Here is a 72,089-nt window from a genome sequence, read left to right on the forward strand (position 1 = left end):
GGTGAAAATCACAGCCACCACGACACTCCCCGAAGGGCCGTACCCAAGCAGTCAGGGCTCATAAGGATTGACTGATGTACTTTCCAGCGCGCTTTCTTGGTACATCAAGTCAATCCCCGCGAGCGGGCTCCTGATCCCGTGGTGCTTAAAATTTGTGTACAAAGCCTTTAGCCTTACTTTGCGCTTTGCATTACTAAGTAATACATCACTCTTGCTTTTGGGCTCAACCATACAGTCCCGGTTAGCCAATTCCGGGCTACCTTTCTTCAAGATATATAGTTATCGGGCATATCATCCGGCATGATCAGATTTCCATGCTCTCACTAATTACTATATCGTAGTACTTATGCAAACCAGCTATAGTTGAGTCTGGTTACATTGTCCTTTACAGTAATAGCTTCTGAGAAGATATATAAAACTATAACCCGGTAAACCCCTAAAACCATCTCTCAGAAAACTTGTCGCCGAGTTATAATAGTCCAATGCCTTAAACTCTTCTTCGCCAGTCGAATCGTTTCCGGGGATCACCACTTGGAGGTGAGAGTTTCGGCACTTCTATGCAAAGCGTAGTTTATCTCCCCATCTATTAGGTATATTATATATTAGCATTTCGTAGCAATTTCTTCTATTTCACCTTTGAATGTGTTGCTCGACAGTAGTCGAGAATCAAAGGCCGGCGCCAGAAATAACAGAAACGAAAATATATTTTTCTCATCCACCCTTTGTTGATTTATGCGTGCAGGACATACAGACAGAATGTTTAGATAAGATCCCCTTTCTCTATACTCTTAATTTATTGCCGCATATCAAAGCAAGCAAAAGCGCTATAGTGGGACTTTGCCCACCATTCAATACCCTACACCACTTCGCATAATACAGTTGTTCATATAAAAACTTTTCAAAATAAAATGATATGTGCGAAGTGTTTGGAAAAATATTCCGATCAGAACCACTTTTAATAGCATTTGCTTTCGATCCAAAACGAGGCTGTGTATCAAACTACAACAAAATATCTCAGTAATAGCGATCTGTAGACTGAGGAGAAAGAAATAAGACGGACGGAAAGAGATACAAGCCTGGGACGATCTAGAAAGTGGTTCTCAAGCGTCAAGCGTGTAATAAAAAGTTATTGTTCCTTTCAATTCCTTGATCCACACCAACTTACCATACCTTTGTACCACGAGTGGTGTAGGCTAAAAAAAAAAAATTTATTCATTTTTTTTTTTTCCAAGTGGAAGAAAAGCCAATAGAATAATGATCTTCGAGGAGTTTATACACATTCAAGTATTCTTCTTCAGCCTCTTTCCCTGAAGATTTCACTGCTTGAGTTTGCCGCTCGCTTTTACGTCATCTGCCAAAGGTAGTATGGTATTAATGTATGAATGTCACGTTGTGCAAAATGAGAATTGGGATTGTATAGCCGCGAAGACCATTAATATGAAAAACTGCAAAACGTTTAATTTTTTTTGGCAGAGGCGATAACACTTTTCGAATCGTTCTCAGCCGCATATATGCTCAATTCTCATCTTGATAACGCTATACTGGCTTACTGATAGTGTATTAAAAATGTTAGAGAACAAGGATAAACACATTAAAGTGTAGTTTCTCAGCATTCATTTGACAACAAACGGTCTTCGCCGACCGTTTGGAGAAAAAGTCGGAGATATCAACGAAAGAACTGCATTCAGGAAATGAAATATTTCCCATATATTCTGAGTGAGCGGTTCAAAATAACCATTAAAGTATTCAAAAAAAAAAACAATGAAAATAAATTCTGAAAAATGTAAAGCGTCCTCCATATCGATAACAACATTTAGATATAAATGCAACATAATGATCATAAGTAGAGTTACGCAACGAATTGATAGGGCACTCTTTTTTAACTGTAAAGCAACCAAAATGAGAAAATGGCCGAGGAGGATGATGGCTTGAATTTCGTAATCTGTATGCCTATGTCATCTTAAAGATGGTGGGACAATATAATTTCGTATATCCGCGTAGACAGCAAAACTTAATATCGGCCAATAGGCTTTTCGATAAATGTCAGCTAATCGTTGCCTTGATAGGAGGTACTTATGCACACACACATGCATAGGCACACAAGTATATATATTCTATTCAACATTCACGGAACTACTTGCATGTTTTAGCTTGCATCAAATTTCGCGATAGTTAGCTTTAATCCCGTCTATTCAATTACTATATATCCCTTTTAATACATTTATTATGTAACTGTAATGTGTAACCATTAACGCATTTAAGCTTTATTACCTTGGAACCTTTTAATTTACAAGACTAAAATTGACCTGGAGAATTACCATAAAAGCTAATCTTTTATATCCACATATCCAAGTTATGCGTAAGAACAGGTCACTTCGAGTAATTTGAGTTACTGAAAATCAAGGGCTTCAAATGTTATTGAAAGCTGTAAATATAAAGATTAAAACTCGACTGAATGTCACCGTCGAGGACGAAGCCGAATATCTTTGGCTATAGATTTTTATTTTATCTGCACGGACGAACTTCTCAAACTTAACGAAATCATTACTGAGGAACGTTACCGCGAATAATTAATGAAATTCAGCCAATCGTTAAAGGAAGAACCGCCATAATGTGCAGATTGATGATTTTTCAGCATTACAATGATTGGCAAAAAAAAAAAAAGGCAAAATGCGTCAAGGAACCGTTAGAAGCACTTGAATTTGTATATGCTCCGCACTTACTGCGCTACCACTGTCGATATGACGATATGAAATTGTAAAGCTATTCCATAGTCAGTCTCCATTGAAAATTTATAATCCTGCCATGCGGCCATGCGGCCATGCGGCCATGCGGCCATGCTAATTAACAATTTGTTAACATATTTTTCTTTCTTTTAAAAGATCCTTTAAAGGTGATATAAACTCCTAAATAGAAATAAGATCTAAATATAATCTCCACAAGCTTTCTTCAAACCTATAGCATCTACGATAGCGAGAATATTGCTGCGATTATTAATGAATGAAGTTGTACGGCAAAGTGTCAACCAATGTCTAACTCTTGAATATCATTTCGCCGTCGTACATAAAAATAGGTTGAAGTCTTTTCATCATCATCGTCATCATTATTTACTTACGTGCTGTAGTCGCCGTAAAGTGTGTACATGGATATAAAACACGATAGTTTTCATTTATTTAATATATTTTCATAATATTTAATTAATTTTTATGTTAATTTTTTAATTTGATCTTAATTGTTACACTTCATTATATATTTACATATTTTTATTGTATTGTTATTGTAAAGTTTCTTTTCCTCCTTTGCTTTTTTTTTTTGTTTTTTTTTTTTTGTTTTTTTAATAACTATATACTCTCTAATAATTACAAATGAATTATTATATGAACATAACACTATACATAGAGCATACATACGTAAATATATGCATTTATAATACAAACATATAAATTTGCAAAATAGGAAACACAATTTTACATATACACACTTTACATGAGTACAAGAATATATAGGAAAAGACAAGTTAACTTCGTCTCGTTGCTTCCGACGATAGCATGATAGCCTAAGAAAAGCATGTAAATAAATACAATAACAACATTCACTACCAATGTTTGTAAGAATAAATCACACAAGTACTTAATAGAATAATAACATCAACAATAATGAAAACGAATATGAAACGGAAAAAGGAGAAGAAGAATAAGAGAGAATGCAGATAACAAATAAAACCTAATTACAGTTCACACACACCGGTGATTATATATATAAAAAAAAATAAAAAAAAAACAGAACACAAAAAAAGTAAGATACAATTTTTATCCAAGCGATAATGTTGAAACAGTTAAACTGTTGTATGGATGTAAAAGTATACTCGTGTTTAAGTTAAGTAATAATAATAATAATAACAATAATAATAAGAAGGAGAAGAAGTATAGGTAATTAAGGACAGACAGAGATACACCACAATAAATAATAAAAAATCAGCATATAAAGTAATAAGGAAAAAGAAAAGAAGAGAACACATCTCAAACCAAAATATATATATATATATATATATATATAGTAAGTCCGGTGTGAGTCGAATCATTTTGTTGGCCTTTACTCCATATGCATACATACAATCTATCCAGACTATTGCATTTATATATGATTTTCATATTCTGGTCTGGATTTAAAATATACTTTTAAATTAAACATAAATCAATGGCATCTGTTGTAGCAGCAGACGAAGCAAAGAAAATCAATCGGCTTAAACTTTAAATGATAAAATTGTTAGATATTGTTAGCCAAAAAAGAAAATTTTATTAATTATGAATTAAAAATTATAAAATCTCAATCACTGCTCTCAAAATTATAAACTATTAATTAAATAAAAAAAAAAAATAAAAAAAACGCTTAAAAATTGAACGGCGATTACATTTATATTTAAAAGCTGGAGAAAATACTGGAGAATTACGAAAACTTGTACATACGTCTTGCACCGCAATAAACGAAAATCGCACATAATCGAATTTTATTAAATAATATAGAAATTTTTTTGGTACACACTTTCGAATACCTGTTCTTATCTAAGTGATGTGCTAACTTCATACGACATTTTTACTAAGGAAACATATAAGATCCAAGCTAGAGATCTGAATTAAATGATCTATCATCACAACAACAACAAAAGAAAAGAAATGACGGGAAGCCGTGTTAAGAGAGATTGAAAAAAAAGAAAAAAACATTACGATCAAATCGGTTAATGCAAGATCTAAGAACACGAACGAATAGAGAGACAGGCAAACAAAGGAATATCTATACAACTAAGACGACTCCATTACTCGCCTAAGGTCAATTAGAAGCAGAGAAATCTTGTCTTTTTGTTCTTGGCAATTTCGAAGGCATTACTACTTTTGAGAAGATAAAGGAGAATTGATGAATTTGTATAAGTTTACGTGTACTTCCTTGTTGATAAAAACCGATCAATTGGGTAAACTAAATTCACACTAGAGCGAATATTTTCTCAAATTGAGGGACGAACTTAACACATAATTCAATAAGTTCGTAGAATGACTCATACATGTCGCCACCTATTGGCGATGCCTTTCAATAACAGTAATGTTACGGTATGTGTACACATTCCTTTTAAAGGTCGGTAATACCTACAACTTACATGGATTCGTCACTGGTCATCGCTTATACATATGTTAGCCTATGAACTTATAAAGTGTGTATATGTTTGTTATCTGACATTTTATTGCATTGATGATTTTCGGATTTATGCCATATTTAAGCTTTGAAATTCTCATACTTTCTAAGTTTCTTCCCGTCAGATTTGCTTTCTTTTTAAAATTTTGCATAACGTGTTCTATATACATTTCCGCTTAGTTCTTCAATCTTGAAATTTAAAAACAGAAAAACCCAAACAACAAAGAACATGAAAGCAATATCAAAGAAAACATTCGGCCGTCATACATATATATATCTACAGTAAGCGTTTTCAATCTGCTCGCTTCACAGAAATTTTCATACTTAAAAGAGTTCGTACTAGAAAAAGACAACGTTTGCAGAAAGTTTGTGTGGTTGTACTTTAAAGCAGAGTTAACGAATTGCTGGTAACTTAGGCGATCGATCTCACTTAAGAATTCGAAATATGGAGATAAATATACTTTTGCTCCAGTCAAGCTCAGTGCTCAAATCACTGAAAAAGCAAACTTTTAATGGCATCTGCGATTAGTGTGTGACTGTGTGAGGTAACAAGAGGTCAGGTCAAGATCATAATACTGATCGATATCTAGTCACGGTAATCACGCTTCGATCTCTTCAGAGATAAACACTATTAACCAAAAGCCAAGTACGATCTTATGCAATCAAACTATCAAACTAAATCTCGCACTATATTTTAGCAAGCGCCGGTTTTTTTTTTTTTTGTTGTTGTTATGTGCTCCGGACAATTGCTGCAGGACCCGCTTCATATAGATAAAGAAAACGAAATTCAAAGACCCAAAAAAGAGGGTGTTCCAGATAGTTTGTCTTAAAAGCTTTTTCAAAATTGTGGTTAGAAATGCTGACGTGACCTGATAGAATTTATATGACGCTAAAGATAGACAGAAACAAAATTTAATAACGAAATTAGTTCCTCCTCACACATAATTTGTTGTGACATTGGTCAACATGAATAGGTTGAACACATGAGCAAGTAAAGAAATTTTAATTGCAATCAAAAATTCTTAATTAATATTTTAATTAATATTTAATTTCGATAGAAATAAGAAAAGATGATTAAAAAAAATTTTAAAAATTTTCCGTAAAAGCGTAACAAAATAAATAAAAGAAAAATTCACGCTTCGCCTTCTACCTTAGTAATCTAAAATATCAACGTGTGAAGTTCAAGAACCCATTATTTATTTCTCATCTAGCTCGATTACACTATATATATATGTATATAGAGAAGATGAAACAAGCTCCTAAAAATGAAGATTTATACACGCATCGGTACGTGTATATAGAAATTTGACGAGCATTTATGATGTGCGTGTACTTGTGCGTGTGTAATTGTGTTTGTGTTGTTTATTAATTAAATTTAATACTCTTGTAATCAAAAAGTAACGTGCACAACACTCAAGTGCCTGTACAATTATCCTAATATTGCGCAATTTGTTGTTTTGAATTTTTTACCATTAAATTTAATGTGGAACGTAATGTACGGAGTTCTTAGTTCCCTCGTTGTGAACACGCATGCCGCCGCCGCCGCCTATCAGAGTGCTGTGTTTTCTTCTCTGTTTTTTTGTTTTGTTTTTTTTTTTTTTTTTGTTTTTTTTTTTGTATTTATTTATTTATTTCTTTTTTTTTTTTTTTTAGTTTATTTTCTCATTTTGTATGTGTGTGTGTGTGTACACATTTTGAGGCCTTTTCTGTGTAAAACGCAATTCAATGGCGCTAAATAATTGCTTCTCTCTTCATATAGCACATTAAATTTATTGTAGCCCATGTAGACACTCTGCACATTGCAAGAGATATCGTAAATGATTTGTAATGATCTTCTAATGTGAGTACTCGGGGATCTCTAAAATCTTTCTCTCTTCCTCTCCTCATTTATTCAACTATTTATGTCTACAAAACTCATGTATTGTTAAATAACAAAGATTCTATGCTAAACGGATTACTACGTCTTAAACTAATCGGTGAAGTTTGTTGATGATGATGATGATGATGATGATGGTGATGATGATGATGATGATTGGGCGAGATATTAACAGTATTTTGAAGATTTAAATGGAAACTTGTTGCTGCCGCTGCTGCCACCGCTTTAGGAGAATATAAATATGCCTTATCACAACCATCTGGTGAACCACCGATATTCGGTTCATTGGCTTCATCGTTAACGTCGTGTTGAGAGTGCGGACTGCCAATACCGGTCGGACTATCACTGGGCGTATACGAGCATTGATGATGACTGCTATTGTTATTATTACTACTAGTTAGATGATCGCTGCTGCTGCGTGGACTTTGAAACGATGATAAGTCATCGCAATCATCATCGCTTTCAGTGCCTCCAACAACATCGATTTGTATGCTATCGTCTTCGAGATCTGAATCGGAAAAAGTGCCATTGGCTTTGTGTTGTGATATGTATTCAGCCTTGAGAGCCTCTAAATCTACAGTAATACCTTTGGCTTGCAGTTTTCTCGCTTGCCTGTCGATAGCTTTGGCCAATTTTTTCCTTCGTCTCGCTCTGTAAGTAAAATTTAGGAAAGGAACACACGCCCTCAGATTCATTAAATTCGATATATGAAAACTTCTTTTCACTTGTTTCACCCTATATACCACATGGTAATTATACCCTACACCACTTATGCTCTCAATGTATACAACATGTGGAAAGATTGAAGACAAATGTGGCCATTGGTTTAAAATCATTTTTTGTATCTATTTAAGCGCGTCTATCCGTCTGTCTGCCGTCTGCTCCTTTCATAATATTTTTATGAGAATTTGAACGCTGACACGTTTTTCTTCAAACAGGAACCCTGTTGAAAGCACGTTGGAGCGGACCGTTATATTAATACAATCACTTTCCATATAATGACTTATTTAAAAAAGAAAAGAAGAGATTATGGAAACAAAGGCCTGAATTGCTTGGTATTTAAAAAAAAAAAAATCCTGTCAAATAAGTCCCCCACTGAAAAATGGAACTTTTCAGTCTTTAATTGAAATTCGATCATAAGATATGGGTTTGACAGATAATAAATTGACTTTGGTAAATTTGGAGTGTATAGGACTACTTTCCCCATATATAATCCTGACAATTAAACCTACGTACGTACGTTAACAAAATTTAAATTTTTGTCGATTCTAATCTAATGTTTTTTTTGAAACGAAAATATATGAAGAATAATAAGTTTCTTTGGCAAGTCAATTAAATCTAGTAAATTGGTACCAACCGATCATGTTTTGGTCGCCTTTCCATATAAAGCGACTCATCAGAGGTAAGCTTTTACATGATAATAACTACTTTGTTATCGAATTTGATTTTTGATATTTTATGGCGAAAGTAATTTAAAGATTATATTAATCGAAGGGATGGGTGTAGGGTTCGACAGTCGATCTTGCCCGAATACAACTTTTCGGATATTTAGTTTTTCATCTTAAACCTACCTCTCTTTCGCTTTCAATTCATTTGGCGGGATTGGTTCACCAGAACACGTTTGAGGTTGCGCATTGTGTGCAGGTCGGCCTGGACCTTTTTTTGTATGTTCACGTTTTCGAACTTTGGCTCGTCGATTCTGGAACCATACCTATCTGAAACAAAGTGTATAGTTTTAAAATAATTCCTAGCCTAATAATATTTGTTTTCCGATTTATATATAATTTCTTATTAAAAGCAAAAAAAAGTCAAAAGGTATATAAAAAATAAACAGATCATTATTTCTATAATACATGTCACTCATATTTTACATAAATGGCCCCCTAGTATTAAAAAATTAATAATGAGAATGATAGTAAATATACAGTAAAATAATAAAAAAAATAGTACATGGACGAGTAGAAAAGAGACAGCAAGATATGATTTATCTACCCTTCCTATAAACTTAAGGAATAATTAATTAGTTTCTTATATGCCGACAGACGAAGAAGAAAGTTTAACTTAAGGCAAAATAAGAAGACAGGACAATAAGGAGAAGAAGATGTGCTGTATCATCTTTAATAAGGAGGAAGGAGACTCACAATTTTATTGAACAAAACCGCCAGCTGAATGCTACTTTTTGAAGAAATTGAACAGAGTTGCCAAATGCCGGGGCGAACTTGCTTTTAGAGTATATATAATGGTAGAATTAAATTAGGATCTCAACCAAGATGACGTGAAGCGATAACCAAGTTTTAGCAAAAATTTTTCTTCGGCAATGTAAAGATCATAAGATCGACATTTAATGAAACTAACAAAACTCCTTGTCGTATTAAGTGTATTTTGTATAAAACAGAACCCATTGTCAAACAGAAAGCACAGACGTAGGCAAAAGCCCCAGACATTGCAAACTGCCGAAAGAAAAGTTGCTGTCAAAGAAAGTCAACTCTTACATATTGAGAGTGTTTAAGACGAATTGGAGTCAGTAGAGCTGCTATAGCAGTTTGAATGAATTAGTGCCGGCTTAAGGTTCACAGCTATCAACATAATGTAGTGTCATATAATAAATTAAAAATCATTAAAATAAATTTAAAAAGATTAAAGAAAGTATATTCAAGGTGACTAATACAAGGCACATCATTGGATGCGAAGGTATAATCTCTGTAATGATGAAATTTAAAAAAAATGAAAACTTTTTGTGGGAGAAGTGAAATGGAAATTCAATTAGATGCAGCTTTAGGCTCAGTGAAGTTTAATTAATTATCTTTGCTAAAATATACATAGATGACGTTAGTTTAGAGGAGTTTACTGGGAAGGTTTCCCGGGTACGTTATCACACTCACTCGAAGAAATGAGCTAGGAATGAACGGCTTCTAACAACTAACTAAGCCTGCGTTAAGCTAAGAAAGTCAACAAAGTTACATGATGCCTTGAGTAATCGACTAAAATACCAAGTTTGGTTGGGCCACTACAGTAACCAATGATTATTTTCTCATTCGTACGAAGGCATACTGACAGCGATTTTCCACAAAGATGGAAGAATGGTGATGTTTAAAGACGCGGTCAAATTTTTGTATTTATAACACGAATAGCTCTTAGGCTGCAAGCAATTCCATCGGGAATCGCACTTTCGACTTTAGATCAAATCCCAATTCACTTTGCATTAACAAATAAAAGGGTATTTACATAACCACAATATCATAACCACAGGACATAAAACCGTTGTGCTTGAAGACAGCTGGCATGTTCCGACATCAAGTGTGGAAACTTCTGTTTCACTATAATCGCCGTCTCACTCAAGACTCAATGACTTATCCTTATATATAGGAATACTGCAGTGTTGCCCGCCCGCGACTCTAACATTTTTCTTGCTTATTGAAGTTGATTTCAAGCAAGGACGCTACCTAGGTATCGAATTACATAGCTCTTTAGAATTATCAATACGCACGTGATCGTCTAGAACTTAGCATTATGTAAGCAAGTAAATAGATGAGGAGCGCCTAGGCAACTTGACTGAGATGACTACCCGTGGCAGCATGACACATCAGCTTAAGTAAGAAAGTCTTCTGAAATTGCAATAATCTCACTAAAATGTGCAAACGATTGTAGGCCCTGTAAACGCCTTCGTAATCCCAATGGTGGTCTATTAAGCAATTACAACAAGCAACGCTTTCGTCCGTACAATGTTTGTTTTATACAACCTCGCGGTCCTATATGTGAAGGTACCGCAGCACCAAATTGAAACATGGAAAGCTCTTGCACATAGGCTAATATTGATAGAAAGCCAAATCGGTACAAGGGACGACGAAAAATTCTCACGCTCTGTGGTTTTTACTCACTTGTCATAACATAAATTGCAACGAGAGAATTGTAATGAGAGAATTTTAATGAAAGAAACTTTCACTTTTACTCTATAAGTGATCCCACGCTACCAAGCCCACCAAAATTTAACATTTATCCTTTTTTTCGAAACTTTTTTTTTTTAAATAAGGATACAGTGAATATAAAAGATTAGGAGACCACAGAATACATAGTTTTCTAATGTGTTCCAAATTCTGACGGTAACGTAAGTAAAGTTAACTGAAGAAATAATATCAATAACATATACATAGAAAAGGAATTTTCGATAGGAAAAATATTGTGTTCAAGTAAAAAAGGATCCTTTGACAGTATATAGCAGCCTTTAGACCGAAGCGAAGTGAAGACAAAAACACACAACAGTTCTTTGAGTCATTCGTTGCGAAATTTTAATAAACATATTTATCATAGTATAATGCGAGAAAAAATCTAAACTTACCGCAACACGACTTTCCTTCAAATCCAATCTCATGGCCAAAGCTTCACGCATAAAGATATCCGGGTAATGACTGGCCGAGAAGGCTCTCTCCAACTCCTCCAATTGCCATGAATTAAAATTCGTACGGGATCTACGACGCTTTGAGGAGGCACTGTTTTCATCGTCACCGTCACCAGAAAAACCTAAAAGAAGAGAAGAGAAGAAAAAAATTCCGATTATCAAAAACGAACGTTTGCCTACAACGCTTCACAGCTAAGGCAGTATAACAACTATCAAATCATTAATTATGATGATGAATAAATTAATATTTATTTAGTTCTCTCTGTATATAGTGAAACAAGAAAAGGGTCTCTAAGCAAACAACCAAATTAATCATCTTTGCGTGTCGAGAATAAATTTTTACTCTTGTGCCTGCAATAAATACTAATAATCATCTATTTTAATTAGCATGTGTGAGAACGTGTAAGCAAATGAGTTGAATATTAACTGACAAATTTCAGGAATGAAAAGTCTCAGTAGTTTGTATGCGAACTACATGTATATTAAGCATATTTACTTCGTCTTTCCTCTTAGCAATACCTTGGATTACATCTAACTCCCTCTATCTCTATCTCTCTCTCTTTAAGTTTTTACATTCCATATGACAGATTTTATTCGTTTAATAATCGATAAATTCAAAGTTATTAGGAAAAGCTGTTTCGTCTATTAGATCGATCATTTAGCATGCAGCAAGAATTGTGTTATAAAATTAGAACTTGACGTGTATACCTTCGGAGCGGCTTCATTGATCCAATGCAAACTTGAGTGAAGTTCGGCTAATGTCGATTCGTCAAAAGCTAGTAAAACTAATGCAAAGAAGAAAACTACATTAACCCTACAGGCGAACTTTTGATGTTCACCACAACAAAGCGAGATGTAACGATTAGACGAATTATTCGATGGGGATCATTTTTGCAGTGCTGCCACTAAGATCTACTATACCATATTTCAAGTGAATATTTCTTATGTACGCTATAACTTACTATTTATTTTTATCTATTATTGGTACCTTTGTAGGTGAAGCATACGAAATTTCTCCACAAAAATTTTGATAATCTCTCGCAAATGCTTATACAAACTTTCAACTTTTTGTAATGGTTGCGTTTGCTATTTAAGACCATTTTGGTATGTGTTCCCTGATCATAAGCTAATTATGTGTTTGCCAAGTTTCAATTTTTTATTCTACTATTCCCAACGGTAGAAAAACACAGAGACATCATTATATGGACTGAAAACCTCATGCTTAACGCGAACGTATTAATACATCCTAAAGGGATTCTAATGAACATTGTTCACCATCGTTACAAATGAACAGACAAACCTGGTATAGTTTCATTCTTCATTGAGATTTACAAGAAAGTTATGAAGGCCTGTAGTGAACACTGTTCGCTATAGTTACAAGTGAACAGACAAACCTAGTATAGTTTCATTCTTCGTTGAGAGTTACAAGAAAGTTATGAAGGCCTTTTCAAACAGTCTTTTTACGCTTATAAAGGGAAACGACTATATTTCTTTTTGAATAGCTTTAGTCTAAGTTTGCAATAAATTTTTGATCGATAGGCCCTTTAGTTTGCCACTTATTTATAATGATATTTGCGAAAATGACTCAGTTTTTCAGCTACAGGATGAGAATATATATGTAATGCTTCAGTTTCTTTCAATCGCACCATATACACAGCGTAATCCTAAAAGACATCAATCCTGATTTTGGATGATTCACTTTTCTCTGACGAATTTCTCCAACAACTTCTTTGTATTTTATCAATTTTGCTTCGCCAATAATGATTTACTTCGAAATGGGTCAATTTTATCGGGAATCAGTAGCTTATCGCTGATGGAAATTCGTTTAATTAAAATTTAGGTCAATATTCAAACACCGAAAATCTGTCTGATATTTTAGTTTTGCTTTAAATTTCAATCAATTGTTCATTGACTGGCCGACAAGAGTGACATTGAAATATACAGAATGAAATCGACATAAATATTTTCCTCATGCTGATAATCTTTAAATTTTTTTTTATTTTTTTAAATTATGTTTGTGAACAAGAAACCCCCGATTTTTTACTACAATTAAAGGGGTATTATAAAAAAATTTCCGGCTTTATTTTGTTCAACGCATTGTCCAAGAATAGCCATTGGTTCTTTCATTTTTTAGGCGGAACATGAACGTGATGCAGAGCGGATTGTGGAAGCATCGTTCGAGCAAGCAATGAGTCATATCTTCAAACCCACGATGCTCGCAAAAAAGGTAAAGTGTTCCAGGTTACAACCGCAACCAATTACAGAGTCAATTTTGTTATATGGGGTCGGATGTTTTCCTATTGAAGGCTATTGGTGCAATAATGACTACCAAAGATATTTAACTTGATTGTTATGGTTATTTTGGCCTTGCATTTCGCATTGACGAATTCACTGCTCATGAATCGTAAGCATTTACGTTCGAATTAAGCAAGAAAACGAAAGTTCCCGAGAAATGGCGTTTTTTTTTTTTGTTGACACAGAACTAGAACTACTCCAGTATGTTATATGGCTGTGTAAAGTTTAAAGACTAGTATTTGCAAATAACTCTGCTTACACTCTTTTTTTTAAACAAGTTCTAAATCTAATACGAACCACATGGATATGATAAATATCCTTATGTCCTTAGTTTATGCAATTACTTGGGGGGGTGTTGCCAAGTTGCACATGATTTCAGATATATATAGGATATTCGACATGCGACAGATATGCTATCTGGTTGCTATACAACTTACATTTGCTAAGTGAATCCTCGCTCTCAATAGCAACCGTAAGTAATAGTTATACAAACTTACGGGGGAGTGGGTATTAGAAAAATTGGCCCAAATCCTATGCATCTTCTTTCATAAGTTACTTTCCCTTAAAATGTGGCTTTCACGAAGGTTTTTTTTGTTTTTTTAACTACAAAACAAATTTCCCTTGAAATCCCTTGAACCATTCTTTTGCATCATTGTTCTTTAACAAAATTCAAGGGATTTACGAGCATAATACGAAGACATTGCCTACATATTAAAGAAAAAAAAAGAAAATTTAAATGTAAACCCTTACATATCTCAATATCTCGAAATGAGGACTAGGTTGTTGCATAACTTTTAAACGTTACGGCTCATATTCAGATGCGTACATATTTCAAAACACATAAATTAATGTAATATTTAGTTTGGATAGCGTTCTTTATATTAGTTAATCTTAATGTTTTAGTATATATTTATTTAATTATAATGGAATGAATAAAATATGAGAACAAAAACGGATATTAACCTTTGTAAGGGTTTAAAACTCTTTAAATGTGTCTGTTATGTATGTATGTATGTGTATGTTTTTCAGATAAATAATCAGATAAATTTCATTAATATATACAATAGTTGTTGGCTAGCATATGTAAAGAATTATTCAAAGGGGTCAAGCCACATAAAGCCACAAGTGTGTTGGACATAAATGAGAAAAATTCATTTCATTAGAACAAACTAATCATAATATGTGAAACTATCAGCAAGTAACATAAATACGTTATATATGTATATATATATACATATATACGTGGATCTGGTTGAAGACAACCGTTTGGTGCAAACGATAAATGAAAATGACCATTAGCACCCTGTAATTTATCAAATTAGTTATTAACCCAAAAGTTTGTAACAAAATAATATAATGCTTATAATGGCGATGACGATGACGATGGCGATGGCGATGGCGATGGCGATGCTTTCTTGCTTGCTTGCTTAAATATAGTGAATTTATATGTGTATGCATATGTGTATGAGTGTAGGTGTAAATCCCTGACAAGGTGTAAACCAATAACTCAATGCCTAGTGATTGGTAATGAAGCCATTAATTCACACTTTCCAAGACCGCAAGAGCAATAGCAATAAGCGAAAGAGTTCGGATATTATATACGGGAGGCCTCCAGAGACAAATAATTCTTGTTATTAAATTAACGGCTGTCTGGTCGGATACATTTCACCCTGGAAACCTTAAAAATGCTTGCCTAGTACTAAACTGCAATATATTGCACTGCACTCGGCAGCGTCTGTCTAGTCTGTATAAATTATGATCTGCTTCGGCAACTAAAAAAATGCGCTGGCATGGAATTCATAATTCCCAACATTATGGGTTGTTGCAGTCGTTTTCAGTCACTCACTCTCGGCCAACACAACAAACGTAATTGAAATTTATTGTGATTATGTTAAATGTAATACACACACACGTACGTACGTACGCACGCAAACACACACACACATAAGTAACATTCATGCATATGTATGCAGTTATGCACTCCACAATTGAGCTATGCTTGAACACATACAGCATATAGCATATATAGCAACATATGAATAGATATAAAAGTATATTACCTCCACATACATATATATACATATATATATGTATATATAGGAAGGTAATATGTTGTATATCTGCATATGTATATTTGTATATATATATGCGTAAACGTGGATGGGGGGATGTAGTTATTTTTATTTCTCCATAAATTGTTTTCTGTTACTTTTCGCTTTTAACAACTTTATTATGTGTTGGCTAAAGACGATGTTGTACGTTGTTTATGCCGATTTTATTGCTGTTGCTTTAACATGCAACACCAAAAGAAACAGAAACGTAAACACAAGCAAAAGCATTTAACATACACGCTAGGCTTGGGCATAACATTTCTACTACACACTCTCTTATATACATTTCTTAACGATTCTGGTTAATTCGATGCAAATACATATAAATCACCGAACACTCGCCATTTCCTCCCCCCCCCCCACACACACACATATATATATATATACGTATATATATATATATATACGTATATATATATACATATATACATATATACATATACACATACAGATGTAGGCATACACTTAGAAAAGAAGACCTTATCATTATATCCTTTTCTTTTCTTTGTATTTATGCACTTTTCTTCTTTTTTCTTTGCCTTTCTTTTTTCTATTTTTTTTTGTATATTTCTTTTTTAATATAGAGTTCAAGTGAAATGCATTGTTGTAAAACACATATCGCATGTTATGGTGTCAAATGACTTTAATAGCAAGAAAATTATTCATGCCAGGCGAAATTGTGCCTAGTCTTCTCATGTAAGCATACGTTGTTATATACATTTATGCCGCACTTGTATTTGTTATTTATAAAAATATAGTGCCGTGAAGGAGGGGAGTTAAGTCGTTTTAATTATCAGCAATTATGTGCCACTAATTTTATCTTGATTTTTTTTACGTTCAGAACACTATACCAAATAATCATTCACAAAAAGTGTTAAAAGATTGTAAAATACTTTCAACTATTTTCATGTTTTATGATCGCGACTTCTCACTCGCTCTCTCTCTCTCTCTCTCTCTCTCACTCTCTCTCACTCTCTCTCTGTCTGTGCACCAACTCGATAAAACAATTTGAATGAAATTTAACCTGAATTGGTTTGCAAAACTTTGAAAATGGAAAGCATTTTAGCGGATGCAAACCATCAAACGAGGTGTGCCAGCCAGAGTTTATTTAGTTTTGAAAGAAAGCACAGGTAGATGTCCTTAAAAACTCATTACACGAACACTACGATGTCCTAGTGCTAAGTTTATCATCGAACACGTTATTAATATATTTTTTATATATTGAGTTTTAGTCTTGAGCAGTCTATAATTACGTCGACATTAAGTAGATTATTCCTAACCTAACGTACATGTAATAAATGAATGATCCAATCACTCAAATCCAAATCTATTTTATTATGATTAAGATTATATCGAAAATCTGCCCGTATCAGCTGATTCAAATTTCTAATAAATTCTTTTTCACTTGCTTTTGAATATCATGGAATCCTGGAATTCATTTGCTAAAATGATAGTTTTTTTCTCATTGGGAAGCGCACTTCTTGTAAAGATGCCAGAATGATTAATTTCAAAGGTAGAGGACTTCTACTCCAGCAGCCAACTGACAAATAAATCAAATCTTCATTAATGACAAGGGTTTGTTTGGCATTCTCGACACACTTGAGCACCAGCGCAACGTGGTCTCATCTATAGTTATATCGTATATACGTATCGTTAGGTCCTCAGAGTTCTACAGAGATAGAAAAAGTACGATGCGACATTTCGGTTATCTCACCGTTCTATCTCAATTGCCAAGGGTTTGCCTGCAACTTGTCTGCACGCTTTTGAAACCATTCACCTGAAGGGATCGTTATCGCTATGCTCAAAGTTTCCGCTTTCAAGGTGAATGAAACATTCCCCTTTCTTTCCACGTTCATTTAAAAACTATCCAATAGTTTGTCAATGAACTTTGCTAAACAAAACCGTGCCTACATATATATTAGCCGATGATCAAATACAAAAAAACAAATCAAGAAAGTGATATTCGGCAAGAGCCGAATACAACTCGCATACCCACCGCTACGCTTTTCGCATTCTACTCTCAAAGCTCTTTTATTTCACACCCATATCGCTGGTATTATTAAGGAAAAAGTGTTTGAGGTATTTACCATATTCGTCCACAATATTAGAATTAACCCATTTTGAGGAAATGTACGAAATAGTTTTAAATATTCTTCTCTTGTCTTGTTTGCATTATGATAAATAAGCATAAAACCTTAAAAAACTGAGAGAGTAATATTTAATTGCCTGCAGCTTTGTCTGGTCTTGGTCTATTGTGTCCATTTCTAGACGTAGAGCGTAGAGTGGTTCGTAAACCTTCTAACTTTAATAATTAACGAGTAACGAGCAGAAACTCATAGATTTTCGTTAAAAAAAAAAAAACGGAGTCGTGTTCCACTGAGCTCTTTTGCTATCAACAATTTGACCCAAAGTCTCTCCCAAATTTGAAGTCGATATCTTCATTTTTGCGACGAGGAGAGTCCCAATAGCTCATCACACAGACATACAGATGGACAGACATGGCTAAAGCAAGTCAGAATTTCACGCTGATCAAGAATATATGTACTTTATATTGTCCCTGAAGCTCTCTTCCTTTTGGGTGATGGGTATAAAAAATACTGCTTCAATACTTTATGAAAAACTTCACTAAAAAAAAGAAATGTTTAAATAATTTTCATATTAACCTCCATTCATACATTTATGTGTTTTGTATTTAACTTAGCGAAGAGATATTTGAAAAAAAAGAAAAAAAGATGAAACGTTGCCTTCCGTTACTCGCAGAATAGAATGCCAACACAGTCTATATTAAATTTGAACTCTGAAATATGTTTTGTGCCTAAAGTATATCATCGTTTATAATTTTTAAAATTATGAATTATGAAAATAAATTATTTGTTACATTTTAATGCCCCCAGCCGTTTCTCCTTCGAATTATTGATTTGAAGTTCTCTCTACCCAATCCTTCGGTTTCGGAAGATACCATCAATTTGCAAGAGCACTAAGATAAAATAGAAATTCTGTGCGAGACTCTAAAAGTAATCATTTATTTGTAATCGCGAACGATTTGGATCAATATGTAATAAAGATTCAACTTTTCTGATATCAAGTCCTAAGATAATGGTGCATATCTTTTTTTTTCCGAATGTCTAAATATTGTGGGCTCTAGTGGACGCGCAGGTATAAGCCAACCTCAAGCTAATTCACTTTCTTCATTTCTGGGCGTCCTTTACATTGTTCGCTTTACCTACCAGGCTGTGCACAAACGTTCATTTGTTCATTTGTTCATTTTTTTTTTTTTTAATTTTGCGCTTTATAACACATTGTCACATGCGCTTTCTTAGAAATCGAATCCTTATTCGAATTTATCTCTTTAAGCTCTTTAGCGATTTTTCGAAAGAAGCTAAATGAAACTGCGGACATCAACAATGGAACACCCTCTTATTAAACCTGTCTTTTTTTTTTGCATGTGACCAGTCACTGAGAAGATGCCTCTGTATTTGCTATAGATAAAGAGAGAGAGAGAGAGAGAGAGAGAGAGAGAGAGATGGAATGCGGGAGTCGTGTTTCTCTTTCTAGATTTGTTATGCGAAGAACTATAAAGAGAATTATTTGTGTCTCAGCAGTGCAATGACATCTTTCATCTATTCATTGTAGCTGCTACCTAAGTTACCAATTAATTGACCGCGCAAAACATCTCATTCAAATGTTATGCTTTCAGACTATGTCATGTTTTTTCTTTCTAAAGTGCAGGCACTTCTCTGTTCTTCTTCGCTGCGATGTGTAAAAACTGGCCAATGTTAACGCAAAGTTCTTTATTTGGACCTGAATAAAGTTGGGGCTATTTTAGGTATTTATTTATTTTATTATTTCTTTGTATCGCGTAATCAAACTATATGTGATTAAGGTCTTGTTAATTTTGCATGTTATATGTCCGCCAGGTTTTTTTTTTACATTTTGCAAAATTTTTGCATATTACACGTTCGTCGCGTAGAATAGGAGAGCGTATAGTAAGTTTCGTAAAGTGACCAGTAGTGTAGTGCATGTGTATGAAGTGTCATATGAGCTGAACTGAACTGAAAAGCGCGAATGTAAAAAGAGTGTGAAAGGGAGCGCAGGTCCAGGTAATTGACTGTTGAAGTTTATATTTCTTCTTGACAAGTTGACAAAAGATTGCAGAGTAAGCCGCTTAGTTATATGAACGCAAAATGGAAATGCTTCCATTTGGTATTAGCCAAGTTCGAGTACTGATTTCTCATTTTGAATAAGCTATATACATCAGTCCTTGGAATGTCGCGAATTATTAATTTTGTCAGCAAAAATTTTACAGAGGGAAGGAGATGAATTCAGAGATATAAAGTTGTAAAGGTAAGGTAAGACCGAATGGTTCTCAAAAGATCGAATTTTATTAGATTGAAAAATTGGCGACTAAACGAAATCTTTCCTGTAGTGGCATAACATTGGCCATCTGTTCCAAGCTTAACGTGCTTGTGTAGAACTCATGCCACCAAGAGCCAGACAAAGACATTTCCATTGGATTCTGCATAACTTCAGAAGGTCTAGAAGGTAAGAGTGAACAGGCGTATTATAATTTCGGTCTGACTAAGTCAAGTGGCAATTTAATCATGCAAGAAAGGTCAGGGCCGCAAGAAATACCACAAATCGATTGCAATATAGTTGATGAGTTGAAAACGTTGTTTGGAGGTTTTGTCAACGTGGGCGCTGCTGAGGAAAGTTTCGATTGTAGGACAAAAACTAAAAAGTCGCAAGTTTTATTAAACGGAGAACAGTGGAGTCTTATTAATTGAAAATATGCGTTGGCGTGACTGCAGACGAGAGGAAATAGTGTCTAGGACAGATTGTAGAGTACGTTCACACAAATTTGAATCAGAGTTTGGACTAAAAATGACAAGATCGTTGGCATAGCCGAAAATTGAAATGTTCTCAGGAAGGGAGCAGAAAATCTTGTTAATATATAAATTAATATAAAGAGGACTCAACACATATCTTTGACGAACACCCGTGAAAGACCTCCCTCGTACGATAACTTCAGTAGTTGTTAATTAACATGTTCTTATGGTGAGAGAGTTCATATAGTAAATTGCAGAATAGAAGGTAGGTAGATTCAAAGAGAGTAGAGCAAAATTTAAGATTTTAATGTTAACGAAATCAAAAGCTAAAGTTATGTCTCAAAAAAGAAGAGCGATGAGAATACGTCGTGTTGGGGCGGATGTGGAGCGCCTAAAACCAAATTGAAAATTACTGAGAATGCACTTAGATCTGAGACGCCATTCTAAACGTGCATTTAATACTTTCTGACAAATTTTCTGCTGGTGAAAACTAAAGCAATACATCTATAGGAATTAAGATTGATAAGCGTGTTATTCTGTTTTCTTAAAGTGAAGATCTGGAAGTCGTACCAAGAAAACGATATATAATCGGTGAGAATGAGAATGTTGTTCAATTCGTTTTCGATCTTCGGCATCTTGAGGTGATCGTTACGAAGGCTATCTAAGCCTGAAAATGAGTCTATTAAGAGGCTAAATGCTTTATCGAGTTCAGTTTCAAATAAACTGATCGCGTTCGTCACCACGCGATACGGAGGGCATTATTAGACCAGAACGTCCAGTGAGCTTGTCACAAAATTCGTTAAAGAGCTGTGGTTGCCTATAGAACAACGAGAGGAACTAATCCTTCTAAAAATTCTCATAATAGGCCAAAGATCTGAAACTGCTATCTTGCTATTAATATTTTCGCAAAGTTGTTTACAGTCTTTACGTTCTTCCAGTCTGAGCCTATCAGTGTGTTCCCCTCAAACATTGGCACAAAAATTTGAAATTCATTCTAGAAGGAGATTTTTTAACATTTATTCAAACCGAGTATAAGTTTGACAGCGACTAGATTAGATGGGGAAGGTGTGATTTTTTAGAAGACTTTCAGCTGAGAACATTGACCAAACACCTTAAGAAGTTATCAAAGAAACAACCCTAAGAGTCACTAATTTAGTAAGTATTTGATATGTCACGGATAGTATCGTTAAGCGAAGACGATTTGATATACTTTGGACCAAGGGTGTGCGATAAGTTACGAACAATAAGATGCAAATGAAGGCCAATTTCAATTAGACAATGAGAACTACTTGGGGTATCGTAGAAGGTCTTCCAGATATTCAAAGAACTAAGATTATATGCGCAAATCGAAAGGTCTATGCGGGAGGAGACGGAACCCAAATAATCAAGTTCACCATTATTTAGTACGATTAAATTGCTGCTTTCAAGAAAATCTTAAATTTGTCTACCTCTTGAATTGGAAAAACGACTTTCCCAACACACATCCTGAGCATTAAAATCGCCACATATTAATACGGACGTGTCGGACTTGAAAGAAGATAAATACGTTAATTGCAGTATCAGAGTCATTATTATTGGGTGGAATATAACAACTTATGATCAAAAGCTCACCGAAGGATGTGTGGATGGTGCTGCTGTAAGCTTCAATCGGTCCACAATTTTCAAAATTAGAAGCGTAAGAGAATGAAAGTTTGTTAGAGTTATAAGGATCGCACAACACTACCGCCGTGAGATCTGTTGGAGATACGATCAAATCGAAGCACATTATAATTTTGAATAGAAGATGAAACATGAGACTTAAGAAAAGTTTCGGAAAGATTAGTTCTGCGAAGATGTTGTTACCATAAAAGCATCGTTCGAGCGGTTTGGATTTATTAAAGACGCTAGAGTGCAATTTAGTTAAACTATGTTCATTATTGACAGAGTGAGGATGAGAGCACGATTCGGAAGCGGATTGTTGAGTAAGAATGCGCTTCTGAAGATCGCGAGATAAACGCGACACAGAGGTAATAGTAGAGTTTGGTTAAGAGGAAAATTTGATGCTATGTAATTTATGAATAAATTCAGCGACATGAGGTGGGCCGGAGGTATTAATAGAACTCAATACTCATTGCGTGGTCTGAAGAGAAAATTAATTATAATGGATGTCACAGTCTCAGGACTATTGAAGACTTTTTGTTCGAGACGGAGAGAGCGGTCTCAGGATTTAACGTGTTTTTAATAGGTACCGAGGATAGAACAAACCCACGAATTTCACAAAATTTCGAAGGTATGTGGACGATATTGATATTATTAAGCGAAGCATTAGTGGCAATTGAATTTATCCTGATCACGGCGGAGGTAATAATTAATTTATCCCTTTATTAGAAACAAAAAAAAAATCTGTATTTTGGGGAACTCTTGATACAAAGCTCTGCCAAATTCAATTATCGGTAAGGAGTTATTTCTCGATTGAATGAACAAGCAGTACTCACCTCTGTTGTGGGCATAAGCCCTGGCCCTGGGGATTTTTACGTCCCTTCTCTCGAGTGAGATAGTACGGCCTTGTCGTCAAACCGTACTTCGCAGATTGAGTTTACACACCCGAAGATAACAAACAGCCAAATGGAGAAATAATGGAGTGGACACTGAACGAGATCAATTAATTGTACGACAGGAGATAGCGCTTTCCTTTTTCTTTTAACTTTTTATTTATTTATTATTTTATTTTTTTTTTTTGTTTGTTTGTTGTTGTTGTCAAATATATGAGAATATTCCAATAAATCGTATAAAAATACAAAGAGCGTCTTGACTACAGCGTTTGATGTTTATCATAAAATTACTTATATCGATTTTTTATTGAATTTTAGCAGCAACAAATCACAAAGTATGAATAGTTCGGGCAAAGAATTCAGAACGCAGCAGCGATCACAGCAAAAATCTGAATCTTTAATCAGATTCCAAAATGAATCTCGAAACCAGTGAAAAAATTTTAATTACAATTCTTCTTCAAATTAAATATTTTGATTTACTTGCACGTTTTGCTTCACAGAGAAGAAACTCCATCACACGTGTTGACAGCGATACGTGAAAAAAGTCACAAACAATCTCTACATTTTTCCAAATGTGTTGCTACCACCAGCTACGTACATGTGAAACTGGAATTTTTGTGTAGCAAACACACGTTTGCTGTATGAAAATAATAAAAAAATATGCTTCACTCAAAGCGTTGCCAATCGCTAGCTATACACGTTCACACGCTCAGTTTACGCCCCAAAAAAAAAAACTGCTCTCTTTTCAGGCAAGGCCGTCTTCGAATCATTTTCATATATTTTCATAAGAAGTAAAGCAACGCTCAGTAAGTGCGTTGCCCAGCGATGCAAATAAGCAGTAATCGGATAAAGTTAGGCCTGGTGGAGGATAATCCGCATGGGAAAATATTTTTCAACTAATTATCTTTATCGTTTCTACTACTAACTAATTTTGCTGAGTGTGATGAAAATTATTTCTATGTCTTTTTTGATATTCGGATCGTATTTCACAAAAAGCTTGATTTAAATCGAGCGGTTATCGGTTGCGCTCAGTATTTTTACCTTTTCTTCAGGTTTTAGCAGTTCATAATGGATCGCACCATTTTCCATCCAGAGCGATTTGATCTTGAAGCCAATATCGATGGATTCCATGGTTCACGTGACGTTCTCCATCCTTCTTGTCACAACTGTTTCTTAAAACATATTCACCTCATATTTTTTTCTATGTTGTTTGGCCAAAAAAAAAAAAAAAAAAAAAAAAAAGAAAAGAACTATCGGCAAATGCCCTTTTTCTTGGCACATAACTCGACATTTTCTTTGTGAGAACGCATATTTTTGCGTGGCCGATATGTGTTGATATTACGAATGCTTATTCTTGTGCCAGATATCAAAGCTATAAACTAAACACAACTCAGTTGGTTAAGGGCATACCGTTTATCGATTGGACACACATTCGCGGCCATCTCTACCTCCCTACATTTCTTTCTTTGCTTCTCTTTCCGCACTTCTTTCAGGGCGTGACCGCGCGTTACACGAATAGGGGACACACCCTAAGTGATTGGTCATATTAATGAGAAGAACGAAAAAAATGCATTTTCTTTTTACATGGTGTTACAACTGGCTGTGTACAAGTTCCGGTTTCATATTTGCATACCTGTTACAAGTATTTTTTTGATTTATTTCCATTATTTATTCAATTATTATTCAGTTTTTAGTGCGGCTTAACATGTATTTTAACACAAAAATATAATTTTTTTGGTACTTTTATAAATATCTTAATAAATCTTTGCTTCCCCTGTACAAATATTTTTTCTTAATTTTCTCAAAAAATTGCAAAAATAAAATTCAAAAATGTTTTTTTTTTTTCTTTTCTTTTCTTATGCTTTTCTTTACATGCAGCATAGGCAAAGTTTCGCTCGTTTTACCTAAGAAACAATAAAGTGAAAAAAAAAAACTAGGATCCAAGAGACCTACAAAATAGAAGAAAGTCTTAGTAAAATAGCAGCAAGAAAAGTCAAGCCTCTCACAGCGAAATTATTTGATGCGGTAATCTTTATATATATATATATATATATATATGTTACAAATAGTCTCATCCCGAAAGAGGAGGTATAAGCAATATAAACAATTATATATATATATATATATATATATATATATATATCTCAAAAACTCTTAAAAATCTTTATTCAAAATTAATAAAAACTTCATGTGCTCTATACCACTGGTCGTGGTACAAGTACATATCATGCAACACGAACTTAGACGATCGATGCAAAACCACTTTCTGAATCAACCTGACCTTCTCTACCCTTGTCTTTTTTTCTTGTGTTCTTCAGTCTAGAGGCCAAACAATTTTTAAGAAATTTTGTACGCTTACGTACTTTGGCCTAAGGGCGAATGGATCGGGTAACTTTTTCGACCCCATCCCATCAAAGGCGTTATTTTAGAATGTCCTAATATGAATATTTGTAGGTTGGTGGGCCGTGGAGCGTTATAGCGTTTTTACTTGATTTTATTTTTTCATTAATCGAAAGTTCAAAACGAGAAATAAAACAAATTTATAATTATAACTTTTGTCTATTTCTTTAATAAATATTTAATTTATTTGCTTTTCAAAAAACATTACAATGAATCAATCCTCTTCTAACCTATGGGGCAAAAGCAAAAGCAAAAAAAAAAAAAACCCAAAATGATAAATGAATTCGATCAATATGTGACAGTTTTTCATTTCCGCCCAGAAAACAATCTGTAACAAGCAACAATTTCTTAAAGTTCACTGCGCAACATACACATATATATATATATATATATATATATACAACCTTACGAGTGCGTAAAAGTTCAAAGGGTGAAGAGAAAAATGATGAATTGCATAAAAGCATGAATTGATGGTTTTTTTATTTCATTTTTTACTATTTTCTTTTTTGTTTTTTTCTGATACACACGCCAGCGAAGAAAAAAATCTACGCAATGATGCAAAATGAAAAAACAAAAAGTCGTTTATTGTTAATCATAAAGTTATGATGGCAAAGTGAAAAAAGATTGACTAACTACGATAGATGCTTATATGAACAATGTTTATGCATTGAAAAATAACAAAAAAAAGGAAGGAACGAACGAAAATCATATATATGTTTAGAAGTATGTGGATTAATAATATAAATAAGCGAAAAGAAAACGAGAACTTTACGAAGGGATGTGTCAACACGATTTAGACAAAAGACATTCATTCCTCTTCCCATAGAGCCGGAATGTTTCTAACTAAGCATTTATGACGATGACACCTTCGACTTAAGCACAGGCGGAGAACATACTATTAATCGCTTCACTGATTTGCGTAGGTATCTTATATGGTAACAATTTATTAATAAAGTAAGCACACACTATAACATTCATTCATGTATACATGTACGTAACATGTATAAATAATTATCATCGAAACATAAAGTTGCTTTTCTTTATTAAAGGCATTGAGAAAAAGGAAACCGTAAGGCAGAAAAAATATTCGGATAGACTAGGCACTATTTTCGATTAAACATTTGATTTATAGTAGAAAACCGTAGTAGAGACCATCATCATATCGACGTCATTGTGCTAATGGCATATTATTCATAGCAGTAGATAATGAAGTCCGATCCAGAAATTCTTTACTATCGTTATTTGAAATGCGATTATGGTTTGGAAATTATGAGAATCAATTAACTTAATGACAGTATGCCCTCTAAGACCGGGCAATAGATTCCAACTGCAGTGAAAAAGCTGAGGTATTGGAGAATCGTGTTTCTTGGTTGTAGTTAAAAGTGAAGTCCTCATTGTTCTTTCAAATCTTGAAAACTAGAGGAATTACAACTCGAAGTAATTTCAATGTGCAAAAATTTTTAAAGGCTTGCCGGCACCCATCAATTTTCAGAGAGATAGTAAAAATGTACAGCTACCGACGGGCAAATCCTTTGAATCAATTATTTCTTATCACTATTCTTATGTACAAATATTCACGGTTTCATACAAACACATGCTTACAAATGTGTGCATATATATCCGATATCGATACTCGGTATATATGCTTCTCTTCAGATAACGAAGTCTTTGAAATATTTCTTACAACAATCTTGCTGTATATTACGAGTGTTTAATTCCATATTCCAGAGTTCGATTCTATTGTCAACAATAACAACAACATTAACAACAAAAACAACTAGTTTTACTGATTCTTACAAAATGATTAATGAATTTCAACAATAACAAGATGTGCGCGCATGTATGCATGTTTATTTTTTAATCCTCACGCTCACACGAACAGTTTTGCGGAAATTTAAAAAAAAAAAAAAGCTGCAGTCACGGACGCATAACAAACACACATACTTCGTCATGAGTATAAATAAAGATTTTTGAAAAAACAATTAAAAATTTTCTAGTCGGGCAAAACCGTTCATTAAATATCCTACAATATATCGCCCAATTGTCGTGAAATGCCGTAAAAAGGCTTTGCTTGCAAAAGGGTCTTATATAGGAAATGGCCCCAAAAATGGGCCCGTACCATAGCAAATTTAGATACCAAATCGCTATTCTCGTTCAGTTTCTATCACAAAACTCGAAAAATTCAATTTTATTGCCATAAAAAAGTTTATTATTGGTAAAAATGCTTGCTTAGAGGAGAAAGGTTCCAAAAAACTAGTATTAACTTTGCTCAGAATACCTCAAAGTTTGCGATCTCGTACGTTAAATATCTGCTTAAAGCATTTCAGAAAAGGATTCTGAGTTGATCGGCATCAACAGTCCTATCTCAAGTCTTCCTGGGTGTTGCATACATCACCACAAACAAGTACGAAGATTAAATTCGGTCGTGACCAAATCTTTTTATGGCCATTGCCGTGTCCATCGAAAAAAGGAGAAGAACTCAATTTTTACACTGTATTGTATGAATGTAATATTGGATGAGTGCGGCTGGTTTTTTTTTTTTTTTTTTGTCAGAATAAAAGTGAAATTTTATAAGGTATATGTTGTGTTGTTGTTAATGAATAACAAACAAAAAACAAGGAGAACAAAACTGTTCACTGTTTTTGTTATATAGATAGATGTGTGGACATTATAGCCATGTTGTTTCAAAAATCTAGATTATTTTCAAATTCTTTCGCAATTTTTTTAAGCGTTATCTTATCATTTTCAGAACGCAAGAATGTTTAGCACAGATCCTACACAATTAAGACAGACATGCTTTATGGAATTTTGTGAAACTTGCTTCTGTGCGTTATAAAGATTTTGGAAAATAAAGAAAAATTTTGGCTCACTTTTAAATTGAGTAGGCGTGACTCATATTTTCCATTTTTTTTTTTTTTTTTTTTTTTTTTTTAGAAATAATCCAGCGTCGCTCATCGAGTACACGTAGAAATTTTGGCAGATTTATCTGCTACATAGTTTATGAGTTATGAGCAAAGGCAACTATTTTTTTTTTTTTATTTGTTTTGAAAGAGAGAGGCGTTCTCAGTTTATTGTACCATACTGTAGGCGTCTCGTTTTGACAATTTGGCCCACTGTTCAATTGCAATCTGCGTGCGAGAATTTGCAAAGTTTATATCAAAATTTGAATTCGGTAGGTCACGTCATTCTGACGACTAGTCTACGACTAGTCTGTTTACAACAAACATTATACAGACGGACAAACGTTTATGCTTAACTCGATACAGAATTTGATCGTGATCAAAAATGTATATACTTCGTGGGTCCTCTGCAGTTTCCTTCCGGGCGGCGCAAACATTTTCACAAGACGAACACACACTTCATCTTTTGGTGATAATGCGTATAATAAATGATGAGCATTGAGAAGAGATAAAGGAAACTTAATATTCTATAGCAAGGTGGATAGCTATATAAGAAGATTACCGAAAATATGGTTGATTCGTTATCAACACCAACAAGTCGGGAGGTAGTGCCAACTATTGAATGGATATCAGAACAAATAGTTAATTTTAAATTCTTATTAATCCGCCTGGGTGGCCGAGTAGGCAAGAGTCTCAACCAGCAATTCTCTCAGTGGGTTCAAATCTGTAGTCTGTGTAGAGTTTCTAATAAAGACGAACGCCTTAGACGCTAGTGCTTTAAGACAGACTTTAGTCTTAGAATTTATTCTAATAGATTCTCATTACCGTGTTACGCCATTTCTATGCCTGAATTTTTTCCCATTTTTGGTCACACTTTTACCTCATTTTATTTTAATTATGTAAAATTTTCACATATCATCCGAATTTAGTTTAACTTACATCTTACATAATCTCTTAGTAAATCCTTTTGTTTATTCTTATAGCAAATTGTGTGCTATTTATGTGTCCAGGACTATAAATAAAAACTGAATTTACCTTCTTTTTTTTTTTGTTTTCTCTTTCCTCACTCTCATGCAGAATACGAGTCGAAAGGGAGCAGAGAGACGGACGCCTAAAACGTTCCAAAACTAATCATACTATGCAGGCTACTATTAACTACTATTAACAATTAAAAAACAAAAACAAAAACAAAAAGAAAAAAAAGAGAGACATATTTTATCTATTTTTTTCAATCAAATTGATTGATTGATTGATTTGGCAGGACTTGATATATTTTCAACACGATATTACGATGCTGCAATCTCATCCACATTAACATGAAAAAGCTGATGATTACTGCACCTTACATGAATTGCTATTAAGTCGATTACTCCTATTATTTATTGATTTATTTATTTATTTATACTCTGTAGTGCTTAAATAAGGAAACAAATGATTGAAAGTGAGCATCTTCAATATGTTATTCTTTCAATCTTTCGCTTTAAAATGCATTGTCCAAGGATCAGGTTGATATAATGGGTCTCGTAGAAAATTGGTAACACTTTTTAAAATTTTAATGAAAGCTCCTACAAATGAGATGGACGGAGCTTGGGAGTCAATAAAAATTATTCGAAAACCTTGTCAACTTCTCTGATCTATGTCTGTCTGCAGAGAGAAGCTGTTGGCTTTTGTGCACCGCACATGGAATTCACAAAGACACGTTTGTCGTAACATAAAAATTATGACCATAGTAATCTTGCCATTCACTACGTTACACATAGTATGTATATACGGCAGTTCCTTTATTTGAATTTAATCATTATCATAATCACCATCATCATCATCATCATTATCATTATCATCATCATAGTAATCACAATATTTCTTTTATTTTTTTTAACTTTTTATTGATATCTTAACTTGCAGTGTTTAGTCAGCTTTTTCTTGTCCTTTTTTTTTTCTTTTTAATTCTTTATCTTGAAATTTCATTTCACAAATTTCATCTACAATGATCAGCATATCAACAAATTTCCAACACGGCTTCGAAAAACAGAAAACATTTATGGTTTATAATGCTATGTCGATTAAAAATATAAGTAAGTATCTTAGCTGAAGCGTATCTTTTGGTGATAAATCGAATAAAATCAACAAAAATATTTCAACATTTCAACTAATTTACTGCATGACGACAGCATAAAGGAAATTGATTGGATTGCAAGCATTACTGCTCAAGATCATGGCACAGATTTTCATTAATTAATAAACAATTAAATTTAATTGGATATCAACGGGTAAATGCAAGCGCGCCAGGCTAAGAACTTGTCGAGCAGACTTTTTCAAAAACGTATTACGTTGTTTTGCTTCCTTTAGTTCAAGTTACTGTATTGTTAACGATAATGATATCGCTTCAGATCATAACTAATTTAAAACTGAGCAATCTCTTGTACGATCAGTTCCATTAGCTCTATCTTGAGTTGTGAAGAGAGACATTTCGATACGCTGTCTAATATGTCGTGCGATTTTAGTGTAAACTTTGTAACAAAAAATGCCTCCTTCCACAATACAAGAAAGTACGTGTCTGGCTTTCCTTGGTAATAAAGTTATAAAATTTATAACAGATAAAAAAATAAACGATGAAGAATGCAATCGTGATGAGAAATTGTTATCGGTAATTGGCAACTGGTGACAGAGCTAATCGTTTCAAAAGATTGAAACTTGTAGCTTGCAAGAAATATGGACCTAAAAAAAATCATGCTATAAATATTTTTTTAGCCCAATGTGAAGGAAGGCCTCTAAACAATCAATCGTCACGCCCACATTTAAATATTTTATAATGTTTACCTTCAGTGGCCAGGCAGATATGAACGCTTTAGAGCATGCGATTCAAAACTTTCTCCCTCTTTTTGTTAATCTTCTCGACGCATGGTGGAAAGCTATTAACTCTACTACACTAAAAATGATTAATTGTAATCTCGTTTATACACACATTTAACGCACATTTGTATACATTTACACATCGAAATATTATGCGTTCAATCGTTTTATCAAATCAGATCAGATATATGTCAGTTCGCGTTCAGCATGTAAAAAATCTTGTTTTTATTATAATTTTTTTAATTTGATTTTATTATAATTGTTTTTATTCTTGTTTTTATTATAATTTTTTTAATTTGATTTCATTTACCTTAAATTTAAAAAACAGTGTACGACTTGATAGAACAATTTAATGAGTTTAGGAGTAAAGATCCTACATTACAACTTAATAGGTGGTTGCATGGATTTCGTCAAACGATATCTATTAATGAAAATAATAAAGTAATGCTAAGTATGAATGTGCGCAACGATTAAATTCGACGATTTCGACTTTTCCCCCTATATATAAAATAACAGTTTCCCATATTGTATTATTGAGTTATTCAGTGTATACAGACGCTACTCATGCGCAACGCGCAAAATTGCATTTTCGCCATTTATTACTTCTTTCCCTTGATTTGAAGAAATCTACTGCGGAAGCCTATCAAACACTTTTAAAAACTTGCTTGCTATGCTTTTGCTGCTCCATCATATCCCAATTGTCGGTTTTGGTCACAACGACGTAAGTGCGGGTACTTTGATATCAACAACAAAGAACGATCGGAAAGAACAATGAATTGCAAGACTTATTGGACAAAAAGCCAGCTTAAACTCTTAAAGAACTTGTAATGGCGCAGATCCAAAAGGAGAGAAAATGGCTACCATACGAACTGAATGAAAATACGATTTCACATCAAAAACAAGAAGAAGAGTTTTCTGCGGCCTATTGTAGCTGGCAATTAGAAGAGCCCGCTGCCCCAAGCCGCAATCCCAAGCGCAAACAGTCATGGGCTGGTAAAGGAGAGCCATCAATATCGATACCACATCGAGGCAGAATATTTATAGCTATAAAATGCACAGTGTACTACGCATACGCATGGGATCAGCAAGGTTCAGTTTATTACGAGGCTTCTAAAACCGAATGGAACTGTTACGGCAGATGTCTAGCGACGTCAATTCAACAAGTTGAACGATGGCGTGTGGCAACGAAGACCAGCAATTACAGTTAACAGACGCAAAGTTATCCCGTTTGTGTAACAACTGGCGACGGGCTACAGAATGCAAAAGTCATCATCGAACTGGATACCGTTCTAGTTCGAATAGGACGTTCTACCGCAACCAGTGTACTCACTAAACATACAGCGTTTTGGTTACCACTTGGCTACCAGGCGATTTCGAAATGCTGAAGAAATGCGAAAATGGGTCGATCATTGGATCGCAGCCAATCCAATATCGTTCTTTCGATATGGCGATATCGCCAGAAAGATATGAAAAAGTTGCAGAAAATGATGGAAAACATTTTAATTAATATATGTTGCATCAATTTTTCCCAACAAATGCCCTTTTCAAGTGGAAGTACCGATCAAAATCCATGAAAGCATTTAATAGAAATTAATAAATCGTCATTACTATTGCATTTAAAATAAAAGTAAGGTTTGGAAAAAAAGTATAACAAAAAAAGAAAACCTTGTGAAAAAGGAGAAAATATTAAAAAAAAAAAAAAAAAAACATTTAGGGTAATTGTAGTTCACTGATAAGAGATTACTTTCAGTTTCGACATTTTCTTTTAAAATTAACACTTAAACGTCAAATTTTATTAAATTAACAAATTCGAGACTAAAAGTTAAGTGTAGATGAAGTGTAAAAAAAATATCAGATTATATAGATCATAAATCATTTTTACGAGTTTGTTTTCGCGCAATTTGTCGGCTTTCAATACGGTTTTAACCAGTAGAGGACCAAACCGGCAGCAGCATAAAACCTGAAGGAATGAAATTTTCTTTTGATAATCGATTTATTTCTTAAATTTGGTAGAACTGTTAATTTGACGTATGTATAATGTAATTAATGTGGCAGTTAAAGCTAAGCATCCAATATTACGCCTAACTACTTGACTTCACTCTGTCAATGAATGTCGTCACGTTATGTTAATCCTCAAGGTATGTTAGAGGGTGAAAAAAGGTTTCCGTTTGCGAGTAAACAAGATCGAGATGAACTTTCTACCCATTAATTGGAAACTTGCGGTTTTTGAAAAACGCCTACGCTATACGAATAAATGCTGCTTGTAATTTGACAAAACTGCCAGAATTAGGAATCGCAGTGTCGTCAGCAAGCATGAAAACCATACCATAAATTCTTATTACTTGATAGTGGAATATCTGCAGAGAGAATATTATGCAGCGCAGGTAACACAACCTTGGTGCACAATCTGTATCGATTGCAATGGTACGGAAACCGGACGATTATTTCTATTGTAAATTTCTATTAGCTAAATTAATAAGAACTCTGTCTCTAGGAAGCACTAAAGTTACTTTTTCAATTAATTTCTTAATAAATAGTTCTCTTGTAAATGACGAGAGTTGATCCGATCCGAAGCATTTTCACATTTGCAAAAGCATTCGTTCGTAGACGAAAAAATTCGCTGGTGCAGCAAATTTCATCAAAATATCTCAAAACGTCATGAACCCCGAACGAAACGACCCCAAAACAGCGAAAGCGTCGTCAAGCGAACGACTATTTTTTGTAAAGATGAACCAAGTCCGAAAAAAGCTATGGCAAGGTCAAAGACATCGAAGACATCAAAGTCGACATAACCTAATGTCGCCAGATCAAATGATTAACAGGATATATGCTTTAGGGTATTATGAAGACAATCAAGGCAATGAAGATACGATGTGAAAGAATAGATTAAAGATATTTGATGTTATAAATGAGTTCGCCTTATTTTCTGATCACATTATCATCACTTGGACTCTATCCGTCGATGTGCGTGTGGTTACGGCTTGGTAATGGTCAAGAAGGATTGCAGGTAAAGATATATTGTACGGATCTTTTTTTTCTATTTCACATTTATTGTTAAAAGTGAGTGAAGTTGACTGAAAGTGACACAAAATATATGAAAATAAATAAAAAGGCGAATCTTTTGATTCCATAAAATTTCGCGCTTCAAACTGATGAACTGAGGTCAGAAAAGTTTTCCCGTAAGATGAATATAAATTCTCAAATTTGCTCTCTCTCCGATTCAAACACTTATTGCGCAACCATTTTCAAAAAAAATAAATTCGAGGCAGACTTGACCAACGATAGAAGTCGTGTCTCGACTTTGAAATGTGGCCAAAGCCTTAAATACAAGCTTATTATTTCAATATTTATACCTCAGCGTTAACTTTTCATCCCAAAGTAATTTCTGGATAATTTACTTGATTTATGAATTTTCAAACAAAAAAAAAAAAAAAAAAATCAAGCAACTCTTCGTTTTCTATAATCAAATACAAAACACTGAATTTCTCGTAACGGTGTTTGGACAACGCAAACTTTCTAGTTGTTATTATATGAAACCCATTAGATCTGTGGTACTCTTGTCCCGAATGAAAAAATAAAACAAATTTACCAAATTAAATGCGACTAATTTCACTGCTTTCGACGTTTACTACTTTAATACTAAGATAATATGCCCGCAATTATGTTTACGCTTCGTCTAAAATGAAGGAATTTCCTATAATTTCAAACACAAGAAGCGATTTAAGGCGTAGTATCACTGTAAGAGCTTTCAAAAAAAAAAAAAAAAAAAAAAAAAAAAGTATATTTTTTGAAAATTAGTTTGAAACAAAAAGAAAGTTATCTTAGATTATTGATATTCGGGTGAGGCCTATTAAGCACACATATATTTAATTATTCATAAAAAGAAGGAATTATTTTTCAAAAATATCTATATATATATATATAAAATACGGCAACTCCGCAACCATTCTAGCGAAGCTAGAAAAGAAAATAAATAAAATATTCAATCTATACAACTAGAGGAATGACAGTACATAAGGGATTTTAGAAATATTGCGTTTTAAGCGATTTGCACGCATTTGAAGGAAAAAAATTCGAATGAAAACAATGCAAATTGTAGAAATTGTTGTACTTATGTAAGAAACGAAACGCGTTTAATAATTTTTAGACGCGTCATAGACATGTTCTCTTATTACAATTATATTTTTTCTTCATATCTTTTGATTATTTCTTCCATTTGTCTGCACTCCCGGGGACCATATATATGACATGCATGATTGCGCGCTTAAACATTCTTCCTCATTCTCCTTTTGGAAGATTTTTATTTAATCGAATATGGGGCTGCACACGCCAAAGATGAAATCGTAGATTTTTTTTCGCCATTTTATCTATTAGCGAAGCAATGATAGAGATCAAAATATAGGAAATATGTGATTTTATAGTGGGAACCTTTAACTGAAACTTTTAATTTCCTAATAAAATCATTGACGGCTTTAAAGGGACTCTTACTTTTCGATATCCACCTAATTGTCGTCTCAATGCGGCGACGGAACTTAACGAATTCTTCTTGCGGAATAATTTTAAACGAGCATGAATCCCCTCCAGAAACATCTCTTATTGTAATGCAGAACTTGGAAGTCAACATATATATATATATATTACGCCACAAGTTCCCAGCAGGAATTCATTCATATTTCAAGGCACGTAAAGTGCTTGGTTGAAGAAACCCGAAATGTCAAGGAAGAAATGTTACAATGTTTCTACCCCTTTAGTAAGGAAGTACTTTTTATACCGTTATTTTTGTTTGCTAACTGTTTTTCTCTGTGAAAAGTTGACGAAATCTATTCGTAACTATTGCTCTGTTCATTATATGATACTAAAGCCTTTTAGCCTCCGGCAAATGCAATAGGCTTACTTTCCGTAACAATGGGTGTGCCCGAGAGGTTCAAAAATTTAGGTACGTGCTCAAGATTCAACACAGTTAATTATACTACCCCACTACTGTAAGATGCGAGTGCACTCAGTTTGTTTTTTCCCATAATGTATGTGACACACAAAAGGTAGCTTCAGAGACTCTATAAAGTTTACATATTCTTGATTAGCTTGAAATTCCGAGTTGATTTAGCCATGTCTGCCCGTCTGTATGTCTGTGCCGTGTGTGTTTTTCGCGCTCTCTTCGTCGCAAAAATGAAGATATCGACTTCAAATTTGGTAGAAACATTCGAAGTTTCTGCACGCGGGTTGGTTGGTTGCAAATGGGCCAAATTAGTCATAACAAAAGGCCTCAGCGGGGTGTAAACTGAACAAAACTCCGTTTTTTTTTTAACAATACTCGGTATAAATTAATTTCCGTCATAACATGTTAAAACGTAGACTTTTATGCCCTATAAAGATTCAATTTTCGTGAAAATTCTTCTTCTAAATCTTCTTCTACAGAATTCTTCTATAGAGATCCCAAAAATAGACCGAAATGGTCTAAATTTGGCATGGTTCATCTTTTCATCTTCATTATCAAAGAATGAAGGATATGTTAATTTTATCAAGACGTTCCCAATATCCGGAAGGAACTTTGAGAGATCCGATATTCTTGATCAGTATTAAGATCTAAATCGATTTAAGCATGTGCATATGTCCGGCTGTCCACCTGTCTGGTTATCCATCTGTTCTGTAATGCCTGTTATAAACATTCGCATGGCGGCAAAAATGAAGCTGTCGACTTGCAAGTCGTCACAAACGGCCCAAATCGGTTGAAAGACACGCCCATAGTACCACCAAAAGTGGAAACACTTGCCTTTTTCAAAAGGAATGAGCTTTAGCAGATTAATGTACAAAAATTTTGCATATTCTATATAATAGTATATGAAAATTTAATTTTCTCTTCTCAATACCTTTGTAACGCACAAAAATAACCCCATAAAACCACAGAAAGGATATAAATTCTTGGTGAGTTTGAAATTTGAAATACACCTTCGTCTGTCCGTCTGCCCGTCTGCCCGACTGCGTAGTATCCGTGGTAAATGAGCTTCCGTCAACCCATGCCAATGCACCAAATTTGCTGATCAAAATTTGCTGGAAAATCAATCGACATTCATTACTTGCGTTACTTTCGTGAACGGGGATTAATAATGAAATACACATAGATCTTTAGACCTCAATCCAATAGCGCGTTAAAAATTCGAATTCATCTTTGTTTCAAACTAATTAAATTGTGCGTCTATATAAACAAAAAGAAACAAATAAAGAGAGCTCGGCCCACCATAGGACACCCTTTTACCACTTTTCATTGTTATTCATTTCATGTCCTTTCTAAATTAGGCGTTATACAGGAAGTGGTCTAAAAATTGTTCCGATCCGGACCAGTTATAAATGTTCGTCCATGGACAAACACATGCTGGTGTACGGAGTTTCAACAAAATATATCACAAAAATTGCGGTCTGCAAATTGAACATAAGCAAACAAGATGGACGGAGAAGCTTAAATCAATTTATGAAGTGCTTCTGAAGCGGTCGGTATAATGAAAGGTGGAAGGCAAGTGCTTTTGGGCGTCAAAAACATCCGCATAAACTTAATGCAGCCTCGTAGTACAAGTGCGGTGTACAGGTGTGATTTGTTTTTCATATTACGAGATTTGACATGAACTTTCGCCGCTACTACTAGAAGGTGTATTAACTTTAACATTACATGTGTAATAAACATATGAGGAGATGTCCTAACAACTATAGATGTAAAAATTAATTATGTACCGAAGCCACGAGCATGTAAATAACACTATGACTGTACCACCATTATAAACAAAAAAAATTTATTAAGTCATCGAACGATTTATAAGCGTTTGCGTAGTTCAAACAAAAAATAAAATTCATACGGTAACATAATCTCGAAGGTATGAAAATAGGAATGGCACGAAGCCACTTAGAGGGAACTTTTTAGTTTCCCTGCTTTTTCCGATGTTTAATAATAAATACTTTGTTTAAAAGCTATAAACGCTGAAGGCGCTGTCGGGCACTTTATTATAATACTACTAGTTATAAAATGTTGTTGCAAATCTTTGCATTTACTCTCAGGATGCTAGAATGGGTTTTTCTTCATCGGTTAAATAGCAAACATATGTAAACATGTTCGTTCCGTCATAAAGGACGGAAAAAATGCGAACTAAAGATGCGGTATTGCCGAATAGTTGTTTTCATCTTATTCCTTGATCTTCCTGCACAAACTAGCAAACTTAGTTCTTATTAAACCAAATATTAAGGAAAATGTTTGACAAAGCTTCTGTCGTTTGACGCAACAGAGAAGAAAAGTTCATGATCCTCAATCGATTTTGTACAAACAAATTCTTTGTGTTGAAATTGGTGGCTTTATAAAATCAACCTGTCGCTGCTATTTCTTCCGAAATTTCACTTTGACTTTCACTTTACGCTCGTACGGTGTAAATTTCAATTATTTATAAGCTAACGTCCAGTGTATCAGTGTGTCAACATGTGTGTGTCAAAGAAATGTTATTCATTGTATTTTATTCGACTTTCAATGGGGAAGAACGAGCGAAAACTACAAAAATTACTAAATTCACTTCACTTCACTATTCTGGTCGGAAGGTGATGAATTTTCGTGTACGTCCGTCCGTTTTGAGCAAAAGTAACCGAAGAAATAAACTTCTATCTCCTTCCGATTAGCACTACTTCATATTTAAGACGATCGTGTCCTCAGACTACGGAGTAGTTCTACACTACGATAGCATCCGCAGGCTGCCCAATAAGAGACAAAAGGCCATAGATAATGATGTTGTGTATATTACGATTATTAAGCTTTGTAACAAGTATTTTGCAAATAAATTTGCATTTTATCCAAAAATACGAAGGATCTATTTATAGAGCTAATTTGTGCTGCACCGTATGCGATAGTTTATTGGACAATCTGTTAATTGTTGATGAGGAAGAATTGCATCTACTAAGGATGACAAAAAACTTAAAGTTGAGCTTCTTATGCAGCCGCCGCCACCATCATCGCCGTCGGAGATCGGTCGTGCGAAAATTACATTCAGAAAGAGATTATGACTATTATGTCTTGTTATTAGAATGAAATTTCGCATATTGATACGTTGAAGGGAGTATTGACTAAGTGATAAATTTCGTCACGGGAAACTGTTATTAATTTTTGCATCAAAAAACCATTCGATTCCTAACACATATGCATTTGCCTTGCAGACTATGTTGTGGTATAACAATATGTTTAGCTGCTTAAAATTCCCTCCATTTTTAAACGCGAAAATCTTATCAAAATCAACTCAACTGAATTGAAATTATCAATTCAATTACTAAATTAATTGAAAAGTTTAAGTAGAGCGCGTGTAAATCATAAGTCATAATATGTCTTCTCTTATATATGTATGTCATTCAAGTTTATAGATGTGCAAGGAATGAAAGTCGTATTCGAAATTTTTGTTAGTAACCTGCATTTGCTATTAATAATATTCATTTAAGCGAACAATTAGTTTATAGCAGCTCTTTGGATAAATACAAAAGAGCCGGAATTAATACAATCGCTGGAAGAATCGGGTGAAAGGTTTTTTGTTTTTTTTAATGCAAAAGCTCTAGATAATGCTGTCAATCGGAAATGTTAATCTATCCTATACTAAGGTCTAGGAATACCACTTGGCCGGCTTAACATAGAACACAACCAGCGGCTTGGTTTCGAACTCAATTTTCGGAAACGTAATACAAGGCAAGATGAAAAGAAAATATAAATAAATAAAAAACTCGTATTTTTTTAGGCAGTGGAGACGTAAGATTTATTTATTAATATTACCCTACATTACTTGTGATATATTTGTGGGCATATCAAATTGGTGCGGATGGATGCAACAGCCAAAAGGATTTGAGATAAATCCATCTCATATATTGATACTGATCGATCGAGAATCGCATTGTGAATCGATTTCGAGTTCCCATGCAACGCCCTATTTTGAAAAGTCGTTACATGAACGACTATACGAAGTATCAATTAAACCGATTCAATTGATAATTGTCGTGTACGCACTGAGGAGAAAGATTTTTGAATCAAGTACAAAAAATTTTCCATTCATCATAATGTATATATGTAAAGAATAATTAAAATCAATTTTAATCAAAATTCAAAACATAAAATAACATATACGTCATCATTCGTACTATTTTTAAAATAAATAATTCTTTTTTTTTTTTTTTTTTTTTTTTTTTTTTTTTTTGTAATTATTTATAAAAATAAAATCACAAATATTATGCAGTATAGTGATTAACAATTTGTTAAGTGGACAAAGAAACTCAAAAAAAAAAAAACAAACTGGTGGCTGTGCGCGTGTATAACGCAAATTAAAATTTGTAATAACTTAAAACGAATCGTTCGTTAACCTTAAAATACTAGACATATTTGTTTTTAATTTTTATTTTCTTCTAAAGTTTTTTTGCTTACATAAGCAATAATTAAATTAAATTAACTTTGCTAACGTATGCAATTGTTGTTACATATATATTATAGTATAATTTACTAGATTTCCTTTGTTTTTTAGATTTTGCTTTTTTAAAACGTCTACCTACTACACATCTATAGAACGTATTCAATATCAACTACGGCAGATATGTTTACCTTTTTTACGACGAAATATTAGGTTTCTGAACTTCGGAGTAGACAGACATAAATGGAAATAACAATTTCCAAATATCATGTTCTGGCATTTCTCTAATGCGAGGATTCTGCGTCATACATATCGACAATATTTCTCTATATATTCTCCATTAATGGGAATTTTTGCTAAAATTTTTTTCATCGCTTGCATATAAACTATAAGAGTACATCAAAATTCATATATAATCAAAACATTCGTTGAATTCATATTCATATTCTCATATGTATATATATACATATATGTCCGATGTTTAATTGATTGACTGCCTCCGATACTAAACACGATCATGGATTGTCCCAAAATTGATAGCCCGAAAATCAAGGGCATTTATATATATTATACTCATTATTTTTGGTTCAAATATTTTAAAGATTTCGTTTGATATTTCCTATCATATAACACATCACTCAACGAGTTCGCAAGGATGACAAAAAAGAGTAGATGTCGCCACTCATCATTGCCATTCACTACACTCGCTCGCCATCCATATAATTTTCAGATCGTATAATTGCGAGTGGCAATGTTACTTTTGTTTTTGTAAAACAATGAAATAATTATGAATTTTGTACGTAGCGCCGCTACCACAACTGTAAGTGAAACGCCAATAGTCGAAATGTCCTGAAATTTTTGTTTCATTTCATTTGAATGTTTGTATTACCTAAAAAAATAATTTGCATTTGTCAAGAGGGATTCTAAATTTGTATGTCATCATAGCAATTTATTGACTAAACTGATATATAAACTTTTTCACAACATCCAAGTCTATCTATGCCGTATGAATGCGGTTTACTTTCAAAAATTGTTTGGTGAATAACTTGGAACATGGAACGCGTAAGCTTAGACTTATTAGACTATAGGTCGGCTTATATATTTTTGGAGAAATCATTGCAATATGAATATGATAAACGATAATGAACATAATCCAAGAAGTGTTTGTAACACAGAGAAAATGCTTAAATACATTCACACCTCTTGTCGTATCCATATAGGTTAACTAGGCTTCTACCTTTTCTTTTTTGATTCTTTGCTTTTATTCACATATTATTTATATTGCATTTTGGTGATATGTTTAACGAATACAGCAGTACTTTCAGCAAACATTTTTTTTTTTTTTTTGCTCTTACTTTTTTAATATTTGACGTTATATCTGCTGTAACGGTAATGTCAGTTTGTTATATGGATAAGTTTTGGCCAAGATTTTATTTTGGTAAATGGAAAAAGAAAAAAAAATTTTTTGAAGTAAATTTAATGCAAATTTGGGACGGGATTGAAAATATAATTTAAACAGAATTAATTCAATGACCTCTTCAACATACCTAGGCAAGGACTATCGAAAGAAAAAGGACATTTTTTAACTTAATGGATCTAAATAAGCATAAACTGAAGAGTCATTTTACGGTTTAAATTATAAAACTGTATTATCAATGACGGTTCGGAAAATAATGAACAAATAGATAGCAGCGTAGACATACAAATCAGTTTGCAATTTTGCTTCTTTAAAGCATATAACCTCGTTTTATGTATACGCATACATAAGGTAAATAGACAGTTTTTATATATGCACTGCAATATTGTCCTTGATTTATATAACAGATATAAAACATACATATTCTCAACTAACCAGTCATTCTGAATTTCATTTAGGAATTATATTCCTCCGTCTGTGCGCTTAATTTCAACTTGAAAAGAAAAAGAGGGAAATTTCTGTTTTTCATTACTTGAAATTTATCTTGAGCAGAACGTAGTTTTTTAATATTTGTACTTGCGCTATTAACACAAATACTTTAAAAATAATTAGCTTAAATGATTCATTCACAACAGTGATAGTATTATAAAGGAATATTTAAGTCTCATCCATCGACACAAGGAAAGAGAGAAGAAACTGAAAGCTTGGCTCGGACACAAATTGCTTAGAGTTTATTCGGCTAACGTTCCTCAAAATCACTCTATTCTCATCGCAATGCCAATTTTATTCTTATAAAACATGCATTAATTTCAAAAGACTTTTCGTGCTTTTATCATACACGAAAGAATTCTCGTCCCTCTTAACTTAGTAATGATTAATTTAGTTGGGCTGCAACACTAAAATGGAAAGGAATTTATGATTGAGCAACACATGAAGCCCTTCAACTTTACGTTGCTGTTTTGAAGTCGAGCGAGAAAAAAAAAGAAATTAAAACTCGTTACGTTCAGAGAGGATCGATAATTGCATTGGAGCTAAATGAAACCATGGATCTTGGCGCGATGAACATGCTTTTTTTTTAGTACGCGCTGAACTCATTGTACGCAAATCCACAACATTTTTTATAAGTCTCAAGCATTATTCATATAGAAAAACCTCAGTATGAAATTACTCCTAAAAGCAATGTTAAGCAAATACTTAGAGGATCTGAAAACTCTTCTCTGCTTTATTGTATGTTGTTAGCAAATATTTTAGAATTACTGCAATTATTTCGAGTTACGTTTCGTTTTTACACACTCAATCATAACATCATTAATCCATTTATTTCACTTACCGGCATCTTCATTGGAGCCCTCACTTGGTGGACCGGCGGGTGGAAGGTTTTGTCTATTACCGATCATTAAACGTTGTTGAATAGCCGCGGTAGCCACGGCCGCTACAGCTGTAGTCTGTACCGCTGAAACATTTCGCATAAGACCAGTTAGATTAGCAAAAGCATTGCTAGCGTTAACAGCCATCTGCGAAGCGGCAGCTGCGGCCGCCGCATTAGGCGGAGCAGCACTTTCAAATCTTGGCCTGCCTAAAAAAGGAGCTCCTCCAAAAACTCCGGGCACACCGAATTGCAAAAAGGGGCTCCAATGAGGTACACGAACACCGGCGGGAGCCAATTGAGCTGCAGCAGCGTACAATTGTAAAGCAGCGGTGGGATGTAAACCTTCAGGCGGCATATTAGGTAAGCGATTATTATTCGAATTGGTATTATTGATAGTAATATTGTGATTAGCAGGTGACGACGAATGTAATGGCGATAATTGCGTATGAAGAGGGGGAGAAGCAGATGCTTTAGTTGATTGAGACGGCAACGGTTGAGATGGTTGTGTATGCGATGGCGGTGGATGTTGTTCCAAAACCATGGTTTTATTGAACAATGTTTAGCCGACTTTCGATGTATAAATTACATGAAGCACTTAATTAATTTTTAAACCGATTCATTCGTTTGTATTAAAAATTGTTAATATGCAAGTATATATATATATATATATATATATATATATATATATGTATACAAATGTATAAATTTATATATATATATATATATATACAATATATATATATATTCCGTATGATTATTAATTTACTGAAAACACACTTAATTGATTGAATTATTCTTGAATTAATTTGGAAAAAAAAAAATTAATTTACTGCACTCGGGTCGTATGTGTTTTTATATTAATTTTTTTTTGTTTTAATTACTTGTATATTTTAATTAAGCATTTTATTGAATAAATTGTCCGGGTAAGTGAGTTTTAATCTAGAGCACTGTTAGAGGGCAACTGGAACGTTTACTATGCAAGAATCCAGTTTATGTTGTTATGTTTGAAGAACAACGGCAACAATAACAGCAGAAACTCTTCACTCTCGCTGTAGATATAATTAAAACCATTTTTGCTTAAAATCCCATTCAACAAACAAAGAAGATACAATACAGGGTGTTGGACCGGTAATAGTAAGATAAAAATCACCGTCGGGTTAAAGTATACGGTATACAATTTTAATACGGAATTCAGAAACACAGCGCTACACAACAAACATTCACAATGAAAATTCAATTTAAACTGAAGACTATCACAACCTTGTGAGCAACCAAGTAAACACGCAGAGAATATACAAAGAGCACCACCACCGTCATCATCATCATCATCATCATCATCGTAGCCGTTGTTATTTAGCAAAGTTATACATACACTCAACAAAACAAAAACCGAGAAAACAAAAACCACGACGACGTTGTTAGTTTTATTGAAACGAATGGCAGGCGGCAGTCTGTATAGATTATTAAAAAAGCAGAGAGAAGCCCAGAAACGCGCATATTAACGTCGTTAACACAGTAGCAGCAGAAGATTGTTGCCATTGTTGCTTTAACTGCCAGTGTTGTCCAATGGTAGCCCTCATACCACACCAAAAAGCATACAAATTTTTGTCTATCTCTTTTTCTCTCTTCCTCTCTCTTTTTTACCCTTATATTATGATGAACAGTTATTTCTACTGTTGTGAATTTCGTCTTTTCACCGAGTGCGAAAGAGATGAAAATTCATCAAACACACAAAAACATTTAATTTTATTCCTCAGGCGTTGTAGTTTCAATTTAATCAACGACAGCAACAATATATGTATATAACAAAACCAATAAAACAATTCAGTTCCTTGCATTAAATAAAAGCAGAAACCGAGCTCCAACCAAAATCTTTTATTGTTTTATTGTCTCGCAAAAAAAGAAAAGAAAAAAGTGGGAATAAAAATACAAAAAAAAAAAAAAAAAAAAAAAAAAAAAAACAAATCAGACAAGTCGTTCTGTTAAACATGTGTACGAGCGTATGTGTTTGCCCCTGCCTTAATAATTCATAAAATCCATTTGTTCGAATACATAAAGCAATGGCCTCTCTTGGCTTAATACATTCTCTCTCTTTCTCTCTCTCTTTCTGTCTTTCTTTCTTTCTTTCGTTCGCGCTCTCCCTCTTGGTCTCGTTCTTTCTCTTTCTCTTTTCTCTCTCCCTCTCTCTCTTTCTCTCTCTCTCTCGCTCTCTCTCTTTCTCATTTTCGAACGCTCTCTTTCTCGCTCTCTCTTACTTTTGTTCTCTCACTGAGTCAACGCAATCATGAATTAGTATTTACCGTTAATTCTATTTTGAGGAATAAGATGAAAAAGGATAACAGGAAATACATCAGCATAAAAGCTTACCTTTGCTCTCTTTTTATCAAGAATAGAGGGAATTTTCGCTATTCAAAAAAAAAGACAATTCTCTTATCCCAATCGCTGAGTTTGTGCGCTTGTGAAGTTATTATTGCCATTATTTTTTCAATTTATATCGTCTTATTCAATTTGCGTAATATGTTGTTCTGGTTTCTTGTTGCTCTTGTGTTGTCTCTCGCAAATAGTTTTCTTCAATGTTGTTATTACACATTATTACCACCGCTGTTCAGTGTTACTGTGCATATTCGGATACATATATATATATATATATATATATATATATATATATATATATTTGGTACTACAGGGCGGAGTTTTTGGGCATTATTCAATTTACCCTCATAAAATTATTATTTGTGTATTTGGTGTTGCTGTTTAGTTTAGAGACACAAATCTACCTATATACTGTACATTATCCATACACACATATCAATGCAATTGTATATATATATAAGTATATATTGTTTTCTTCTTATATTACTTAAACTCATTGCGTCCATGTTGTATATGTACGAGCACACGCATAGAAGCCTATCTATACGGTTTGGTTTCTTCCATTATCGCAGGCTTGCGTTAATATTCGTTTGTCTAGCTTTTAAGCTGTAAGCAAGAAAATGCAAAAGAGAACAAATAGCAAATATTGTCATTCCTTTCCCAAATTATATGAACTTTTATATAGTTTTGAAAGGTTTTTTTATATTTTTTTCACACGCTCACCTTAACATGTTTTAAAACTAAATGTTTTTTGAAATGTTTTATATTACACTTATGTAATTGCGTTTATTGCTTAATTTTTTCTTTTTTTTTTAAACCTTTTGATTCTTTTAACATTTAAAGAAATTTAGATCACACAAAATATAACAAATGTTAATGACGATCTAATTTAACTAATCACATTCACGACGCAGTTATATATAAAGTTTTTCAAAAGCTTCTTCAAATAACTTCTATTTGCTGCGAATTTTCTAAAGGAAAGCAAATTTTATGTATTCTTAGGAGCCATTGCTAAACTGCACAGTCTACAGTGTACAGTGTACAGTTTAAAGTTTACGTTAAAGCGAGACAATATAAAACTGTTTGTAGCATTGTAGTAATGAAGCGATTGTAAAGAATATCTAGGATCACACTGCCCACACAAAATTGCTCTCAGAAAATTCTACTGATAAGATTAACCATTAGATTTATTTTTTTGAAGTTATCCTATCAATAAATTACAAGGAATTCTGGAACTTTTAATTAATGTTGTTAGGTTTACATAACAATTAGCATATAAATATATATCGAATCATTTCATAATAAGATAAAAAAATTTCATATGTAATGGTGGGCCACTTCTTCATTTAATAATTATAATAATACTTTGCATTACAAATGATTGTAATGCAAAGTCGCTACTCTACTAACAAAGTAAAAATATCAATTATTTTCCACTGTTAAACGCTCTCTGCGAGGTTACATTCGTAAAAGCTGTGATCCGTTGTATGTATGTTACATGCATCTGAAGTAAAAATTTCACAAGCATCTTGTCAAAGATGATAATTGCATACGACGGGTGCTGATTAATTACTTCCTCTGCTGCTGAAGGATTTAAATGGCCAGCGATTTCTGAAAATAATCGTTTTCTTTTGTATCGGCTTTAAAGTCGAGTAATCGAAGGCGAAAAACGAACTCTAGTCTTCTTATAAAGCAACCCTAGTCCTAATTCTAACCTAATAGGCTACCAATAAAGACCTATCCCTTTATATCGTCTCCTAGCCGCCATTTCATTTCATTTTTCTATCAATGTATCTCTTACTTTTACTGTGTCATTCTCTTGTCATTGCAACACGTCACATATGATTAGTAAGAAGAGAGAGAAAGAGATAAAAAGAAGAGAGAACTACAAATTCACTTGCTTGTCAAATCGTATTAAGCAACATTTTCCTTTTGTTCATATCCATCTTCCCGAGCGAATGATGTCATGAAGCAACTTAAGAAAGAACATAAGAAAAATGGTACCTTCAGCTCTGGCTGAACTTTTATTTTTCTAGTTGAATAAATCGCTTGCGTTATCGATCAAAGGCAAACATGATCCTTACACTGTCGTCACCGCCAATAGTGGACAACAATATTCGAGGAAGTTCCTTATTATTAGCCTTTTGAGATGCAAGATGAACAGTGGCAGTATATATAATCGGCCTACTGTAGTTTTGAGTGACCGGGGACTTTACAATTCTTTCCTGAAAGCACTTCGCCGCGTGCAAGAGAGGATTCAAATGTTCATGGACGATAGGACTCTATTCAACCAACTACACTACGACTCTTTTGACAATCGACTGTACGTATAATGCGCTGCTCTTATCTGCAGGAGCCTCCAAGTCAAATGGTCTATGGATATAAAAGAGATCTATTTATTAATAAAAACCACCAATAGAACTATGGGCATCAAACATTCGCCGTCAGGCAAATATAAATTTTTTGCCACTTGTTACGTACACCCTCTTCCATAGATCACTTTACATATTTTTTCATTTTGGTGGACTTGGAAGAAATAATTTCATATACAAATGAAGTTCGTCGGGTTGGTTAAGGACTAATGAATTCAAAACGAGAGAGAAGCAAAATGAAAAAAAAAAATTTGCTAATTTTCAGTGTATTCAACAATAAACAAAACTACAGATAATGAAAACGGACCTCGATGTGCACAAAGTATAGGTGTAGAAAGTCGCTTTCAGTTTTGGCTCCAAGCCCGGTATACAAGCCACGAAAAGAAATTAAGATTTTGTGGTTACAAAAAATATACGAAAAACCAAATTACAGAAGAGAAAGACACTAACAAAAACATAAGAAGATTCCTTGACAATCTGACTGTTGAATTAAAAATAGTTAAACTTCACTACTTTTACAACAACCATCATAGTAGCCCAGTGACAGTATTAATTAAAAAAAAAAAAAAGGAGAAAAACTCTTAAAAACTAACAGTAAAATGTATGCATATATAACAACCAGTCTCTTGAAAATTCCTCTTTAAACACACTTTGCACGAGTAGCTGTAGGAAAGTTGGTTTTTTCGTAAAGGTGGAGGAGGCAAAGGGCGGTTCAGTAAACTTTTTGTGTGATGTCATTAATAAAATTATCACTATACACAAGAACATGCCACAATATGTGTGCATGCACATGTAGAGTAAGAGACCAATTAAGCAACCTGCCAACATATCCAACATTTGACACTAACGCCGCAAAATGTTACACAAAATTCCATTCGTTCTCTCCTCTGCCAGCTACCAACAACCATTCAGCCTGTCTTCCATTTCCAAACGGTACGGCATGTGTACATACGTCTACAACTGTACATAGTAATGAATGCACATACATTCAAAAATATCTACATATATATGTACGTATGTATGCACAAGTGTTCACAACTGAAATAACTCTTCTGAAAATTGTGAAAATTGGAGAAAAAAAATAACACGAACACCAACGTAAATGAAAATAAATTTAATGAAAATTAACAACAACATGCACACACACATCATTGTAAATTTGTATACGTAATGTTTACGTATGTAGAAGATACATACTAGCACTGTTTATATATATGACATCCACACATAGTTTGTATCCGCTGTATGACTTCCTCATCCTCACCATCAACGTTGTATAATTAAGAAAATAGCGAAAAACCAAAATATTCCAACTCAACCACCAGCAATCAAACGATATACTTAAAAAGAAAAAAAAAAAAAAAAAAATGAAAAAAAAAATAAAGGCTTCACCTGTTCATATACATATATGTGCACATTCTGCCATCAAAAAAAGGATAACAAAAATGGCGTATGGCTATTATACAACTTCGTATTGTTCGAGCTGAATATCCAGTCTAGTGTTAGTGTAAAAAAATGAATGTAAGGAAAAGTAATTTAATCTTTTAAAAGGAAATGCATTCAATTTCATTGTCTTTCATACACCAGAATACCAGGGAATGTGCGACATTATCGGTGGTGGGTGGACTGATTCTAAGTGAATTAATAAATAAATTAACCAATTGGCGCCTGTGCACCATCGACGCCAGTTGGTTTGTTTTAAGTAAAGAAAGCAAAATCAGCTACGCCTTGAGCAACAGTTTGAAGGGCTTCTAGCAGATTTGCATTTTTTTTTTCTTCTTTTTTCTTCTTCTTTAGTTAACGATTTAGGTTTGGTTGCTTGTACTTTCTGATTAGATTAAGAAATGAAAAAAAAAAAAGCGAAAATCTTACGTATAAATCGACATCATTTACTACGGTATGATTTAAATTCAGCAACTAGATCAACAATTAGGCGTTAAATTAGTCCATCAGCACACTGTTTAAACATTCCGCGCTTATGCGCTTCCACGTTACTAAGTTTTGCTGATTCAAGTCTCCGCTAGAAAGTATGTTTTTAGAAATATGCAACATAGAAAGGAGAATAAAGCAACTGTTTTATATATTACATATATATGTTATGTTATATATCTTATACCGCTTGTTATAAACGGATATATAAAGTTTGTACGGATGCATATAGCCGCGAAAGGCTTACTTAATATATAATCTACTTTTGTTATATCAACTGATTCAAAATTATTTTCTCAATGGGTTTAAATCCTTGCGTCCCCGTTGATATGCTTATTCTGCGTTCTTCTGTGGGATCGTTTTTTCTCGTAATGGGCGACAGAGTTACACTGTTTTCACACCATTATCGCCTCGAAAATGGACTGCTTTTGCTATAATTACCCACATTAAAGAAACGTAGATTTCTCGTTGGTGTTATCTTGTTAGTCAAACTAATAAATGATATTAGGGAAGGTAAACCTCAATATTCCTAGTTGTTGTTTTAGAAATTTTATTTCCGTAAAGCTCAGTCAATCTAGATACAACTACGAGCTTTCCAATGCATTAAGGTGCTTTTGCAAAGAGACTAACTCTCCCGGTAACTTAATAAAGATTAAAACTTGTTGTCTTATAAACTCTCATTATATATTCGAAATTACTTGCAGTTGTATTGAATGATTCTGCGGAATTAGGAAGAGTTGAGACAGACCCACCTTTTAGTATGCGGATCAATTTAAAAAGTGCATCTGAATCTATATTGTGTACAAGGGCTACAACGTTCAAGATATTTGTATGAAGTCTTATACAGTGTAGACGCATTTTGGCCGAAGAAAGATCGCTATTGGGATATATACAAATATGCATAGATGGATGTTGAAAGTCGTTATATGAATAAATGTAGGGTAATGTAAAATATGTAATGACGGACCGTGGTTTACTGAAAGATGGGAAAAAGTTGTAGAAAATGATGGAATTATTTCGACTAACATATGTACGGTATCAACTTTTTGTCAATGAAAAAATGATCAACATTTTGTCAACAACAACATTTAATTCGATACACAAGAGAGATGAAAAATGAAATCAATTTTCGATAAGCGCCTTCGTTACGTACATTTATTATACTCAAGATGATCGATTTAAAAATTTTGCCAATTAATTGCAGAGGTTACGCATATAGTATAAGTAATACAAAGTTAGCAAAAAGCAAAACTTGACATGTCTCAGAAGCTTGTCGGACGAATCGTTCGCAACTATCAAGCGGTAATAGGCAATTCGGACCGAAGCCCTCGCTCAGTTTTAACTATTGTTGACATCAATTAACATGAATTCTTTTTTTGTTATGCTACTTTTTTGTTAGTATTATTTATTTATTTATTTTTTTTTTTTGTTATTCAAGTGCCGTGTCTTTTACACTACGAGTTCTTCTTGGTCTTCAATTATTGCAACATTTGGGATTTTTTTTGTTTTATGCACAACTTAAACTAATTTTTAGATTAAAGGCAAATTTTTGGCATTTTTTTTAATGTTTTTTATAATTCCCTTAAATATTTTTTTTTTGTTTTTGTTCATTCTAACGGCACAATTTATATTATTTACATATGCATAGTTGATAGATAACTTAGCGTTGTTTTCGAATCCATTTAGTCGTCACTTCTTACCAATTGAACTTGTTCGGTTTATCATAGAAATTTGTAGTAAATTCGTGGATTATCGGCCGCCAAACTTGTAATGCATGCTTGTAATAATAATCTGGCAGTAGTACGTTTTTAGCTTTATTTATGAAGAGTTATATGCACTTGGCTTAGGCCATTTTTTCTCTTCTTTTTTTTTCTTCTTCTCTTCTTGATTTATTTACTCATCTTTTCAGCTTTTCTCACTTAGTTTATATACTTTACTAAAATTCTTTTAGTCACTTCGAATTTGCCATATTAAGAATTCATCTTCTTCGAGCTCTTTAAAGCGGCCATACGGCAAGTCAACGACCGATAATTCGCTGCGACTTGAAAGGAATCGATCAGTTTAATTTTGAATTACCTTGCCTAATGAATAATTAACAATTTGATGTTGTAATTAATTTAATCAATTAAATCAAATGTTTTTTTATTTTCCTCTTTTTCTTACGCAATTCAAAATTTTACCTTATAATCCTAGAGTAAAATAAACAAGAACAAGTAATTAAAGCCCACATTTTAGCGAAGACAAAAATGTGGGCTATCTTCACTCCTGAGCAACCACACTTTATGGTTCGGGTCTTCGCTAAAATATCTTTGCTAAGTTACAATTTATTGCGAAATGAATTGAAACATTATGTATATAAGTTCGAACATTTGATTAGCAACATTATTGCAACATTTTGCTTTTACGGTCTTGTGAATATGAAGCGGACCGGTTTTTGGCGAATTTCGAGGTGATGTCCCCTAAACAGGGTAATGAAGTTAGGTTTTTCTGATAGGTTTTAGCGTCCCATACCAAAAAACTGAACCGAAGACATACCAAAAAACTGTAGTCTAAAAATGGTTGTAACACGATTTTAACGTACTCATTTGTAACGTACCTTTGCATGAGATTTACTAGCAATAACTAAGCATTTGTGGTTTTGCGTCCGTAATTAGCGACTTAGTATGTTTTATATGTGTACGGTCGCTAAGATTATTTAATTTTAAGACTTATTTTACTTTATTGTTATTCATTTCGCAATAAATTGTAACTCAGCAAAGACATTTTAGCGAAGACCCGAACCATAAAAAATGTGGGTTCTCTTGGGGGGCTAACTTCACTTCAGTAATAATTATTATTAATCGCCCCTTTTATCTTCAAAAAAAGAAAAACAACAAAAACATTAGATTGGATGAGCGTGTACGAGACCTTTTTTTCATTTTCATGCAAGTCCTGTAGAATCAAGAATATACGTGGAAATCATTCTTGCTTTATCGGTCGCAGAGTACAAGTAATGAGCAAACACTTCTGAAAACAGAGTCCTTCTCCGTCGTTATATCGTATTTGTGGGCGTGTCTTTTGAAAAGCTTAGCCTATTTTAAATACCAGAGAGAGAGAGAGAGAGAGAGAGATTGGGGAAGAGTGAGAGAGAGGACGCCATTTACAGAATATTTTGCACTTCTCTTTTAGGTTATTAGACGCATTACGTCTATTGGATTATAGCGAAGAGACGATCAAAACTTAAAACTGAAAAATTCAAAAACTAAAAAAACGTAAAATTTTCAATCAATAATTTGCGGAAAAATTAAATATTATTTACTCGATTCATTATTAAATTCTTGTTGAGCATGATTGGCAAAAAGACAAAACAATTTATGATAATATTTTTGTAGGCAAATTATTGAGCTTGTAATTGAGTTTTCATAAGACAAACAGCAACAACAGAAGACACATAACTAAATTTATTCCCTTGGACGTATTATATTAAAATTTCATGTAAGTCGATTTGGCCGATTTTTCAATCTATTACAACCATCCTTGCTTCGATTTTCCTTACATAAGCTAATTAAAGCGATTTTATGTTGCTGTAATAAAAATTCGCATTAAATTCCAAACCCCCTACCTCCTATCTCTTTTACGTCAAAAGCTATTTAAAAACATACGAGTGTTTTTTTTCAAGAATTATGTACGGGCACATCATTTTAAATCCTTTTTTAAATTAGATGACGAAGATTTTAGAAAAAATGTGTTTTAATTTCTTATCTCAACTTTGTACGATTGTAAATGTTCAAGAAAAAACGCGAGCCTTCCGCCTAGCCGAGTACATAAACTTGTACTTAAATGATTAATTAAGTAATATTACTTAACGTTAAGCGTTAACTACAAATGTGGCTTGAGTTGAGCGTAAGAGTCCAAGTCTCAGCGCGGTATACTTGATCTCTATTTGGCTGTACTGGGTGATCAGTTGGTTAGTTGGGTTACCTTACTTATTTTACCGATTGGGTATATGTCCACTAGACTGCAATCAGTCCTTATCCATTTCTCGTTATGCACTTCTCTGTCCGGACCACCGAGCTCCACACATATAGAGAAAAAAAAGCCATGAAAAACTAAGAAATTTTCTCATCTTCTTAGTAATATAATTCACTGCCGGGAGCAGATATCAGTCATAAAATAAGCATAGGTAAGCATATCAGTTAATCAGTTTGTAAGATGACGTATAGATGTCGCCACTCCACTATCGACGAATTCATGCGATTTTTTAGATAGTACTCTTTAGTGACTACTAATTTTTAGTTCATTTTTTTTTTTTTTTTGCAAAATAATGCACAAGTCCGAAATTGCCGTGTAAACGTCGCCAAAACATGTGTAACTAGTAACTTGTAAACTAATAGTTGGAGTGTCGTGGAAATTTCGCATATTTCGCGTGAAGTTACTATACGGTCAGTATGGTGTCTAGCACGTGCTGTGAAGACCCAGGTTCGATTCATGGTACTGTTGAAAATGAATAGTTGCACTTTGTTACATATGTAGCAAATACACTCTTCATCAACAATTTGTTGTTTGTCGATTCGTTGTTCTACGTCGACAGAACAAGCCCTGTTTGTTGTTATATTGTTGCGAGAATTCCGAAATGAAGTCATTTTGAAAATCTCACTCATCCACTCATATGAATATAATCGTAGTGTGCTTGCTTAATTTTGTTATTTTATTTTTGTATTTTAGTTAGTAGAAAAGTAGGATAATGAAAAGCAAAATAAATTTTAGTGCAGATCTTTGGTTGTTTACTGCTTTTTTTTTTATCTATTTTGCCTGTTATTTTATTATTATTTTTTTTTTAATTATTCTGACATCTGTAAAAGTAAAGCCACAACAAATTGTTTTAGTTGCGGTTAATATATGTACATAATGTTAAATGCGTTGAATTCTATTGTGATTTCAAGTAAATGTATTCACATTTTTATTATTAGTGGGCGTGTACGTTTCGCAATTCTTAGCATGTGTTAACTACCACGACTTAGTGTATTCCCCCTTTCTTAGCTATTCCTATTATATTTACATTTGCGTGAACATGTGTGCGTTTAGAGATTCCACCCATTCTCAGTGTGTAAAGTAAAATTTTTTGCCTTTTCGCTATTTTCGAAACCTGTTTATGCTGCTGACTGCCTGCTAACTGTTATGGCGCGCGTAAGGATACAAAACGTGGTACATTTAGATGGGTTGGTATGTTTGTTTTTTTTTTTTTTTTTTTTTCATTTCATTTCCATAAACCATATGAAGCGTAAACTAATTTTTGACACGTTCCGCCACATATGCTTATTAATATACTATTCACATTTTAATCTATTTGCTATGTGCTGGTGCAAAAAGAGGGGCGTTTAAGGCATCCTCTTAACTATACCCGAGAAGGCCGCAACTGCGGAATACTTTTCTTTTTTTTGTCACTTTTAGTGCACCCACCAAACGCAGACTACCACACATTAGAATTGTTTTGGATCAACACTAAAGTTCTGCTTGGTGAAGTTGCAGTCAAGGAAAATTTTGTATGTCATTTTTTCTTTTTTTATTCTTTTCCTTTCTTAATCAAAACTCACATATATTTTTCTTACGTTTTAAGTGAGATAACTGAAAATGAAATGAAACACTACATAATGATTCAAACTATGTATAATCGGACACTGACGTAATGGAATACAGTGCAACAAAAAGCGGTCACTTATCAATCTTTTCAAAACTGATCTAATCGCGTTGCGTTTCGGAAGTTATTCACGTAACACCGAAATATCGAAACATCTGAAACTATCTCTTTTTTAGCATTCACCATAAGATGATATTTGCCTGCTTGATAGAGAGTTAGAGGTTAGTCGACCAGAACGGGGCGTATCTTTAATATCAAAACATGTAGAGCAAAAACAAAGAAACCATTTACGTGCTCGTACGTGATCTTGGTGAAGCATCTTCACTATAAATACGACAAAGCTTGCTAAGCATTCTCGGTTTTGTCTAAGTGACATTGTACAATAAATAGATAACATTTTGTCGCATTTTTAAACTTGTATAACTTTATTGGTCTTAACTATCTGCGGCTCGTCATATCTACCTATATGCCCTACCGTATGGCTCGTTGGGGATAGTATTATTATCAGATTTTTTCGATTTTAAACACTTTTTCTTATATAAAAGATCTAAAAACTTTTCTTTGTCCTTGTACACAATATAGATATGTATATATAATTAAACCTACTTGCATGCAATGTCTTTTACGCGCTTTTCATTTGTGCGATTGGATTCATGCGGCTTATTTTGTTGTGCGGGTTTTTTTTGTGTAATTTTTTTTTTTTCTTGTTTATTCTTTGCCTGAATATGAATAGAAAAATAGGTAGAGAGAGAAAGAAAGAGATAGATAGATAGATAGATAGATAGAGAGATAGAGAGAGAGAGAGGGAAAGGAAATATATGTGCATTTTGGACTACAAGGGACCATACGGAGTTATGTACATTTTAGAAAAATATCCCAATGTTTAAAATAAGGGGTTGAGCTTTTTTTCAAAAAGCTTCCATATGTAATTTAATCATTAATTTCATTTGGAAAGCACTTTCTCGCTGCTTCGCAAAGTTTGCAACATCATTGATAGGTATTTATCAAGTTTTTAAATAAATTTTGCACAGTTTTTTGTTGTACGATCCCCATCTACCGCACAAAAACTGATTTACCTATTTACATATAATATTCGATAACAAGATTCTTTTTGCCTGTTCAGAATTCAGCTCTTCATTAGCTAATGTAAAGCAAACTTTCTAGATACCTTTTGGAAATTTCAACGCTAAGTTTCGAAGCAATGCCAGCTACAGATAGATGGTTAGTTTTTAAGTCAGGACATTTTACGGCTCATTCCATCTCCGGATAGCAGGACACAAAATGAATTTCCATTGGCTAAAATACTAATCAAACAAATCTTAAGAAATGCCCACAAAATCGAAAACTGATGCATTCGTTTATCTACGGTAACCCAGAACCCCGAACCATGCCGGCATAAAGAAAACATTTACGAAACATAAACTACGAAGCTCCGATAATATTTTTAAGCATTTGGGATTATTGTGTTTGTTGAAGCAGAGGCACAAAGTTTTTATTACAATTTTCATTCATAACGACTGACAACTTTACATACACTAAAACGGCCTTACGATTGCTATTGTTCACTTACTTTACAATGGAGCGGTTCAATGTCATGTGAAAGAATTCAAATTGCATTACGATAATTTTCAATGCAAAAACCAAGAAGCGAAGAGAAAGAATATCGCGACGTTATGCGAAAGTTTTTATGATGATGATCCGAGTTTATCTATTCTTCTAGCCTTTCTCTCTCGCCTACAAAACGAGATGAATTGATGGAATTCTCAAGACTGGGCAGCTATGGATTTCAATTTGTATGGGATAGTCTACCCTATCTATTAAACCCTGAGGAATCGTACAACTCTGGGACAGAATTTGTGTGAAATGACGTAAGTGTAAGAAGCTCTTAAAATTTAGACAACTGTTGAGCCAGTTTAAGTGAGACGATCTGGGTATACACGTCAGAGTTCTTCAAAACTGATCACATATGAAGCCCATTTGCAGCTTGTTGATATTTAATATATTGGATGATTCGGCCAAAATTGCGAAGAAGATCATATAGCCAGCGAATTACCAGCTTCTGGGTTCAAAGTTTTTGGTGATATAACTAACAAGCCCTCTTCTCATTTTTAGTACTTTTTGAAATAAAATGGAAAATTTCTTGTGTCCAATCTATTGTTTCATCAAAATGACGCTACATATGCTAGACATGAATTAACTTTTTGCAGAAAACATAAAGTAGTGAACGAGTCTTGTGATGAGAAACCATGCAGACAAACGAACTGAATATGAATCAAGGATTGTTGTTAATTGATATTTGTAACGATTGAATGTACTTAGCATACCAACGATTAATATTCTAACTATGCAAAACTCGAAGCATAATAATTCATTTTACAATTTCCTTAACCATTTATTTTCTATCGCGAAATCTGCAAATTTCTTTGACTGAACTCATATAAGAAATTTTGTTGAAGTGGACGCAACACTAAAATTCGAAGTTAATATTAGTTGTAAAAATTGTCCTTAAGGTTAAAAAGTATTCCGTTCTAAGATGCTTTTTTTAAGTGGATGAACCAAAAGTTCATTATTTAACTGTAAATATCCGTAAAATTGCTTCTAAGTAAATACAAGTAAACCCTTAAATGAATCCTTTTAGTTCACCATTGCAATAATTTAACCCTGATTAACTCTATCAATATGTGCCTATATTCTCGGTACATCATTCAAGCTGAAATTCACTCATCCGTGCATAATTGAATTCTGTGATATTTGCTGACCATAGACAAGGAAGTAAGCACAAAAGCAAGCTGGATGAAATGAAACAAAAATCTCTTGAGTTAACGATATTTCTAAAAACTGAAACAACAAAGTCCTTGAACTAGAAGTCATATCAACGCCCAAAAATATGTTACATAAATAAGTCGCTTAAAGGCATATCAATTTAACTTAGAGTATCTTTGTGTGTATGTATGTATATGCGTTACAATTATATATATATATTTTAGTTTGTCTCTATGGGTTTGGTTAAATTCTTTTTCTGCGAAAGCATTTATATGCGACGAAAAAGAAACTCAATTATATAACAATCTGTTCACATTTTTTCACACACCATCAACTTTAAATGAAACGAGAACACAACTACAATCACATACCGCGTCTCATTGCCCGATACTTCTAAAGCATTTGCTTCTTTTTTTTTTTTTTTTTTTTTTTGTTTTTGATAAGTAGCATATAGCAACAACAATAAGACAAAAATAGTCATTCAGGCTACTTAGTCTGTGTTTGTCGTTCAGATTACTTGTTCTATTTCACGTTTACCACTTTTTATGTTCAACGTTTAATTTAAAGACAAAACGAACTGAATTTGCAGTTGTTGTTACCACACAGTTTGAATAGCGACACAAATTACAATAGACAGAGCAATAACAACAAAAGCGCTAGAGAATGATAGCTAAACAACAGTCCTCACCGTTTAATCCACAGTAAATCCGCGTTAAACGAAAAACTAAGACAGCAAGAGAATGTGCATAGTTCGCTGTTGCCGCTATTTGAATACTCCAATAGAAATACATACATAAGCCCACACGCATACAAATACAAATGCACATACACACACAAATACAAAAATATAGGCATTACTATACGCAAAGTAGCCATTGTAGATTATTGAGAAAACTCTTCAATAAATACGAGCTCACCAGCGGAAGAAGCAGCAGCAGCAGCAGCAGCAGCAGCCGACAACTACCCAACCAGTCATTCCATTAAACCTCTATACACAAATTGTGAGTCAATGAGCCCCAAAACCGAATTCTACCACAAAAACCCAATAAATGTCAATTGTAATCGCATTTTATGTGACACACCAGCAAAAATCACTACCGCACAAGTTTACCCAGCACCCTTCTTAAAAGCAAAAAAAAAAAAAAAAGAACACACATCACAACCGCCTTCATGTCATTGTAGCTCGTTTATGTTGTGTTATATTCTCGATAACTTTGACTTCACCCCATGCTTTTTTTCCTCATGGTTTTTTTTTTTCCGACTTCCGTTCGTCTTTTTCTTGTCATAGTCTCCGTAACCAAAGTAAAGGGCGATTACCTTTGTCTTGTTTTTGCCCTGTTTGTCTAACGTCACCTTCTTTTATTATCATTTGTCATGTATACATGTGTTGTTTTGGGCTGATTGCCAGTTCTCTTTTCCTTATTGTTGTTGCTGTGTGCTTAGTTTATAAACCTAATGACGAATTTACACTTTATGGCTTTTTATTTGCTTGTTTAACTCAATAAAGGACGTGATTCTCATCAATATGTATGTTATATTTATATATATATATATATATATATATATATATATATGTGTGTGGAATAAACTTTGCTTCTTTTTTTTTTCTATTAAATTTCTTAACGTATTTCAATGATTTCTCGTACAAAACCGCTGACTAACATTTTTTTTTCTCGTCAACCACAAGTCACAGAATAATCATTGTATACTTATGCAGCAATAACTTATTGTCTGTCTATGAAGATATAATTTATTGCTCTTCATCTTATTTGCTGTCTTTCAAATTGAACGATCGATAGTATATGTAGGCCGTGCAGTTTATTTATAATTTCAAGAGTCATTCATTCAAAACAACTATATTAATTAAAAAGTTCTTGCAGCGACATCTATAGATTCGCGAAAGCAATTACATAATCAGTTACACTGCTACGAACTCGATATTTCATCTGAACGCATGTGAAGTTTCATGCGGAATCTTCCGGGTCTTTCATGTAAATGCATACTTTCGAAGTGAAACTATTTCAGTATTATAATTTTTTAATATTACAAAACATGAAGGAATGAAAGTAAAAAGATTATTAAAATAATCTGATCTGGTGCTTCCAAGGTAATCATACAAAATTTCACCTACGCTGTACAATTATCGGAAAGTACAATGAGGACGTATACATGGTAGACAATTAATTGTTTCGCCGCGTGAATTTATCAGGAAAAATTCGTACAAAAATTGATGAGACGGTTTTTGAATTCTAATGTAAACTAACTTTGAATTAAAAGAAAAAAATAATAATAACATTTCGTATCAGTTACCAATGTTTATTCAAGAACAATTAAAGTCAAATCAAAAGTTCTTTAAGAATCAGTTTTCGGGTCCCATCCGCCTTAATCCTTTTGCGAATCCTGCATCCTTACCTGAATTCGCAGAGACAGGCTTATTAGTCGGCATGTTTATGTCGACGATATTTCCATCACTTCACTCGTTTGAACTAAACTAAAATAAATCGATTGTCTAGCTACAATAACTAATTGAATGCTCAACAATTCTCTCTTCATTAATGAGAGTAAATCAAAAGGCGCTCATTCCAGTCACTTTAGACGTAGCGACATGTTAGTATTAAAATATTTGATAAGTATATTGATACATTGAAACTCTAGCCCCCGCATACACAACGCAATTTGTCCAAATTTTGCGCAATCGACCTGTAAAGTAAATGTTTACCAATCTACCCATCCGTATTAAACTTAAATTGACTCACTCCCTTCTAATGTCGCATATAAATAGTTGCAGGATAATACGACTTTAAATGGGAAGTTGTCGAAGAAGTGATCCTCTCCGAATCATTGAGTGCTAACCGCACATAAAAAGTTTAACACTTGCTTTCGTTTTCAGCTCCTTTTTGCTAAACGCAACGTGAATGCGACAGTGAAAGCTAACTTCCGGTTACGCGATTACCCGCCTAAATAAAATACAAAGCAAAAAGTGAATTCTTCAGACGTAATTACCCCCCTGTAGAGTTGGCTTTTCCATTTCCATTTCCATGAATTTCATTTCTTAGAAAACCAGTTACTTACCATGCCCACTTATTTTATCAAATGCCTAATTTTCATAATAACATTAATATAATTGATAAGAACTATAATTAGAATAAGAAATTAGTATATCGAGCACATCTTTCATTACTATATTTTATTAATTTCGTGAATGCGTTACTGTGAACGAAGCGTAATAATTTATCAAATTATTTGAACAATTATGAATAAAAATCTACAATTATTTCATCCTTTTATTCTGCTTCTGCCAAATTAAGCAATTTCGATGATAGCAATCATTTGCGCAATTCCATCTCAAATGCCATATCGTATGCTGAGATTTTAAATAAGAAGAAGTTTACATGACTTAAAACTTAAGAATGTACACAAAATACGCATCAAGCTTATACATAATATGCAAATTCACGATTTTTTACATTCTTTACTCACGAACGCAGCATTTGAAAGCATGCAATCAAATGAAAGAAGATTAAAAATTGTGCTGCCGTGACTATGCGAAATATCGCATGAAATTTTTATATCTGATATGAAAATTTTGTCCACAATCTATTATCATCAATGCAAGTGAGCCAAAGTAAGACTAATAATCACGATCATTACTATTTACTTCACAAGAATTTAAAAAGTCAAGTTTCAAGACAATGTTTTGAAATTATACGTTACGTATAGCGTAACTATAGTCAATTAATTGTTTATTTTTCTCTTTGATCTGCCCGTATTGCTATTGATACTGTATCCTTCTCTTGGCCGCAAACATATGCAAATGCATATGCTCTCATTATCTTTGGCTGGTACATAAAGAAAGGATTTGGGAAGTCCTTTATGCCCGAATAAATCTACTACATATACACATCTGGCTAAAGATAAGGTAATATCGTAATACGTGAAAATGTATTAAGATTTTGTTTAAGGCCTTTACAGAATATATTATATACTTATTTATGTATGATGGCTAAATAGTGATCGATTGTACCGAAGAGCATTTGCGACGTACGAACGAATGTTTCAAACGAAAGATCGACTGAGATTCGCAGAAGGCCTATAATGCTGAACATAGCGATTATTTTAACGATTCGTACTATAACTCTTTCGATTCGATTATTACAGAAATGTACACATATGCAATATATGTGAATCGAAGTATTTTGTCTTTATGAAAAAGTGAAATTTTTTATGTTCGTCTTATCAGATTTTTTTGTCAGTCACTCTAAAATTTGAAAAGCGGAAACCTTTTTTCGATTCTCATCATTTTCCCTTTGCAAGTTGGTGTTTTTATCGTCTTGGTAATGGCGGCATATTGTTTTGATATTTTCATTTCACATCTAAAAATGTTGATATTAAAATTATTAAATAAGCTGATAATTAAATGTCCGCTTCTCATCTCTAACAACCCAGATTCGAATCTATGCGGTAGACCACAAACAAAAAAAAAAAATCAACTTTTTCTATTAACAATTAGTTTGCTATGTTTACTTGCACGTTAATGCGTATGGATGCGAGGAGAAAAAGTGGATCTGACTGCCACAACTTTATAATTTTTCGCGTTTTTATTTCTATACTCTACATCAATGCAAGGATACATTAAGTTTGGGTAGATGTATGTAGGAACACACAGAAAGATTTGAGCTACACTCATACTTCATTGTACCGATCGATGCAGAAGTAATTCTTCTAAGTCTCCGTCCGGCCTTCCGTCTATCCGTCTTGGTTTTTTGTGTTCAGTAAATATATATTTTGATTATATTTGTTTCACTGACATAAGAATAAACGCAATTGAAAATGACACGGATCGGATCATTTTTTCAATCATTTCCGATATAAGATCGTATTTTGAGATGGCCTTACTTTAGTGAGCTGGCTCTGTGTCCCACTGTACTACTACTTATTACTTGCATTCTTATGGTTATTCATTTATAAATGTAGACTTTTCAGGTCAAATGTGTTTCCCTTTTATTTTAATTCTATATCATAATGTCATAGTTAAGCCTAACGTTTTAAATTCGCTTAGTTTGCATTGTCGCGTGGAATTTCGCATATATACACATAAAAAGATTATCATTATTATTATTATAATTTCTTGAATCAAAGGTGGAATGAACACTGGCAACTAAGATTATCGTGTTTTTTTTTTTTTTTTTTAATATAGACTATATTATTAATCTGGCCGTGTCAATTATAACTAAACCGAGTTCGCTATATCAGGCAAAAAACATTTTGATTTGTCTCATTAATATCGGCTAAAAGCTTTCGAGTAAAGTGGCAGAGTTTCTTATCACATCCACCTAATCAACGCATATATATAATAATGAGATCTATATATGTAACATGTATGGTTTGAATAAAATGTAAAATGTTTAAATTACAGTTAATAGAGAGAGAAAGAGAGACGGAGAGGGAGAGAAAGAGAGAGAGACAGTAAAATTGAAACTGTGTGTGTGCAAGTGCTTTAACATATAAAATATATGACAATGTTTTTTTTTTTTTCAAATTTTGCATAATTAAATTAAAAATTACTAAAAAATTTGTTTTTAAAAAGTAGACAGTTAAAAACGTTATGATGGAACAGGCCCCACCATTAAATATCTTGCACCACTTAACCTAACGGTGTTATTCATGCAGAGAGTTTCCAAAATAAGTTGTTATCCGGGATATGATCCAAAAAGTGCTCCAAAACAGTGTTGAACAGTGCTCGTCTTTTGACCAAAACATGTGTGTGGTGACGGCCTGTACGTTGAACACAAGCAAACAAGACGGACAGACGAGCTTATATTGCGACCTGTGGGGCGAATAAGGGAAAAGAAGATAGACAGAAAGATTGGCAACGATTAAAACGATTCAAAAACTGATTCTGAATCGATCGGTAAAAATTATATTCGTTCGTGATCGAATCTTTTATATCCGTCACTCGTTATCCTAAAAAGAACAAAAAAACAGTAAAAGAACTACATTTTTACACTTTATAATATGGAGTGGGCGAGGCTGATTTTTTTCCATTTTCAAATTGAAAGCTTTTATCGTATAGGCGTGTGGGCGTTAAAGGTGTGTCCTTTGAAAAGTTTAAGTCCAAATTCTTTTGCATGTTTGTAGGCGGTATCTTCATTTTCGCTAACAGAAAAATGTTTACCACAAATACAGCACAGGTGCGCAAACAGATAGATGTACTGACGAACAGAGAGACGTGTTTAGGTGCATTACAAATTTGAAACCGGCCAAGCACTTTATATACTTTATTGAGCCTTTGAAGCTCGTTTCTGCTCCTTATATAGGTATCGAGAAAAAATTTAGTTTTGATATACCATAACATTGGGTAGACGTAGTCAATTTTTTCCATTTTTTTTCTACAGAAATTACAGCATCGCCCATATAATATCCGTTCAAATTTTTGTGCATTTATCTGTTATGAGTTTATGAGTATTAAGAAAAAAAAACTCATGAAGTAGTTGTGTTCTCAGCTCATGTTATATTGCAGGCCTTTCGCCCATTCGACCCGTTTTCAACACAATCATGCGTACAAAGTTTCCAATGCTGTTTTTCATCTTCGAAGGTGATATCTTCATTTTTACACGTTATATATATATATATATATATATTCCCTGAAACTTTTCCTTCTGAGTGTTGCAAATATTTCCATAAAATAAATGCATCTCCCATCCTGTACTGGTTAGAATAAAAAGCGAGAAAGCAACTGCTCACGAACACACTCACAGAAAGGGAGACTTGGCGTAAGTGAAACTTCAGTACAATCAAAAGAGTTAAAAAACACCCGAAACGATTTATTATGGAAGTAAAACCATTTCAACAATTTCTCTAGGGATGTAGAGCAAACCAAATATGCCAAAATTTAATAATAAAAGAAACTAAAAATATTACATGTGCATTCTATAACGGTTGCAATTGTTTATAGTGAGAGCAAGAGGTCAGGTACTAATACGCTTGCACTGTTTCACTAGAACACTCCATTTAGCGACGCGTTTATAAAGTCCCTACGAACGACCTATTGCCACTTTTCTTAAGTGGGACAAGAAAGCTATTTTTCTAACAATTCGTCAACACACAATTTGAGATTACACGATTTGCTGAATACCAGCATTATCAGAGATGATCATATTTGGAACTGAAATAATAATTCCGCACGAGTAATCTGCACTAAAGTCATCGCTATCAGCAGTAAATTTCCATCGAAAGAATTTTTGCAAAACGATTCGACTCTCAGAAGGGTCTCAAGCGTTGAGAAACCACGATTAGTGAAATTTGATGGCTTTTCTTTTATGTTTATGGAATGTTCAGGATTTCTAGGTGAAAATCTGATTCAAATGAATTTCCTTTCCAAGCCTTTTTTGAAATCAACTGTACATCATTAAGAGAATACTGCGGAGAGCGAAAGCAATAGTAGTCAGGCAAGGCAAAATCAGAGCGATAAATATATATATTATTTTTACAGCCTAAGTCTGTCAAGGTTTGCCTGGAATTGTCCGCGAGAGGAGAGGACACCATTCCTATTGATCATTCCTGGGCGCTTTATTTTAATTACATACGTTAATCGCGTTAGTCGTTAACAGTGCAACAATTAGTCGGCTCGCCAAGTTGGAGTAGCTCACGATCCATGATTTCCTTTCAATTCCTCAGAAGACAAAACATTATCTCGAATGTAAATGGTAGCCTTGTCGCCGTTTATTCCGCTTCATTCAACTTGCATTATTAACATGCTATTGTCGCATATGATCCGGTTTTCAAATTACTTATTATCAAGTGTTTCATATCCGTTTAGATTCAGTAGAGGTTCGCCGAAGGAAAGTCGCTGCATTAAGTTTTTCACATTCAATTCATGAGGTACCCAAATGTCGAGCTCTTTTCTGGTTTTAGCAGTCACTTGTGCAAGTGATTCAATACTGTTTTGTACAATTTTCTGAAAAGTTTCATCGACCTTATCAACCATTGGTCGTTTAGAATCCCATACATCTTTAACAATTTTGATACGACATGATATTGTAAAACGTAGCGAAGTTTTTCAGAATTTCAGGAGATACGCGTTGGGAAAACGCCACTCTAGGAAGAGTTGGCGGCAGCAGCACTTTGCAGATAATTAAGAATTATTCGTTCATACTACCTATTAAGTATATTTTATTATCGGAAAATGTGATCGGGAGGCAGCGAATAAAATTGTAGACTTCCTAATCGATCTATTTAAGGGAATGGCATACATGTTACGAAAGTTGGGTATACTCGGTATGGAATGAATTCCAGCTGGTCTTATGTAAATACTTTAGTTTTTTATTTTATATTTTTTTATTAATTTTGAACTCACTCGCGCATTGACTTCAAGCCCTACTTTCATCATATAATTGCTTCTCATAACAAATGTCTGCTAACTTCAAAAAGCGATATAACGTAGTATTCATGTTATGTAGCGATATTCCATTCGAAAAAAATTGGAAGGACCGGAATGTAATGCAATTTCTGCACAAGGCGATATTCGTTAATAATTTCTCAGAAACAGAAGCCAAGCCGTGTCAGACAATTAAGGAACTCTTAATCAGCCTTGGTTGACCTTTTAAAAACATTTACTGCGGACTAGTAAAGTAAGCAGAGCAGGGGACCGCATAATCTGCCCGAAGAAAACAAAGCCAACCGAGCCATCACATGCAACAGCGGCATAATAAAAAAACATTTTTTGACGGCTTGACAGTTTGATCACTGGGGATGAAAAGTGAGCCTTTTATGATAACCCAAAAAAAGGCTTTTGTGTGTTTGGTCGAGTAATTGCGGGATCATTTCACATTGACGTAATAAAACTTGGGCAATGAACAATTGGGTCGAGTAAATCGATCTTTAATCGGAAAGTGCCCAGCGTTTGTTAACAGAAAAGTTATACGATAATGCAAGACCACACTGCGCAGGGAAAATCCTGGAAAAAATTAATAAATCGCGATGAAAAGTATTACCTCATCAACCATATCCGCCCCGATATTATGCCATCGGATTTCGATTTATTCTGATCGCTATAACAGTTTCTAAGTGGGACAAAATGATGCACAAATTTAGATGACGTCCAACATACCATATCCAGGTAGTTTGCTCAATAACGAATTGATTTTTATCGATCCGGAATTGAAAATTTTGAAAACTAGAAGACAAAATTTTGTTGATAACGGAATTGATTACATTATCGATTAAAAATAAAAACTTGATAAAATATTATCTGCTTGAATTTAACACGGAAAAATGACATTGCTTCCCGGTTGACCTAATATATTGAAAGCGATTTATTAAAATCTTAACAGTTTGCAAATTCCGATAACCAACAAAAGAAGAGATCTTCGAAAATATTTCAGGCCTTGCAAATGACGATTTAATTGATTTTTCAAATTTTGCAGGGCCAAATGAGTATAATGGTTCGCTTGCTAAAGTAGAAGGGGTCCAAAGCCAAGCCTCAACCAACGGTGAATACGGCTTCGATTAATTTGTTTCGCTTCTCAAATTAAACACACGCGCTATCTGAACTATCTTGCATATAATTAGGTACATATACCTTATATATGCTGTACTGTGTGCTACTTTACTATACATAATATTTATATATAATGTGTTCGATCACACCATGTAAACAAATTAGTTTTGCTATGGGTTTGTATTCTTTTCTTATAATATATTAATCTTTATTTACTTTAAAGACAACAAAGTAACTATAACGTTGGTTCTGTCCGGCTGTCCATCCAAGTTGCAAAAATTGAGATATAAAATTGAAAATTTGCATCGACGAGCCTAATTAATGGTTACATGTCAGATTTAAATATACAGCCACAAACAGTCCTCCAGAGCTTGATTGTAGTGAAAATTGTGAAAAAGTCATACAAACGTGAATGAATAATAATAATAATAATAAGCAAGCTATAGAAGAAAATGCTTTAAATATCAAAAATAGGAGAATCTCCAAAAGGCATGAATGTAATCGATCAACGCACTTGCGCGTAATAAAGAGGTAGGAAATATACAGAACTCGTCTCAAAGACGATAGGTTCGGCTTCTTCATCGACTCTGATTCTGTGGGCCAACTCTCAGTTTTCCATCTTCAGTGCTATGGCTTTGAGTTGTTTCAATAAAAGAAACCCTGATGTATGTGTATAACGAAATACTCATACATATATGTAAAAGTCATTTAAAAATTGATTTGCTTATGAGTTTTATAAGCCAAATGAAAACATGAAAATGATTTGATATTCTTGTAGTGAATATTGGATAAAACAAAAGTCTGAGTAAAAGAAAGCTTTCTTATTAACTGTATTAAAACCCAGCAGGTATTTCACACCTTTTGCACCCCACTGGGCAAAAAATTTTTGCCAATTCTTTTTGAGAAAACGAAAAGCATCACTTGAGAAATGTTGCGATCTTAATAAAGCTGCCATTGTCGGCATTCACTAAACACGATCTCACACATGCGCAGCCGCAAATTCACATGCGCGTGTCTAAGGTGACCAAACGTAGTCTTTGCTTGGAGAGCAATATACTCCATTTTTTTTCTTTCTTCTCTTATGAGTGGAAAAAAATGTGTGAGAAATAAATGCAGCCTATGAGTAAAAGAAGAAAAGATCTTCACTGTTTGAAGTTCCACAAATGTAAAAACTTGGGAAATGTTGGCCAAAAGGAATGTGCTTACTTCTCATGCTTGCTTTGCTCACTTTGCTGTCAAAAAATGCTGGTCGCCTTATTATACAACCAAAGTAAAAGTCTCATGCATGTTAAATATGTTGTGCTTAGTTTAGCCCGAAGCAGTGTTTTCGAATCAGCCTTGTGCACAACACTTTTATTCTATAAGGATCTGAAAGATATTTCGCAATAATAAAACACTAGCTACGAATGACAATCGTACCAAAAAGAACGAGACAGACGTCTTCAATATGAAACTTTATGAAAAAAGAAAAAAAAAAAATTTGAAAGATGAAAGGTAAAGGTAGGTGGGTAAGCGAAGGGACAATGTACCCGCGTTAATGAACACATTTGACCAGTTCCACATTTCAAAAAAAAATAATACTAGTTAAAAACTAGTTACTGGACCTATGCTGCTCTCAACCGGCCTCCTTAAATAAATGCATTTTTGGAAGGAAGAGAAAAGCAAGCCAGGCTACCTCACGCTTACAACAATCACACTGCTTATATATATGTTTTTAATATCGATATATTTGCTCGTTGTAGACGACAGCATACTATTTTTTCGATATCTGCAACCGATAAACCGTGAACTAACAAGGAATAACCCGTTGGAACAAATTTATGCGTTTTCTACACTTTATCTACATATTATCTACTCGATGTTTTTAATTACTTTCAGTGTCTTCGCAATGATGTTTTATATCGGGTCAATGTTTCGATTTCAGGAAGAAAGATTAATACAAATACACTAGTACACTAGTACACTAATACACTAGTACTATCAGTTCAACTGGCCCTCTATGGCACGCTTATCTCATACATACAAGAAGTAAAAATTAGTTGATCTAAAAGTAGCAGCTTATAGGAGGAGCTTATAGTTAGCAAAAAGCCATTGAAGACTAATGTTTCTAGTTAATTAGATTTCTTTTCGCTTTTGCAGAAGTCGGTCAGGAATTGGATATTCTTCAAATTCATAATTATTGTTTTTATATATCGTAAATGTAAATTTTGATTGATTGAAAGAATTATCGGCAAAACAAAAATATGATTCAAATTTGTTTTACATTTGCGCACTTCAAAAGAGATTGGGAACTGTTCCGATAGAACCGTATATAAAACTAATTGTTGCCTTAGGAACATCGCTTAAATATTAATTGGCATATTGTTTGTGTGCGTGCTATCAAAATTTTCGTTGCTGAACGCGTATATGTAGTCGCAACCGTCACTCGGACAATCAAGATATTGTTGATAAAGATGACGCTATAATAGAAATAAAGTTGAGCCAACGATTTCATTTGGGGCAGGCTTTCTTTCCTTTTTCTGCCGTTCAAGCTGTTGTTATTTGCTGCCTTAAAAACATGCCGCTTGTTTTGTAAAATTAATTGCAATGCCATGATATGACGAAAAATTACCGGATTCGTAAATGCATTTAAACGCACACATACATTTGCATATAAATACATTTTTTACGCTTACTTTAATGTTATTACTAATGCGAGAAGTTTGTGCGGCATATACACACACGCACACATATGCATCCATACGCATCCATGTAAATGATTTTGTTCGAATTGTCTTCAAGTTAAATTGCGATGAAAAATTTCGCGCTGCATAGTTGGTTTGTATTTGCATTTCCTTAAGCGCTCAAGCGCAAGCGAGATTAAGCGTAAGGTAAAGATTTTTTTAATTAAACATTTTCTGTTTATTAATTGTATTATTTTTTATATGCGTGCATATGCGTATAATACGATATATTAGATAACGTAAAGAGTATTAATCATGATGGTGGCGCGGTAGCTTGTCCGCAAACGCGAATATATGGAATGTAAGCAAACTTGCGCATAAATACCGCACAGTAACAATTTTTTTCTAAGCTCTCTAAGCTACCTAAACAACAAACAATGTAACTGATCAGAGAGGCGAAACTATTCATTTCACCATAACTAACAATAATTAATAAACAAATAATAAAAATGCTTTTCTAAGGTTAGTTTACTAACAACAGTTTATGACAACAGTTCACACGTAGAGCTAGCTTTAAATAACGTACCGGCCAAGGAGCACTTAAGGTTTAACTATTTATAACCTAACAATAGATTTTGCAGAATTGAGATTACTGAGAGGATACATTGAAAGGACTATATCTAAAAATTTCCTTTTTTTTCTCTGCGAGCTCTTGCTACTGAGGCTAATTAAAACAACTGCGGGCAGTCAGCTTGTTTTCTATAGTACAGAGAAACACTTCAAACAAAGTTCTAAGAGTGTGAGAGAGAATTAAGCTGCATAAGGTGCAAGATGTTGCCAAAGCATAAGTCTGCGTGTAAGGACAATTTAGATTTCTTCCGAGATTATGTGAAAGATCCAAAATTCAAAGTTAATTAAACGTTGCCGAAGATAGCGCTAAAGAAAACCGATATCAGAAGCCTGAAGACGTGGTTGCTTAACACTTTCTTCGTATCTCTTCCCCCTTCTCTTTTCAAACTCCTTCCCAACCGACACCTGTGTTACACATGCCATGACTGGTTGATTATGTATATTAAAAACGCGTATGCGGTTTTCCAAATGTGCTCCAAATGTCCACGTGAAAGCGACAGAGTGCTGATAGGTAGGTGCGCTTCCACGCATAGTATCAAGGCGCTTATGGTAATGGTAATCGCTAAACATTCAGTGGCAAATGCACATCGACCTTCTCATAATCGATCTACGGCTTCAGTTGAAGTGTGACGCTCTTTAATGGGGATTGTCCCCGTCACGGCGGGGATTCGGTGCCCG

The 72,089-nt window shown here is 33.8% G+C and overlaps 1 protein-coding gene across 2 annotated transcripts; it reads right to left on the reverse strand.

Moving 5' to 3' along the window:
- Positions 1-6,825: 6,825 nt before the first annotated feature.
- Positions 6,826-44,153, reverse strand: LOC119637160 (homeobox protein unc-4-like). Of its 2 annotated transcripts, XM_038033009.1 has the most exons (5): positions 43,527-44,153; positions 11,397-11,578; positions 8,632-8,771; positions 7,647-7,711; positions 6,826-7,568 (listed from the first exon to the last, which is right to left on the reverse strand). In XM_038033009.1, the coding sequence occupies exons 1-5, from the start codon at positions 44,104-44,106 to the stop codon at positions 7,099-7,101; spliced, it is 1,437 nt and encodes a 478-aa protein (XP_037888937.1). In that variant the 5' UTR covers positions 44,107-44,153; the 3' UTR covers positions 6,826-7,098. The 2 variants fall into 2 exon arrangements, with proteins under 2 accessions (XP_037888937.1, XP_037888936.1); XM_038033008.1 differs by having other exon boundaries at positions 6,826-7,711.
- Between the last annotated feature and the right edge of the window lie 27,936 nt (positions 44,154-72,089).

This window comes from Glossina fuscipes, unplaced genomic scaffold (genome assembly GCF_014805625.2).
Source record: "Glossina fuscipes isolate IAEA_lab_2018 unplaced genomic scaffold, Yale_Gfus_2 43, whole genome shotgun sequence".
NCBI classification, from domain to species: domain Eukaryota; kingdom Metazoa; phylum Arthropoda; class Insecta; order Diptera; family Glossinidae; genus Glossina; species Glossina fuscipes.

Bases quoted from the DNA above. Each gene is read 5' to 3' on its own strand.
- LOC119637160 (XM_038033008.1), bottom strand. From the start codon at position 44,106: ATGGTTTTGGAACAACATCCACCGCCATCGCATACACAACCATCTCAA. The intron at 11,579-43,526 runs GTAAGTGAAATA...CTCTTCTTTTAG, and splicing joins GGGCTCCAATGAAGATGCCG to GTTTTTCTGGTGACGGTGAC. The intron at 8,772-11,396 runs GTAAGTTTAGAT...TGTTTCAGATAG, and splicing joins TGAAGGAAAGTCGTGTTGCG to GTATGGTTCCAGAATCGACG.